The sequence below is a fragment of the Xiphias gladius genome, chromosome 8 (assembly GCF_016859285.1).
Source record: "Xiphias gladius isolate SHS-SW01 ecotype Sanya breed wild chromosome 8, ASM1685928v1, whole genome shotgun sequence".
Taxonomy (NCBI): domain Eukaryota; kingdom Metazoa; phylum Chordata; class Actinopteri; order Istiophoriformes; family Xiphiidae; genus Xiphias; species Xiphias gladius.
The window spans coordinates 27,120,097-27,181,044 of record NC_053407.1 but is presented as its reverse complement, the minus strand read 5'-3'; the positions used below and the strand labels follow the sequence as shown (position 1 = coordinate 27,181,044).

Below are 60,948 nucleotides of genomic sequence, written 5' to 3'. Positions count from 1 at the left end.
CGTATACATGGAAATGTAAACATGAACCAGAAACTGAAGTTTGGACTGCTGCCAATGTATTCAGCTCTTATCTTTATGATTTCTCAACTGTCATGAAAGTCAGATCAATTTCGGCGATTTATCTGAGTGAGAGCAGACAAAGGGAAGTAGATGTTGTGGTTCCACCCAAAGACATCTGGGTTTGTTTATTGGCTCTGGGTTTGTTTATACATATCAGAGAGAAGAAATCTGAACAAATGATATATGAAATGCACAAAAAAACAAAAACAAGAAAAACTTTGTAGTGCTTCTCTCTCAGTAGCAGGTGGATGGATGTCAAAGTTTTCCTTCTGTGAATGTTTTTTCATCAGACTGAAAACCAACCAAAACCAACAAAGAAATGAGTTAGGTCCAGTCAACACTGACAACCACAAGGAAACAAAAACCCTTTTGCTCAACAGTAGAAGTACATGGTGCTCAACAAACGCTATAGTGCATTAACAGTCGACAATTTCCACTTTTAAGGTCATAAATACAATCAATTAGAGAGTGAAGAAATAAAAATGGAACAGAAGAAGAAATGAAAATAAAGAACAACAAACCACAATAACAACAGATGTTGAGACATTGTCATTAAGACCTGTCAACTGGACGGCTCTTACTTATGTAGCTAAAAACTGTAAATTTGTCAGACGGCTTTACGATCTGTTCAACAAACGGTACCCTCTATCCCTCAGTCAGCTTCATACCATCTGCAATGGGGTCCTATACATGAATACATACATTTTTTTAGTTTTTATCTTTGCTTTTCTCACTGGTGTAAACGGGGTGGTGTTGAGTTAAAAAAAAAATGTGTTCCCTCATGTTGGCGGCCACCATACCCCAACGGTCCTGATGAAGCATTTTAGCCACGTTTCGAGTCTTAAACTATAAAAAAAATACTTTAACTTTTATTGATGCTTATTTAGTCAGGAATATTTAAGATTATAAAGAAATGCTTACAATATGAAGCCACACTTTCGGAGGCTTTGAGGCTTCAGTGACTTCAAACAAAATGCCAGTCGGACAGCCAAACAGAGACCCACAGCCTTTCGTGTGTATAGCTGAGTGCAGCATGAATGTCATCAAGGAGAGACTTTCCGAAAGCGAGCGCCGTTGTCTCAATTTGCGCAATTCATCGCATCTCACCTCTCCCTATCACGGCAGGCTTCTCACCCTACATTCAAGTGGTGCCCTTTGGAAGCACTGTATACACTTCTGGCTTTGGGCGTGGACTGAACGACACTTTGCACGAGCTAGTTTGTGTTGGGCATAGTGAGACCTTTAGACTTTTGATTCTGAGGGAATTTTGGAAAAATGTGCTCACGCCCTGATTTACACTGGAAATGTGTTGCACCGCCTTACATCTCCCATGCACTTTGCCTCACTACTTCGATTAATTAGAGCTGGCTGGTTTCTCCCCCACCAAAATAAAAGGACAGTCAAGGGTATTTTCATGTATGGACTATACAAAATACCATTCTACATTTGTGTTAGATTTAAACATACTAACTAGTATTTCAAATACTTTTTTATCCACACACCAAAACCGTCAGTGCAGCACCATGGACAGGGCCTCATTGGGCTTTGAATAAATCAGGAGCATTCTCCATGTTATATTTATTCTACATGTACGTACATTTTCAAGTAACTATACTTTCACTTACTGTATATACTTGTTTATATTAAAAAGAGGAATAAGAAATGTGTCTAAACCAGGTATCTCTAGGATATGTTTGTGGTTTTGCTTACTTTTTGAACAGGAATCAAAATTTCAGCCCTGCTGTTGAAGAAAAGGTATCAATATACTGTTAACAGTATTTTATCGTTCTACAGCACAGTGTAACAAACCCTGATTTCTACAAATTAGATCCAGATGGAATGTTCAGGGAGAAAATGTAATGCAGCTTGGTTTGTGCTCCCTGGCAACAATTTGCAATTGCAGGAAAGCAGTGATTTTCTTATAACTCAGTACATAGGGAGAGGTCAGCGTCGACATCTTACACTTAATACAAGAATGAATTAAAAACCATTCCAGATATCCATGATGCAATTTTAAATATCCAAACTACATGGTGACTAGTAAAAATGTCATTACGTATACACACAATTGTCATTATAACTGGTAAAAATGAGATCCTGGCCTCTCTCCACAATCTAGACTGTGGGTGTTGAAAAGTGAGCAATGAGGAGCGGAGACGTCAGCCAGTGTCCCTGCCTCCAAAGTCTCAAGAGGCAACTTGACGAGCGAGAGAGTGTTGAGCAGTTGCGAGCCTATGTGGAGGCTCGAGCCTCTGCTCATCACAGCCCTGCGCTCATGGGACCGCATTTGTGCTTGCAGAGCAGAAATGCTCCCTCGTGAGAATGGTTTTCTGCTCACGGATACTGTTCTGTGGGCGTGTATCACATGCATGCGCCTGTTTTTTATGTTCACGGGCTTTGACACTACTTAAACACCATAACTCTGCTTTTAATAAAACAATAGCAGGGATAAGGCTCACACTGTTCCTTTTTTGTGTTGTCCTTTTTTTGTTTTCGTTGTGATCAATCATCAAACAGTCGCTCACAATCTGCTCTTGTTCCCTTCAGCCCTTTCTCCAGCCTCTGTGTCTCCTCTTATTTCCTCAGACCAGCCTTCCTCTAGTCACCCAAGAGAAGTCCTCAGACTTTCCTGTGTATGTTCCTGAGTGTATTCCTGGTGTATCTGCTGCCCGTTCCCTGTGTTTCCTTGTGAACCAGCTACCTGCTTCTTGTATCCCGTTCTCTGTTCTTGCCAAGTTGCCTGTCTACCCGTCTGCCTGGTTGTCCGTCTGTTCCTGCCTGTTTATCTTCAATCAACGTATCTCCGCTGCATCAGCCTGCCATTGTGTGTCCGTGTCTGGGTCCGTTGCCTCTGCTACTGGTTAGCAATTGAGGCACAACCTGTCATCATTGGTTTCATTAGCATTATAAAATAGACAGATGGAGCTGTACGCTGTGGTAAAAGAGACTCCTGGGAGATAAGCCATTTGGGGACCCAACACACTGAACTGATGCCAATGTGTAGGGACTATGGGAAAGAAGAAGAAAGGCTTATCTATTCTCAACAGCAGTCTCTCCTTGGTAGTAAATTACAAAATATTTAGCAAGTTGTTGTGGCATGTCTAATTTGTGAAGGGTGATACTGGGCTTAACTGCACCCTTGAGTACATGAAAACATAAATATGCCTCTTTCCTTGGCTCTGTTTTAAATTAAATTCGGTGCAATCTGACAAGCTGACTAACAAAAAATTTCACAACAGTAGTTCCATTCATAGGTGTGCCGGGGTGTGCATTTTGTTACTTCACGATAACAGATTCCAGCTTTGATGTAAATGATCAACCGTTTATCGTAAATTGTCAAATTTTATTCTTGTTTTTTTATATTATTTTACTTAATGTGGAGCATTTGGCATAGTGAACGGTCTGCAGAAATAAATTACACAACAACATGTATAAATGTCTAATTACACAATATATACATGCATGAATGACTAAATGAGCAAAAATGATATTTAGAAAAAGTAAATATATTGTAAAGAAATTTGTTCTCACACTTTATACGTAGAACCATCCTGCATTCACTGATAATCTTTCACTGCACAGTGGCAGCAAACGGTAATCCAACGATGTGTAGCCCGATACTCAAAGGCATTAGGGAGTATCTTTTTTAAATTGTTGATAATGGCTGACACACATCTTCAGCATCAGGGCAGGTCAGGTCAGTGCTTGTGGGCAGAAGAAAAAGAAGAAGATAACGATGAAGCTAGAAGAAAAGCAAAACTCTATCAGAGAGATCTCAAAGGTAGTTTGTTTGCCAGTTGTGCCATTCGGAAGAACTATGAACACGTTGGATGACCGCAGATGGGGGGGGGGGCATCAAAAAAAAAAAAAAGAATCTTGCATCACATCAAGTGAACATCCTATAACAGACAGCTCAAACGTATTTATCAACTACAAGTACATTTGATTTGCAATTGTGCTGTACCAGTCAAAAATCCGGACATGCTTGATGATGAGTTTTTGATTTATAAATTCTTCATCAAAATGAGTATAATGTATATAAATAAGATCATTTGAGCTGTTTTGTCTGTTCTCTTCTCGTTAGCGCAATGCCATGTATTTTACCTACCAGTCGGAATTTAACAGATCTGCAGAAGTGCAAACAAGTCTGAAGACAGTTGTCGGTTTGGCAGGCAGAGTCAAGCAATTAAACTGAGTAGATCGCGTGGCAAGCAGGGCACGTGCAACAATTCGTGAAATCAGGGAACCTTAAAGGCAGGTAACAGAGAGCAGGCAGAAATGACCGGGGAACTACGAAACAGCTTGCCGCCATCCACAAGTATCACAAACGACTATGGTCATTTACATCTAAGTGCAAACACAGCATGAGAATAATTTTATAAAAAACTAAGAATACGTCTAACTTGACGGAGCATTTTATCCAAGAATGCTGTAGTCATAAAACCTCAAAATCAGGTAATGGCTAAAGATGAAGTACAAAAAAATGTAAAACTGAACATTCAAATAGTGTATGGCGAGCTTATGTCATTTATCTCAAAATACCTCTAAATTTTTGACAAATAGCTGTCTACACCTGCCGAAAAAAAGGCGTTTCTTGCTTTCAAAATACCCGTGCTGCTTCTCTTACTCAAATGATATGAAATACTCGGAACCAGGACCCACGAGCAACAAAATGCGTGCAGTGTCATTCAAATATGAATCGATGGAATTGATATTACTCAACCCTATTCAACACCTCTCTGGCACAGAACTGGTTATATTTGTTGCAAGAGCTATTATTAATATAATTACGCACAAATTAGAAGTTAATTGCATTTTGTTGCGCTGAGGTTGCTGTAATTGTTTCCACCCCCTGTAGTCCAGTCGGTCTTGTTTCACAGCTGCTTAAATACACTGACAGGCAGCTGCTGTAGCACTGGACGGGATTATTCATTCACCTGTCCAAGCCATCTTATTCCAATACCATTTCAGGTATTCAAGCATCCAACCTTTCAGCCTCTCTAACCCCCTTCGAGGTAGGGAGGGCAAACGAGCTTTGATTGCAACCCTGAGCCAGCAGTATTTCACAGCCCCTGTGGCTTCTCAATACATAGACAATTCCCAAACAAACTTTTGAGTATTAATGACTATTTTAGTTTAAGTCGCTGTATTTCAAGATAATCCAGTCGCACCAACAAAAGTAGAGTATTGATTCTAGCACATTAGCACCAAACTGTTTCATCTGACCACATATTAATCCATTCTCAGAGCGGGGGAGTCGGTCATTCATCTAAATGCTCAACCCAACCCTCTGGGGAGCAATTATAGGTTTGGACACTGATGCTGAGCTGGAATTTAAGGACCTGCTGCTACCATGAGAGTAGTGTGGTTTATTTTTGTGAAGCTAATCCTGATGCTTGTCTTGTATTGGCCACACTGACGGTTTCAGGTCCTGTTGAAAAGAGAGAAAAGTAGGTTATAACCCGGCTTATTATACACGTTTAATTGCATGGCTTCAATCCATCTTTTCTTTATCTAACTTTATTTTCACAGGCACAATGTCAGAATGTAAGTAATGCACGAATTAATGTCTCATTTGGAGAAAAAATAATGAATCAGCTGTAGGGTGATATTTTAGCTTGATGGGAGGCACAGGACCTGCAAGACTTGAACTACTGTTGGTGGCTGCTTCTTCAGTAAGAGCCTTAATTTGCTTATGCCTACAACCGGTCACGATGCTTTAAGAGCTAAGTATTTGTGTAATCGGTTAAAATTAGACATTCAGTGTATGCAAACAAGGTACACAGTAAATACTCACAATACTGAATCTATTTGGCTATGTAAACATGTAGGTATAGTCCCCCAGCGATCATTAAATGATGACTGAAGATCAGAAAAATAATTTGGGTTATCGTCGTCCACCTGAGTCGGTGGCTGCTTATGGTATAGCCCACGTCTGGCCTGTGCATCTCTTCTTGGCATTCATCCTAAGTCTGAGAAAAAACAGCACGGCTTTGAGTGAACTTAAAACAGGAACCCATGAGGACAAATATTGCTAAATACCAACGTGTTTTTAGTCCGTTAGGTTTACACACCGCCTCCCAAACCTAGGCGGTCATGAAAGATTACATTCCTGTGTCAATTTTCTGGATTGTTCTGATCCGCTACAAGGCTCAAAAGAAGTAAACTCTGCATGTAGAGCTGTGAGGGCACTTAAAGACTTTGTTACCCTGAGGCCGCGTACAGTGTAACTGTCTATCATATTGCCAGTTGCTGTCGAGGATTACCTGGATAGCTGGGTTGATTCAGTTTGACATGAGTCTGTGGCTGTAGTACGAAACACGTCATGCAACACAGCTTGAGAGCTGCACCTCATTTATTAGTGCAGGTTTTCGTTGGCGATTAAAAAAATCTTGTATCTGCAAAACATTTCAGATGAAAGATTATATAAAACACATAGGAAAAAATTTTGGACCTGGTGTGCCTACTCCTTAAGTCAGAAATCAACTCTGCTGAGTATTAGGTTTGGCTCTGACGCTGGGTATAGAACCTAACACCAAGATGGATCATCTGTTTCACTGGACAAACAGTGTCGGCAGATATCATCCCTGCCAAACTGACCCTGAAGAAGACAGGACCGACAGTGGCTGTTCTGTAGCTGAGGTGATCAGTATTTATATGGGCATCACCCGGTGGTGTGGCACATCAAAACAGGATTCACTTTAGCATCATTATGTTCCAAAAACTTGTGGTAAATAAGGGCAAATGAATACGGCAGGTAATATATTAGTTCACCACCGTTGCTGTCATGGCAACATGCCACTATCGCGGCCAACTCTTTTGCAACCTTCTGGCCCTGTTGTTGGCCAGTCTCATATCTTCTGTCATTTCGGAGTCAGCCTCCCTCCCTGTCCTGTATTAGTCTGCAGTGTGTTCTGCCATTTACCGTCACCTGATCTCCTTATCGAACACAATACACCAGGAAAAGAGACAGAGAGGCAAACTCGTCGACTGGCAACGGGAAAGGAGTCAATCGCCTTTTTTTAGTGGGTTTACCTGTTTTTAAAAAAAACCTGCATACATGTGCTAATTTTGGTGTAAAAAGTATATCAGTGTGTAACTGACTATAACAAGTTCTGTGAGGAGAGTGTTGTCACCACCATGAAAGTCCACTGCTTACCCAACAATAAACCTTGGTTTAACAGGGACATCAATGCCCCCTTGAACAGGAAGAAGAGGGTTTTCGTGGCAGGGGACACTGAAGATGCCAAGAAAGAAATCCAGAAGGAGCTGAGGAGGGAGCTTAGGAGGATGAAAGACTTTTACAAGAACAGGATTGAGAGGAAGCTGTGGCAGAACAATCTATGAGAGTTTGGGGGCATTTCTTTGCATGAAAAAGTAAGAAGGAGCAATGGAGGGGGCAAAGGGACGTGCTAATGATTTAAACCGGGTTTTCAACCGGTTTGATTCAACAACGCAGGCCAAACTTCACTCACCTCTTCTGATGGCCCCATTCACACCTCGACTACCCCCTCCTCCTCACGCCTCCCTCTGCGGCACCACAAGACTGGGGCATCGCAGCCACTGCCCGTCACAATACCACAACCTCCTGCAACCCTTCCTACCCTTCACACCCTTGCCTCTCGTCCCCATTCCCTCCATCTCCTCCTTCCTTCTTCTCTGTAAGACATCCTGCATAGCCCCCCATGCCCAAGAGGGAACGTGCCAGCACTCTCAAAGACTTCAGGCCTGTAGCTTCAATATCACATGTCATGAAGACCCTTGAGAGGCTGGTTCTACATCACCTCAGGACCCTGGTACCCACTTGTCTGGACTGCATTTTGCGTAGCAGGCTGAAATCGGTGTGCCATCGTCTACCTGCCTCACCGAGCTTACACACACTTGGCGAAGCGACAAAACACTGTGAGGATCATGTTCTTTGACTTTTCCGGTGCTTTCACCACCGTCCAGCCAGTCCGGCTGGCTGAGAAGCTCTCTGTAATGCAGGTGGACCAGGACCTTGTGGCCTGGATTGCAGACTACCTCACCGACAGGCCACAGTACAGGCTGCAAGGCTACTTGTCAGATGAGGTGAGGAGCAACACTGACGCACCCCAAGGAACTGTACTGTCACTGTTGTTTTTATTCATCCTCTACACCTCTGACTTCCGCTTCGACATTTTCAGCTATATCACAGATGACAAGGAAGAGGAGTACAGAGACCTAGTCGAAAAACTTCACAGGATGGTGCGACAACAACCACCTTCAAATCAACACTGGGAAAAACCAAGGACATTGCGGTGGACTTCTGGCGCAGCAAGAGGCCCCACACGTAGCGCTATGATGGGGGAGGGAGTGGAGATGGTGGACACCTAAAAGTTTCTAGGGGTGCAATGCAACAACAAACTCGACTGGTCAGTCAACACCGAGGCACTAGGACTTGTGGTGCCAACAAACTGGGCAAAGTGGTGAGAAAAGGCCAGCGCTGTAGTGGGGATGGAACTAGCCAGTGTGGAGGCAGTGACAGAGAGGAGGGTGAGAGGGAAGCTGAATTCTATCATGGACAACCCCTCTCGTCCTCTCTGTGCTGAGCTGAGGCGACTCAGAAGCACACTGAACGACAGACTCATCCAGCCATGTGCCTCACAGCACGTAGGGGGCTCTTTTGTGCCATCAGCCATCAGACTCCACGATGCAACATTACCCAGTACCTCTGAGACTCACAACCACACACCACCCTCGGTTAAACTGTCACCACCACATTTATTTCACAACACAGGGACATTGTGCTTGACCCGGATGACTGAGAATCTTGTGGCAGAGTTGTACTGGATTGAAATATACTAAATAATTATACATTGTGTATTTTGCCTGTATGGAGCAGCAGAAATATGTTTACAATATACAGCATTGTACTACAATAATAGTTCAATCAAAACTGCTCTTAACACACCGACAACTGGTATGTGAGGTTTCCATTATGCACTGGTTTGAGTTACTGTGATAGACAGTCACAAAGATGGTACCGTGAAGACAGAGCACCCTGGAGACAGTCACTGTAATGTGCTTTTAGCCCCAAGAAGCTGCACCAGGTCTTGTGCAGACACAGGCACCGCCACAGTAACTTTGTCTAAATTCTACACATATGACTGAGCTGCTAGAGCTCAAAGATCAAAGGCTGTTTGTGCTTCTGCAACCCCCGCAAATCACTCTGTTGAAGGGATGGGCAAATCTTATTTCCAATGAATCTTATTTCCAATAATTACATTTGCTCTGTTGCCTGACAACTGCTGTGCCAAGAAACGTAGGCTCTTTACTGGGCCCGTTACTTCATGTTCGGACAAAATGTGAGTAAAAGTGTGCATGTAAGTCCACTTTGTGACCCCTTGACACCAATGTTTGAAGAAAATCTAATCTCAAAGGGTCCACTGATTAATGATGTGTAGCTGTCAACCACCTCTCACTGTGTTGATTCAGCGAAAGGAGCAGGTCGAGGTGTCCTGACGAGGCCTAAAGTGATTCAGTATGTTTCAGTATGTTAGTTGTCTAAGTGTGAATGACTGCACATGAAGGTTGGGCCAAAGGTCTGTTCCTCCTGGCTGCATCACACTGCTTCCCCAAATTCTCTCCAAGAACTATATGTCTTATGCATGTCTTTACAGTTATGAAAAATTATGACTTGAACAAATGGGGATAATGGTGCACATTCTTTTTTTTTTTTTGTACCTCAAAGGCATTCGTGATGTTGCAATTGGTTCTACACAGAAAAAGTAAAGGAAATAGCAGTATGAAAAAAGAGCTTGAGAGATATGTTAAAACTGTCAGTCACTGTGTAAAACAACTGTTTGTTGTCAAAGGAAGGTTGTAAAACTTGTCAAATTCAGATCCTGCCTCTCTGACATTTAATGTCAGGATGGCTTCCAGCCCCAAACAACAAGCCTAAACAGGACTTGCTTAGAAAACATATGGACAGATGTTTTGCAAGATTACAGACTGTGTCTTCATGTCTTCACGGTTTATTTTTTCGACTTCAGAAGAACATAATAGATCAGCCTCACCCTCTTTGGTAAAGGGGTTTTATGGTTACACCTGTAATGCGAGACATTTTCATTATTATATTTGGACATTTCTCATTTATCTTACCAGATCTAATATAAAGGGTAGTTTTCCCACCACCGGCACAAAATATGATGCTAGTCATCTAAGACAGTATAAACACTAACAACTGCTAAAACTCAAGTTATGAATTTGATATAATTTCTGCCTGTTCAAACTCTTAGCAGTACATAAATGCTAAACATATTCCCACACGTAAAATTATGCAATTCATCACTGACTATAAGGACACTTTGGTGGTAAATGTCATGTAGTGAACATTTACATTCGCAAGCCAGTAAGCTGACAGGCCGGGGAGACAGGAACGCATTCAATGGAACCCTCTGATGAATGGGGATGCGGACTTCCAACGGCTCCTACTTAATCCGGCGGATGTGTCTTATTAGGGACTTTTCATGGCTGTGACCATGCACATTTACATGGTGTGCCCGGTTCTCTCAATGCACTGATGCAGAAGTGGGTGAGGTGGGAAGGCTGGGTGCAGGAGCCAGAAGCTGGGAAAGACTTAGAAAGATTTTTATGGAAAAAGACAGCATTTGGTTTGTAACAGAGACGAGCCGGCAGTGATTAGTCTCTCATCTGCCTAATAAAGTAATAAATTGAAGTTGGAAAGTCAAAAACGCCACAGTCTTCTGAACAGTTCTGAACAGAAATCTCAAGCATTATTTCAATGCGTTGGTGTCATCCAATGTGCTGAGACATTCAAGGGTGACAGTTGAAAGTTATTTAGCGCAGGCACAGAAGGCAACTGTATTTGGGGCCACTAAAAATAACACTGACATCTGAAATGTTGTGTTTTAAAGCATTTAATCTGAAGGAATGTGCACACCTTGGGATCCATATATTAGCCAAAACTCTAGACACTGACGTTGCCTAAATTGTGTATCGATTGCGGTCACCCAGATTGATGGAGGTAATGGTGATGAAAGTGGGCGAGGTGTGTAGTAGTGGAAGTAGTACTCAACATCTTTACTCAAGTAAAAGTAATTAACACTATCTAACAACATGGGAAAAATGGATCTTTACAAATAAGTTTGGCAGTCAAAATCCAAAGACACTTGAACTTTAAATATCAAAGGTAAAAGTATTCTGCAGAATGGCCCCTTTCAGAATGGATATTAATGGATGTTGAATGGTACCATCTAGCTGGTGAAGAAAGTGGAACAGCTAGCAGCTAAAAAAACCCCATGTTTTTCTCAGAAGTCGATGGAACGAATATTAATTAGTTGTGCAAGTAAACCACTCGCAGCGGATAATATGTAAGGGCTGTGTGTGTAGCTGCTTGGGTTGCAGGTTTTTTTTTTTCTTCTGGCCCCTTTTTGGCCAAAAATCAATTAATGAAGGTGTACTGTGGATATAGTCATCAGATTCTCCAGACATTCCACATGGGACTCGTATTGTAAGTACAGGAAATCCGGTGTCTTGCAAGTCTGGATTACATTCATTGATAAATATCTGAACAGGCGTAGCAGTATTTTACAGACAGATTTGCAAAATAAGCGCATTATATAATTATGCCTCTCAGACAGCTCCTCTATGCGAGAGGTGGACGGGCTTTGTTTCTCAATTAAGGGGGTGGTCATTCAGTAAACATTAACATCTCTGATTGTTAATCCTATTATTTCCCTGTAAAGAGTCCAAGATGTTATGCAAAGTCTGCACCCACACCACATAAGCTTTCGGAAAAGTTGAACGTTTAAGACGTGCACAAAATCTGCCCTCGAACAATCACAACACACACACACACACACCTCATTCTTCCCTGGTGAGTGCCTGACAAGCAGGTGATGAAAGAAATATGCTTAAGCTCTGACTTGTTAGATTCACAAGAATTACTGACCAGAAAACCAGTTTGTTTCTCCTTCAAGGCACTGGGTGCTCGTCTGCCAAATGCCTGTGTCAGAAATCCCATCGCTGCAGTTTTCTTTCTCAGAAACACTGAATAGAATCTGCCTCTATTAATCATCAACAGGGGAACATCAGAGGACGTGTTCATTTTGGCTAATAACTAAACTGACCCCCGGTTTATTACATCCGCCAAGCGGGTTATGTTTTCACCCATATCTGCTTGTTGGTTTATTTTTCAGCAGGATTACGCAAAAAGTACGGAGCCGATTTGCACCAAGCTTGGTGGAGGGATGGGGCACGGCCCCGGGACGAACCCGTCACATTTTGCGGCAGATCCGGATCATTTGCTATGAACTTGAATTTTTCTTTCTCTGAAGTCTGCTCTGCGTTGTTTGACACTGGCCTTGGCAGAGGTATGATCTCTACTGAGTGCCATTCTAGTTTGACTCTCTGATTTATCGTCTGTTAAGGCAGTGTGATACGTAGCAACAAATCCGATCTGAGTAAATCATGTGTCTGCGTCTGGAATGCACTGTGAAACAAAGTAGGCTCGTGTAATCATATCTATATATGATAAAATAGTAGTGCTAGGGCCTGTGTTAAAGTGTAGCCGAGAAACAGCTGAAGGATGAGGCAATGCTACAGCACTGCACTTGAATAGAAACATGATATGCATCAGTCCAGCCTTTGGTCATCACTGTCAGAGAAAGGTTGGACCGGGGCCATCAGGGTGGACAGGTCAACCTGTCCTCCAGGTCAGGGTTTAAGGTGCATAACATGCACAACGCAATGTCCTCGATTTGATTGTGGCCGGGGACCTTCGTTTGTAACCCACACGCTTTTGTGACCCAACCATCCACCTACCTCTTCATTGCATTTTCGGAGACAACAGTCACATGAGGTCGCTTGTCGGAAGAAAATTTAATTTGGGGATGGTTTAGGTAACAAACAAACCGGTGCTTCAGTTTTTCAGTTGAGGACGGTCTCAGTCTGGATGGTGTGTACCAGAGAAAGCACCCAACGTAGACAACTAATGGATGAAAAGTCGATTTTGTGGTGTATAGGCAACCAAAACACTTGTTTATGTTTGAGTAACATCAGGCACATTTTCACCTATCTGTTGAATGAAAAAAACCAATGGAATTAACAAAAGGCAAAACATTGCAAAAACTGAAAAGGTTTTTTACGCTTGGCTGAGGTGGAAAAGTTGTCAGATCGAAAAAGCATGATAAAATGAAGGCTTACTGGAGCGCATTATTCTTTCATCCGCTCTGACATCCTCACTAAAAGTTGCCACAGATCACAAATTGTTCGTAAAATAAATAAATAAAAAAGAGACAGCATAGATAAAGCAAACATCGGCGTAATGGGGAGAGTTCGAGAAGCGAAGACTGAGGTCAATTATTTATACCTGGCATACAAGGGACCTTTGACATCTCCTACATTCATTTCCTTCCCAGACTTTTTCCAGACTGCACTGGTGTGGGCCTGTCTGCAAACCTTTTAAGTCAGCCTGCGCACGTTATGTTGGCAGGACAAACCCATTAGCACATGTTTACTTAAAATTCTCTTCATCTGCTTCCAACTCGTCCCACAGCACTGGACTGGTAATGTTTTTAACGCGCGCTTCTCCGTCAACGCGCAGGGATGCTGACAGTGTTGTGGCTCCGTCGCCCCGGCTCTCGGCCCGTCGCCTCCGGCGTGACGCTGAGCGAGCCACCCGCACCGAGGGCCCGCAGACAAGCCCGAGTTTCATTTCCCCCTTTGCGTCCGGAAATACCTGTTGTGCCTCGGAAGTACACGAGGCGAACGTCCCATGCAACACGGGGACTCTGTCTCCAAGCAGGACAGCAAATCATTTAGAATCACGCACTGTTTGCACTTTTTTTTTTTTTTTTTTTCTGACTCTGAAGTTAACCTTCTTTGTTGAGATGCCTTCACGTGTCATCCCGTATTCGCAAAGTCGCGTTCGTGTGAACAATAAACTGTCAAGTGACCCCACTGCGGAGGTTTGACGGCTTCCATGTTTCCCCCCCCCTGTTGTGGCTGTCGGTCCCGGTGGACTGGTCCTCATCAGTCCGAAATACCCGCGGATCGGCAACGCGGTGACACGCTGCGCTCTCGAAAGAGAGACGAGGGCGCTGCAGTCACCGGGGTCAGTTGTGCATCTGTGTTGTGTGTGTGTGTGTGTGCGTGTGTGTGTGTGTGTGTGTGTGTGTGTGTTAGTGTGTGTGTGTCTGTGTGCGTGCGTGTGTGTGTGCGTGTGCGTGTTGGTGTGGATGTGGGTGCCTGTGTGTATGCGAGAGACTGAGAGAGCCATTTTCCCTTTAAAAAAAAACACATTATATCTGCCTCTACATTTGTTCCCCATAACACTACGAAATGATAGTTATATTTAATTTATTCTGATTAATACTATCAGTGTTCCATCATTGCATTATTATGATAAGAGAACCATAACCTCAAACTTTAAGTATGGCCATTAATGGCTTAATGCCTCGTAAAACAAGCACTTAGTAGGCAATAAAGTCGATATTGAGAGACCAGCTCCGCGAAGATCTGGACCCGTTGTCGCGCCGGATCTTTTCACATCGGCGGCGGTGGTTTCGGAGCGAAGCCCCCTCACGCCGCGCCTCGTCAGAGGGCGGCTCTTGGGCCGCTTTTTACGCATCATTATAAAGGCTTAACTCCCTCCCTCCGCACGCTGTGCCTCTCCGCGGCTGCGAGCCCTCAGTGTCTGGATCTATGGTGCAGATAGATGGGCCGCGTGCCACACGTCGTCAGCCCACAGGCCGCAGAGGTTGAAAGTTTGACTCCCAGTATTCTGCCGTTTCTCCCCTTTTCGGCGGCTTTTTTCTCCGCTGCTTGGATTCTACTGACCTAGGCATTGGATATGTGCACACAGGATGATGACAACCCCTTTCCTCCCCGTAGAAGTAAAATAAAATAGGCTTTCGCGCACACTGGATTTTCTCCTGACGTTCCATATGAAGAAGTCAAAAGTAAGTGGTTGGTTGTTGTTTTTTCTTTTTCTGTTTTTTAAAGTTGGGGAAATAAACGGTCGGCGTTCCGGCGAGACGCAGCGGGACACGGTCCTGCTGCTCCCGAGGAGTTCGACCTCACCAGAAACCCCTTGTGGCTGTGGCTCGTTTTGATTGGGTTGTTTTTTTTTGTTTCTTTGTTTGTTTGTTTTGTTTCAAATCTCGTGTTTCGACTGCACTTTTAGAGCGAGACGCAAACCGACCTTCGGTGTAAGCGCCAGCCGGATGGGAGCTGCTCGCCAGCAGCTTCCCCTCGCTGCGGTGTAAACCGAGTTGCTTCCTGCGGGGGCGGTTTTCCCAAAACGCCCCAAAACGCTCCACCTGGCCAGAGTTTACGCGGCTTGTCCACGTTTTCCCTATGTCGCCGGGAAGAGCAGCCTGCCGGCGCCTCCCCCGATCTATCGGTTTGCGCGAACGGCGTCAGCCGGCCGCTTCAGACCACGCACCTCTGAGAACGCTCTGCGCCTTGCGTAACGGTAACTCGCTTAATATCCATTCCTCTAATTGTCGCATTTGTCATCAGGGAGGCAGTGAAGGAACTCACTCTACCGCGGAGTGCAATTTATTCCACCACGCAGAGGCGGTAAACTGACGCCAAAGGCAAAAAGTAGCCGCTTTCCTGAGTCTGCAACCGATGTGTTACCCCGTCTGATTTATGCGCCATAATTTATCCACCTGTCCAGGCTGAGGGGGGAATTCAGCTGGTGTTAGTCAGGTACGGTGCGAGGTCAGGCTGCCACGGTCATTCATCCGCAGAATTCAACCACCCTTTCGCCCACCGCCAGCCCTCCGGCCCCAGGGAGCCCCTCGGGTTATCCGGCCGCCTGTGCTTCATTTGAGAGCCCCGAGGGGTGAGCTTGGGGGCCTCCGCGTTTGCAAACCCCGACACCCTAGTCTGTGGCCTGTGACACTGCTGACCGAAAAATACTCAAAGCGACGGCGGGAGGGTTCTTTCGAGGCCCCATCCAGTATTTTAGCAGGTGAAGTCAAAGAAACGACGCACGGTTCTGCATCCCAACAGCAGCAGTCACATTTATCACTGTGGTGTACATGAAGGTTTGGAGGCAACCAGAGCACCGTTTACTGAAAACATTCCCCTTTCCTTGTTTAAAAACTCCATTTGAGGAAGTCTGAAATGTGAAAACTGCTTTACATAGTTTTAGTGCGTGCGTGTGTGTGTTGTGTCTGTGTGTGTGTGTGTGTGTTGTGCACATAAGAAGGTGTGCAAACTAAATTTAGGCAGGTTTAACCTGCATTACATCCCCAGGCTGCCCTGCGCATATCGGGGTTTTGACTAATCTCTGTCTCACTCTGCTTGGGAATTTAAGCTCCTTTTAATCACTGTATCAGATTAAAAAAAAATAAAGGCACATGAAATACATTCATATTGATACAGCAGGGTACGGATGTGTGCTTGTGCGTCCATCTGGGAACGAGTCTTTGAAGTTTCCTGGAAGAAGGGTGGGCGTTTCTGCATCCCCGCCGTTGCTAATCGTATTCCCAGCAGAGTTCCCTTGTGCTTTTTTTTTTTAATGGCTTTGTAGAGTAAGTCGGGCTTGGTGCCTTTTTGCATTAACAGACACCAACTTTCATCTCCCGTTTACTTTCCCTGCCACAGCTCCCAGTGCGTCCCAGTGCCACGTGATTGCGTGTAGAAAATATGTAAAGGATTTTCTCCCAGTTCTTATGGCAGTTGTCTGGAACTTGATGTAAAAATGAGGGAAAAGAAATCTAGTTCTGATGCACTGCGCCTTATGTGGTCCTCTCGTATTTCCACCGAGGCTTCCAATAGTGCATTCGTAGGGAAATCTTCGGCGTTTGTACACAGTTAAAACCAGGAATTAAACGTCCGCTCTGACGAAAGCGAGCGTTCACCAGAGTGTGGGAACGGGGCTCGGGACTTTCTGGACGAGCGGTGGCACACAGCGTGTCTGTGTGACACCGTGTGTGAGAGAGTGAAAGCAGGAGAGCGTGTCTAGGCCTTCACACCTGGCCTCTCGGCCCCAGTAGGGACCAGCAGTTTTCTGGTGCCTGCACAGTGTTGGAGAAACCAGTTGCCTGGGTCCCGGGGTAGGTTTGGAGAGACATCGCACCCAGTTGCCCCCCCCCCCACGTGTCCCCTCCTTAACAGAAACACAGCTACGTGAAAGTAAACCAGCATCGGTGACTCTTATAGACTCCAATAAGCCGTATAACACTCGACACATCTGCTCAATTGCTTGCTTCCCAGGATCAGATCTCTGCGATGATATACTGCTCTGGCACCTGACCCGCTCAGGACCTTTGACCTCAGAATCCCACCGAGTGTGCTAGATCATTAGATCCCATAGAAGTTCATTTCAAAACCCCGGACAAATACGCATCGTCTGCCGTCCGGAAATGTGCGGCTAGGTGCGTGCTGGAATGCAAAGCGTTCGCTTCCGCATCACCGGGATTTATGGTGTCACGTGGTCGGGGAAACATAAAGTAGGTAGGCATCGTGTCGATGTGCCAGAATTACACTGATCTCGCCACAGCGGAATGAATTGGCCGAGGCGGGAGGAATAGAGACTGAAATCTAAGCTAAACGGGTCTCGGGTTTTCATGATTTGTTTTAATAGTTGAATATTCAGACGAGGCCTAAGAGGAGGAAAGGAAACACAAAACGCTCAGTTAGAGCTGCTGTGCTGTGTTGTGTCCGCTCACCCGGTGCGTGGCGAGGATGGTGTCTCTGCTTTGAACCAAAAAAAACCGAGTTCACTTAAAGTGGGTGTTCCTACCTAACAACCACCTTACAACCTTGTCCAATTCACGCTGCACCCCCGTGGTTAATACTTTCCGTGGAACCTGGGAACGGCAGCCCTCAGAGGGCATTTTACCGCACGATACCTCACAGGAGCCCCGTGGCACTGACGGCATCCAACGGTCTCTTACACTCGCATCCGTAATGAATGCTCACTTATAAGTGTTGCGTATCAAAGAGGCGCTATGACTCATGTTTTGATCGCAGCTAATGCCTGACTGCACATCTTTCAACTAGTTATTCACTTTGTGTCCAATGACATCCATCACTGCCACATTATTGGGCGCCAGCTCACATGCTTGAATCTAAATGTGTCCTTAATGTTTCAAATATTCCTCTCCAATTTGATTTTGCATCTAGGATGTTTCTTGTTTTTTTTTTTTAATGGCTTGCAACATTATTTATATGACATGTAGAGACGTTTCTCTGTAATTGAGCTTGACGTGTAAAACCTTTGGAGATCCTGTAATTTAGACTTTCAGCTCAGGCTCTGGGGGTTTGAACAATGCTCGTTCGCTGGTAGGATTAACAGTGTGATGACTGCGCCATGATCGGCTCACCAAAGGTTGTGTGGGCCGAAGAGTTGCAGTCACATTGATCTCCAGTGTCACATGTTATTGATAAAACTAAAACCTAATTTGGTTTAGTTATGTGAGTTGTTTTCATGCATTCTGGAGATTCAGAGCTTGAATGCTTCAAAGTCTTTGGGTATAAATTAAAAGGTTTCGTGATGGTTTTGTAATGTAATGGAGAATGGTAGAGGTTGAAGTTCAGAATCCCATAAGTCTTAGATCTCGACCAAATACTAAAATCAGACTTAATAACAAGACACATGACAGCAGAAAAGCGAATTCAGAGCCTCCTCGTCCTTTGCACACAAAGCTGAGGTTCCATCTTAGATACAGAAATCGCCATCCTACCTTAGGAGGAAACAGGAGGTATTTTAGGTTTTGTAAATAGGCACTGTAAAAATGAATTTCTCAACCTCTGTTAAACATTAAAGAAAGGTCAGTAGTCAGGGATGTTCACGGTGTCGCAGTTTGGTCAGGCAGATGCAAAAGCCACCTCGGCAGGTGGTCTTCTGGTGATGCGGCACTGTTTCCTCTAATTATTTTTGGCTGGATTTCATTAAAAAATACAACAAATCATCGTGGATGCAGTCTGCAAACTCATGTTTACCTATAGTGTCTTGCAGAAAGTACCATCATTTGTTATAAAGCCTTTGTGCAGTCGCGGTCTTAAATATTGCCTTTGCTCTCGTCGGGAAAAAAAATAATAATAACTTTTTCAAACGTAAAGCACTCACTCAGATTTCATAAAAGCAAAAAAGCCAACATGAAGCAGTCCGAGTTATAGTGGAATTGTCCTCAGGGCCCAGGCCTCATGTCGGAGCATCTGATGACTTATTATTTAAGCAACAGGATATTTTATGTGCGGTCTCAGGTCCAGAGAAGAGCCCGTCTGCAGTCATTGGCCTACACGCCCATAGTCACAGCCTTAAAGGGGGTGTGCCTTTGAGAGAACGTATTTAGCAGGAAATCTGCAGGCTGCAGATATGCCTACTTGGAAGTCCTGGTGTTTAGCTGCGGTTTCAGAATACACCCATAAAACCAACACACTTGAGGAACTCTGAGAGCTTAAAAATAATGTTTATGGATCTGTCAGAGGTCCTTCAGCGGAGTCCTGTAGTGCTTTTCCAACCTGACGGGAGCTTGAAATGACCTGTTGGATGGGTTCAAAGATTTATTATACCGGTGTTAGGGCTTTTCTCTGAAAGAAAGACCCAGTGTGTGGCTGTCATGTGAACGAGAGCATTAGTGGGGAAATCACTGTCACATGGATACGGTACACGACCAGAGCCAGGCTAATGGGTCTGTTCTGTGGGTTGGCACAGAATTGTGAACCAGGAGCCGCAGTTACCAGCACTTAACATGGCAACTTGTCATTCACTCTCCTCTGAAGTCCGAGACTTCGTCCCGAATCTTTCCCAATTTGCTTCATAATACGCCGTATTACATTTTGTAAAACCACCAACGAGTCTCTTAGATTTAGGCTTTACCATTTGGCCTTCCACCTTTGCTGGTTCCAGCTGCTCAAATGGGATTTTCTGGAATTTCCCGCTTTCATGTCAATGCAAATGAAATATCTTTTGGTTTTGGGACTGCATTTCTGACGCTCGCTTCGGGATCTGGGATATTGTTATGGCTATTTTCAACCACTTTTGTAGATTAAACCATAAATCGATTCTTTACAGCAAATGATAAAGAGATTATGAAATAATCAAAATTATTGTTTGTTGCTGCCATAGGCAACACAGACTCTGCCTAATTCTGACTTGATATTTTGATTCCTTTCCTCTTCGCTGCAGTTTGTTGGCATACAGAAAACATCAGTTTACTGCAGGCAATCTGATCGACTCACTGAGAGTGCAGAGGCTGCAGCCGCTACTGCTGGAAACCTGGCAACCACTTCAGCAGGTGCATCGAGGGCTCATTTAGATATTCTCCCATGCGGGTTTCTCGAGTGGCACGAAACGGGATTTGAAAATGTATCTTTGCGGTTTCTGCTTTGGCCACGATACACGAGTGCGCAGTGTGAACCAGCTCTGGACCCACAGGGCGCCGATATAATGACCCTCTTTCCTCTTTCACCTCTCGGTCTCTGTCTTGAGATAATTTGGAAACATCAAACCACATTTCCTTCAATTGTGCTGTGTGTGTGCACTCAGGCTCTTTTAAACGCCTCAGGTCTGTGGGATTTGCACGTTGCCATAAACTCACATAATTATCAGAAGCTCCAGGTCCCTTATGCGTGCGGGACCTCCGGGTATTTTTAAAAGCGCAAAGTCATTCGATGTGAACGCTCTCCCCCCGGCCGAGCGACTCTAGTGTAAATCTGACCTGAGCGGACACTGCTACAGGGCCTTCAGATGAGTCGGATTTGAATCATGTTCGCAGAAATCTTCATGCCAATTAGTGCATCTGCTTGCGAGGAAATTGCAGTTTCCACATGATCTGCTCGCCCTCGTGCCAGGATGAGACGCCACGGACGACACTCGATACGAATTTAAGTAATCTCTGCTGTTCAAGAAAACATCACAGCGATGTGCATTCGTTTTGTCATAACCACACTGCTTGAAGCGATATGTCAGCTCTGGTGTGACTTGTCTTGTGAATTTAACACGTTTCCTTAACACTAGCAACAAGAAATGTTCTGCCCCTGCGCTGTTTTTTATGTGACTGGATTTTTACCCAAGGGGGACTTACAGCGCACGATGCTCTCGCAATCGTTTTTTCACCATGTTATATTTAGGAATGTGTTTTTCTAGAAACCCTTTTTTTTTTTTTTTTTTTAAATAAATTTAACAGATAAAGGGCCAGAGTTCTCAAATATTAGATTGCAGCCAATAACAGGCAGCCCAAATTGGAAATGTGATTAAAACAGAAATTGGCCGGTGATTGAGTAAAGAAGAGTGCAGATTTGAGCAAGCTTTCAGTGCCAGCTTCCAGTACGTGACCGTTTTCAATGTACCAAGCAGATATTGCTGTTCGATACCAGCAGAACGGCAGGGCTGCAGAACATATCCTGGGATGAATCACAGGTCAAAACTTCAAAGGTTTTTATCTTTTTTTTTTTACTACAGTTCAGTACCTTTTTTTGCAAGAGCAGTTTTATGACTCAGGAGTAAGACACGGTCCTGGAAATGTAGCTGAGGTGCGGGAGGGAAAACATCTGAGGGTGAAAACTTGGCAGGGCATTTGTAAGTTAATATGGTAAAAAGCAGTTGTACAACTCAACTTTGTCTCCTTCCGTGTCCAAGCCACATTCCCCTCCTGCGGTTAGTGTATATTAACCAGATCAGTCTTTGCAGCTATTTGTTGACATAGTAGGTCATGTAGCTACAGTGGGGGTCCAATATTCTGAGACCGCTTCCTATTCATTAGGAAGGAAAGTGGTCTCAGACCTTTGGACCCCGCTGTATATAAAGGGACTTTAAAGGGTTCGAAAATTAGTGCTTTTCCTTTCCAAGTGAAAGAACAGAGAGCACGCAGTCATCAAAGGATTTTTATCTTCACCCCCCCCCCTTCAAATCTGTTCTCAGTAGCAAGATTATATTATCTCCTGGACACCAGTGGGATGACTTTATTGCAATCAAAGCATCGGTAGTTCAAGTCAGCACATCCAATAAAGAAGGCGCAATTTATTGGGGTAAATTATGGCCGGGTTCACTCCTGAGTTTGACACCGCAAAAGCAACTGCCCATCCAGTGGGTTGACGCGACGACATGGCGGTAATTCTTCATGATCACACGAGCACACGTTGGGACTCTCAGGACGGGTCTCACAGACGGTCATCGGACGAAACCGCTGCCCCATCTCGGACGACACGTGTCTGGGGAGATCCCGCTAAACGACACTTGCTCGCTCCAAGTTGGACGAATGAAATCTTGTGCGTGTCCCCGAAAATAGCACCTCTGGATTGTTTTTCCTCTCCGTTCCCATTGTTTCCTTAGCTACATTTTAACTGTGTTTTCACCATTTAGACCTATAATCCTCTCCTTTGATAATATTCGGTTAAAATCCCAGAACATTTGGTACAGTCTAGTCTAGTCTTCCAAACCCTTAATTTAACACAGTGGGTGGTGAGGTCTGAGCTCATTATACATTTGTAAAGGTTTGTTTGTTTCCTGTTTTTCTCTGCAACATATGTTTAGTCACAAACACAACTGACCAAAGTCTTGTTTGTTTTTATGTTGTATTAAATGAGCCTTTTCTCTGTTTTTCACAGTGCCAGGCTTTACATTTATCGGGTGGGAGCTTGTTGTTCTAACCACCGATGCCATTAAGTGTTTTAATTGAGCCCGCAGGGTCTCGGCCCCTCTCTGTTCAGCTGTTGGTAATTTCTTCAGACCTGCATAGCTTTACTCAGCGGACGGAGACGCCAGCGGAACATTCATAGCTTAATTTGTCATCCCGTAAGGCACTGATTAATGTCTCACACTGTTTCATTCTGTTTGTTCACGTTTTGCTCATCTGCTCTGTGAGCCCGTCAGCGCCTTTCAAGTAGGGATGCACCAATCCAATTTGCTGGATCAGGTTTGGCAAGACGCTGACCTTATTAAGTGGATCCGGTATCAGACGGATCCGCGTTAAAAACGGTTCTTTTAATCAGCGTCAGGCCACTGACTTCGTTTTTTGCACGGCGCATAATATTATCCTATTTACCTCAGGGAGATTCATGCTCTTATGTAGCTTTTTCACTAGGGATGGGAATTGATGACATTTTATTGATACAAATGGTGTTATCGATTCGGATCATCGGTCAGATTCGATTGCCTCACCGATTCCCGATCAGTTTTCACTGTGGGAAAAGAGGGAGGCCTACACAGGTTTTCAGCGTCAACGCAACTGTTTTTCCTTATCTCTGCGTGTGAACACAGGTTGACATGTGACTCAGGTGTGAAAAAGCTGCACTGCATTCACGGAATTTAAGCCCACGTTGTGTAGAAAGATGTGTCAGCATACTGCTGGCGTCTCCACGCTAACGTGAAACTGCGATTTTACAGACTTTACATCTCTCTTTGTGAAATGAAGCCACGCTTTGGACTCTTCCTCTCCGCCCATGACTCCTTTTTATTGCAACTTTCCGACAGTGTAGATGCATGACCCTTCTGTCTACTGTTTCGCAAAGCGCAAATGTCAAAAAACTCCGCCGGCATGGATAAAAGAAACTGATAAGCTCAGAGGCATACAGTGCTGATGGCTCAGACCATTTGGAACCGCTTCTCAATTCCCATCCCTGTTTTTCACATCAGACATTTTGGCTCGTCATAGCAGGGAAAGCACCGGTGTAACTGATAACGTTAAAAATGATGTCTTACTACAGCGACGCTTAACGGAACTAAGCCATCATTAACTAAATTTGTTTCACATGTGCTTTTCCTGCTGTAACAAGTAAAAATGTCTGCTGCGAAAAACTCCCATTCAGGGTCATTCATTTGAAAGTGAAAAAGGGAGCAATGGCATCGAATCAGTAGTCAGCACACACAGTTTAGGTATCTGGAGAGGAAAAGACCTCTTCAGTACATCCTTATTTGCCAGTGGCTGTCGAAATGAACTGTAGGAAGTTTTCCCCGAAACCCTTAGAAGCAGCTATAGTGGTGGTGGTCCCACCATGCATTGCTGTTAACGCCGAGACACTTCTCTTGACTGTTTGAGAAGCTTTCACTGCTCCGTTTGGAAATCTAGACGGCCTGAAAGCTTCTGAAAGGTCACTTACTGTATACGGCGTTGTGCTTTTCTAACACACGCTAATCACCGGCCGTTTACGGCGTCCTGGCGCCTTCGATTAACGAGTAAATAAATCCGACTGGCGGTTTCATACACAATCATGTCAAGCGAGTTCATTCTTCGAGCGCTGCAGCTTGGCGTTCCTTCCAGCTGACGCCCTCGAGACACTCACTCACCAAATGAGGAAGCGACTTGCCCCACGGCCCCGTCGCACCGAATCCCGCGTTGACATCTGCTAATCTCCACGTTCATCTCGAGATAACGCTAAAGAGTGCAGCCGCTACTACTGCCAAGAACCACCCCAGGTTTGACAGACAAGTGCCTCTTAAGCTTTTGCACAAACCAATTTGATTCGATACATATCACCTTAATTGTTTGGCTTCTTTCTAGTACCTTGAGGTCTGTTTTGCCAGCGCCAGCTGCCATAAGTGCACCTCAGCAGACAGAAGCAGCAGCAGACTGCATGTTAGATACTAATTTGATTTACGCCTGAAATAAGTGAGCTCCAGTCGCTGTGTCAAGGCTTTGTTTTTTTAGCCTGTTTGTCAATATTCCATAGGTGTATTAAGTTTCAAGGTAATGGCTGTGGTGCTAACTGCAGTCTTGCTCTCGGTAGCGTTTGACTCATTGCAGTCGCGACAAAAAAAGTCTAAAAAGACATTTGGATAAGAAATGCTCAAGGGGGGAAGTTGACTTTATAGTCTTAGCTTTATGGGTTTTTATGAGGCACAAACTGCTCTCTGAATATTGAGGGCTCTTGTATTTACAGCTTATTCATTGAGATGTTAAATATTGACACGTGAATGTGATTAAGGTCCATCCTGGTGACTTGTGACCTGGGGATTCTCTACGCTGCTGTGTGGGGCGAAAAAAAAAAAAAAAAACCTCTTTCTTTTCTAGTCAGTGAACAGCATGAAACAGTAGAAAACGTTGGCACAGTGTAAAAAGTTATACAAACAATGTCATAAACAACAGATATTTTTAAAAGTTTCACTCATCAAGGGGAACAAATTGTGGCCCGGAACAGAATGGGAATACATAATGCAAAGTCTTTTTTTTTATTCAGAAACAACAAAAAATCCGACCAAGAAAACTCATCAAATGGGAAAAAAACAAACTTCTGAATGAAACATTAATTTGAAACCCTTGGTTAACCTTAGCCGTGGTCGTCTCCAGAGACAACAACAGCAGCCTGTTATTTTCTTTGTATGGCTTTTATCATCTGCCATGTTTTAATCCTCATTATGAAACATGGGAACTTACATCACATGGCGAAATTCGAAACAATGATCGAGGCAAAAGGATGAAACATCCATCTGTCTGACGAAACAGGCTGCATGTTGCTATGGCGGGCTAATGTCATGCAAGGTCCTGTGTTCTGCTTTTATGAGATTATGTGGTTAAGAGAGCCACAGGGCCGGCAGTCTGGAGAGCCTGTTCACCTAATGATGCCTGGGGTTCAAAGTGGTGGTGAAAAACGAGACGGGGGTAATCACCCTCAGCATCAATACGTTGAGGGAGAGCAGGCTTGCAGGCCTCGAGCGCCGTAATGCACCTGACGACGGCGGACGAGAGTGGTTTAGCTCAGAGGGCCTTTTCAGCATGGGAAATTATTTCGTTCCCCATCCGTGCTGCTGTGACTGAAATCTCACAAGGTCGCTCAGAGAGTGTCAGGGAAACTTTGAAATTAGTCTGCTGCAGTGCCTTGTCTCCCTAAAGCCTGATGTTTATAGATATGTTTGGCCCGAACTCTGTGTCCGTGAGCATTTTTTGGGAACAAGATCTGTTTGTTTTTGCATGGGTGTTATTTAACCAAGATGTTTCCCCATCTATTTCCTCGTTTAAATAGGCCAGCTCACGATATGATCGGAATTTCAGTTTCGTTTTCCATCTTGGTTTTTATCAAAGTATGTTGTATATGCTTATGTGGACTGAAGCAGAGAATATTTTAACAATGTTGTCAGTATTATGTTAAGATTGATTAACATCAAAATAATACATTTTTTTCAATAATATAACACTAATTCCGTTGTGAACTACATTTTCAATGGGCGACAACTTTCATTTACTGGAACAACTAAAACACACAAGATGAATCAAAGTACGTTGCTTCCAAAAACTCATTTCAGCCTAGGATGATTTCTCTAAACACTGTAACTGTACCTTATTCTAGCAAAACCCAAACTGAAATTGCTACACTTTGAATTCATTATCTTGATCTAGTATGATCTAAGTAATCTGCAGCCCGTAAGCTCTGCATTTTCTTCAATGTCAAGATTGAGCAATGGTGCACTGCACAGAGCCAGTAACTCTGGCATGTCCTGATTTAAACTTGGCAAAAACGATAGAAAATACAACGAATATTGTTGTGTGAATTGTATAGAACAATGTGCTACGCCAACGTCTCCTTAATGTTGGTGTAGCGCTGCGAAAACACGGGGAACCACACAGGCAGTGTTTGGAATGTTTCCCTCTATTCTCCAATCCCGGGCACGAAACAGCCCTGAAAAATGTCCAGAAATGGATTTAGGCCACTTTTCTGTCAAACAAAGAGTTAGCGCAGGTGTTAAACCTCCGCGACGACATCGGCACTCAGCCTGTAGCCACAGCCAAGAACTGGCCTGGGTAGTGTAAAGGTGTGTTCAGACCGAAGTTGGGGTCATTTTTTTCCCTCGTTGTTAACACAAAGTTGTCTGTTTTTCTAGCCCCCTCTTCATTTGCTGTTTATCTGCAATTAACACCCAGTTAGCCGTTGATGTTAGCCGTAACTAGCTAACCCGCTGGCACCTGTGTGTGTGTGTGTGTGTGTGAGAGGAGGGTGTGTTACGTGTGTGACAGCTCCGACTGGCACAGATTTCGGAACTTACCAGCGAGTCGACTTGTGTCAGCCTTTTTTCTCCAGGCTTCTCCCATCGTCCCTCCTTCCCCGTCAGCTCACACCGCTGCGGGATGAATGCTTATTTTTCGCTCAAGTTGTGACAGCTTCACGGGCCGTCAACAGCTTTTGCCTCAGTTCTCGCCGCCCCGAGCGAACCTCAGGCTCGCTCGCGTCTCTCTGTGGATTTCGTACGCCGCCACGCTGCCTCTAGCATTTCCTTCACTTTCAGTCTGATCACGCCTTAAATGGGAATCAGCAGTAACGTCAGGAGTAACCTAACGGCGGCAGACTTCAGTTAAAGAACCGAGCATTAGTGCTGCAGATGACAGCAGCATGACAACGTGGTATTTTACTTGGTAGGAGAAAACAACAACAGCAGTGGTCTAGACAAATCAATACTGTGATAGGTAAAGGTTTGCAAGTATGTGCAGAGTCAGCGGACATTTTTGTTTCTTTCGTGTGAAATCCTCGTTGAACATTTTTCTTCAAACTGAAGTTGACTGACAGGGAAGACTGACGATCTGGAGCAAAATGTGAAACGCTTTAAGTGAATCTAGTTCGGGAGTGGCCGTGCTCACAGCGTCAACCAGGCTTCCCGAGCGACCCCTTTTCCCAGTTGCTCTCAGCTTTGTTTCAGGATGACAGGACCTTCTCTGCATGGGATTCTGTCCAAACCAAATTAGCGTTGTTTTTTTTTCACTTCTTTTTTCACTGCTTTAATTATGATATGGTTACACAGCCCATCTATCATTTCATTTACAGTCTGATGTTTGTTTGACATGGAGCATTAGTGGCCACCGCCTACTTTAGTCCATTAAGTCCTCCCTTAAACAAACTTTGCAGGGGTAAAACAGGGTAGTGTCTTTGAAAAGGTTGAGTGAATTTCCCAGTCATTGAAACCAGATACGGTGAAAGAGTAAGTAAGGCTATGAATTAACATTCAGCACTGGTCTGTTGTTGCAACTTGAAGCTGTCATGGTTCTCACATCCCATCTGGTGTCTCTGCCAGTTCTGTGTTTTCACTGACATGTCATTTAAGGTTTCCCGCCTCCCCGTCGCTCCACCCATCTGTATATATGCACTTCTCTGTTTATGCTCACCAGCTATCACATTTTCTTTGTGCGCGTTCCCAAGCTCTTCAGACCTTTGTTTTCATATATGCCTGTTTGCATGACTGCGATTCTGCCTGACACCCCTTTGTACAGTTTGCCTGCCTGGGTTGTTTGAACAATCCAATAAAGAGTCTGCCGTCATTGACTCCGTCGTGCTTTTGGGTCCTGAGTTTCTCGGCATGTGATAGAAGCAGTGGTTAAAAAGCTGGACAATCTGGTGGCCTAAAGACTGACACAAAAAAAAATTTTGAAATGCTGAGCCACAAAATTCAGAGCTAGCAGCAGATACGTGTTTAAGCGTTTCAGGTCACATGGATTCATTTTGTCCTCAAGACTTCCGTGACTCGTGTAACAAGCTTTCCTGTGCATTGGTTTTGATATAGCACAGTTAGCTCCTGCTGAAGCAGTGGAGAGGCGGGTGGGCCACTACCTGTCAGCTCAGACTACGCAAAAACGGGTCATTACACTTCAATCTCATTCAGTCAGTACAGGAGTGGAACACTGATGTGCGTTTGGGGTAGAGATTATACCAAAACTGTTTACTGGAGATTAATATTAACCCACATGTTTTGGAGAAGACAAAGAGCCTATTGTTGATTTTCTCTGATATTTGCATTTTGTGTATCATTTCCTTTAATTCTTAAATAAATGTATTTATTATTCAGGGCAAACTCGTAAGACGGCAACTTGCAAAATCTCTGACCCTCATATAGTTGTATCTGGAGGGTCTCTGAGTTCATTCATTTATTATTATTATTATGTACATTGTGGTTCATGAAATGCAGAGGCCGAGGCATAACTGATGGATTACAAGATGTTCGACAAATTTGCCTTTTGCTTATCTCTCCCTGTCTGCCATTTAGAGACAATCATTTTTGGTTAGCAGTAGGGGCGAGGCGGAATGTAATTGCATCCCATCTGCCCTTTACTTAGTGCCTTTCCTGCAGTTGATGGATCATTTTCTTCCTGTTGTGGCTCTGTTTGATAAATATATAGTACCAGGAGGAATGTGGGTGGCAGAGTCTGCCTTCAAGATTTGAAATGACTGATCTGAATCGCCCAACTGGCAGGGAAGATGTGGATGGCAGAAGCACGAATGTGTGAAACTGTGAATGAGAACAACGAGTTGCCGCAAAACAGCAAGCATGGTCATCAAACCCATGCTTAAATAATCTATAGATCAAATTCCTGCTGTACTGGTTGAAATGCCTGAAGATTAGACATGGATCAGCTCACTATCATCTCTTTATCCCTCCAACTGAGTCACATTTGTGAGACGCTCTAAGGCTTTATTCACCAAAGAGGAGGTTCACTTTCAAGGCTGCCGAATTGTTTTGCGTCGGCCCTTGTCTCTCAAAATGGGCACTGCAGGTCCCTTGCATACTATAGCCACACTGGCACAGAGAGGAGATGTGAGGTCAGCCAAATGAATGGGAACTGTTAATGTGCAGTAACACAATACTATGCCATTAGGCAGTTAAAACCCTAAAGGGCGAGACAGATCACAGGCCTGCGATGCAACCATGGGAAAGATCTTTCTACACCGAGGGCACCACGTCCATCTTGAGGATGCCCTGTGGATGCCTGAGCGAAAGTTACATTTACATCCAGTGTTCCTTACTATAAGGCGTCGTGTGTGTCTGTATTAGTGGAATAACATGAAACTGATGGCAGGAAGCAAACTGCCTGCATGCTTCTGCACCCTTTGTCCTCATGCACGGGCGTGGTAAAAAAGAAACAAGGACCCACTCGTAAAACCATGTCCTACCTGTGCTCAAACGTTCCAGAGGTTACCTTTTTTTGAAGGCTTCGATTTTAACCACAAAACCCATCTTTTTACGTTTCAAAAAAGCATTGTTACCATAAATACTCATTAATTATCACAGATGATAGGATCCCACCTACCCGGCCACTATTCTGTAGTTTAAAGTTTGATAGTCACTTTTGATTGCTTAGACTTATATATAAGGATAAATATTCCAACAGAACCTCCCTGTTCCTGTCAAGACTCATGTTTTGTTTGACAGCTTTAAGGACTTAGCAACTAGCAGCAGGACAAAAAAAAGGTGTTGAACTTATGCCACTCATATAAAAGTGTTAATGTGATGAGTTGGAGACAGATCACTACATCTTCTGTTATTGAGCAATGCTGTGGACAGGCTCCAGGTTCTTTTTTGTTTGTTTTTTTTACACTGTACCAAGTTGGTGAAAGAAAAGAATGTATCAGAATAAACAGGCAGATCTTGGCATCCAGAACAGGATAATATGTTTTGAAATTAAATCCAACTGACAGAAACCAATAGCGGACAGGTGTGAATCTCTTTCCTGCATGTCACAATAGCATTAACTCTTCCAACGTGACAATCGAGCATTACCTTCCTCCCAGCACTAAGAGACAGCGGCTAGCCAGCTTCATGACAGCAACTGAAGGCAGCTCACTAGTGATGGGACCAACTAAAACAGAACTGAGAGGTGATGGTAAGCATCTGTCATCTGTGTGACAGGAACCTCTGTTTGCTCTACATCAGTTCAGAGGCGATTGCCACATGTGTTTGGAAAAGGGAACACAGTGAATTCATTCATTCTCTCACTCTTTTGTTCATCAATTTCAAATATACAATTGCCTGTGGCTCAGAAGAATTTCAGAGGCCAGCGTGGTTGCCAACATGTAATTTGTTGCATTTCGTTTGAATGACTACATATTCTTCATCTGGTGTTTGTACTATCAGACTCTTTCTAGTGACATTCGATTGGTTGCAACAGGTCCATGTCTGACCAAACGCATGACAACACTGATAAATCCCTTGTCTAGATAAGTGACCCTGTACGCCCTTGTTCGGAAGCAATGAGCCAGTGAACACAGTGCTCTATTCAACATATTTTTATTGCCATCCACACCTCTAAGATGCCGTAAAATCATTGTAAATCACCGCGTCTCCTTCCTCTACTTCTTTAAAGACGTATTCATTATTTGCAACTTGCAAAATCCCTGACCCCACGTAGTTGTATCTGGGGCATTTCTGATTTAATCCATTGTCATTATCCTGTACGGATGTGGTACATGACAAGCAGAGGCTGAGGCACAACTGATGAATTTCAAGATGTCCCACATATTTGCCTTTTGCTAAGCTCTTGACTGATCAACAGATTAGCAAATCCGTTGATCAGTTTATTGCCGCTGTCGTGCATAACACCAAAAGCTGCTTTGTGTATATAGTGTCGGTCTGTAAATGTGGTCCGTGGTTTGGGAAGGCTTATAGCTGTTTGGGGTTTCAACACGGATGACTTCAGGTTTTCTGAGTTCAGCTCTCACCTTCACAGTCTTCAGTTCTTTCTATAATTTACTGTGGTGTTGTTTACCGAGGAATTCTGACTCTTCCTTGTTGTGATGCCGTTTACAATGAGTTTTTGATTGTTTATAGATTTAAATATGCTCTTATTTCATAGGTTGTTTTTTTATCACTATTTATTATATGACGAAGATGTGACTAATTGTCAAAATATCTTTTTTGCTTCTTTTGATCTGCAGATTTGGATACGCGTCTGTGTCCATTTACTGCTGTTCATCATTCTTGGGGTTAATTCAAGTAAATTTGACGTCAACCCAGTGACAGATGACATCTCGAGACTCTCTGTTTTGGTAAGGACAACGCTGTCATTTAATCTTAATTAAAACATTTTAAGCTAACCTTAAAATACAGCACATCTACATTGTATATTTAATGTGCAATAGATACTCTATATCTAATCTGCAAAGTACAACATGGATCTATGTGATCTATGTGAACCAATTCTGGATCTAGCGGGATAGACAATATGATTCATATTCTTTCCAAAAGCCCGGCACCACCTGCTTTATTGCCGTTGTTAATCTGTGCACGGGTCAAAAAAGTGAGGGAGCTCAAAAACACATCTCCTCAGCAAAGAGAGAACATCCACTTAATGGCAGTAAAAAAAAAAAAAGCTGAGCCAAACAGAGATAGGAAAGTGAACCTGGATTATATTTGGATTATGGTGTGTGTGTGTTTTTCTTCATTCCGTCTTCACGTTTATGTATTGCTACTTTTTAGGATTTGAATGTGGTTTGTCTGCAATTCATTTCTTTTGTTCCCCGTTTTTTTCTTTCACAGAGACAAAATATTCCTAAAGATTACAAAATTCCTGTACATTACGTTCCAGAAGCAGAGGTAAGATATCGTGCCCTTTGACCAGCATTTCTGCAAAGCTTAAGACCTGGTTCGTGTATTATTTAGCATACTCAAGCTTGGATTCTCTTAATTTTCAGGAGAAACGTTTTCATTGTTCAAATAAGCACATCTCCCTCCAAGTACTCTAACTGACACAAACTTTAGTCATTCATTCTGCCGGGGAGGATGATTGGGCTTTAGTTGAATGTGCACTTTAGTGAGGCTGCTCTTATTGACGTTTTGGTGCTGTGTAGCTCTGATGAGTGTAGTATATCTTTGATCATCATACACTACATGCTGATGCTCATTTTATGCCATATCTCCGCTCCTTTTCTTCTAGGGTGGGATGTGCTGGGTAAAATTAAATGTCTTCTACTTGGAGGATAGTTTACAAGATTTAGCGCATAAGTTTGGAAACATTTCATCCAACAGAAAAGATATTAGCATATTCATCCAAATGCTCCAAGAACTGAGGCTCAACATGGGGTCAGTGGTAAGTTGATATTGTGTTTGTCCCTAAAGGAATGGCATTGTTTTTTGTCACGGAGTTCAGCTTTGAAGGCAATTTGAAGCTTTTCGAACAGCACCCCTTGAAATTAACTGCCCAAATTCTTGGAAACGTGTTTTTGTCTTTGCAGGAGCCGATCATGTATGACTTTGAGTGCCACTACAGGCGAGAGATGTGGCATACGGCGCGATACTTTGACTTTGTCAAAGACTTCCTCATAGCTGCACAGAATAGAGAGGACTCAGATGACTGTGATCCTCCTCCCTGTCCCACCACACCGTACACAGTAGCAGCAGAAGGATATTTAAAAGGTAAATATTTGTTATGTTTGGCATTTATATATGGCCCTCTTGTTGTGCCTGTTACCGGAGTTGGTATTGTAGCAACTTAGCATGTTGCTGGCACTCAATTGGCAGGAAGAAGAAAGTGTTCTAGTTTTGCAGACACATACCGACAGTTTTGGCGTGTGAGGTGACACCAGTGAACTACAGTAGGTTTGTGTATCTCTTGGCATGCCTCTGGATGTGGAATCAGCGTTCATGAATCACCGTTTTCAGTGTACCATTATCAGAAAATTAAGCTCTTTCTACCATTTGGCCACAAGGTGGAAGAACAAAATGTTTGGGCATAAATCGACCAAGTTCATTTATAAGAGAGAGAGAAGAATATGGAATGATCATCAATTTTAATGTCTATCACGAGATCCTTTTGGGAATCTTCATTGTTGATTGTAAAAAAAAATGAAATAATAATAATTAAATTAAAAAATCAAATGATCTGCTAAAATAAGCCATTTTGTCAATAGAACTGTACATTAGTGCAGAAACATTCACTTGATCAGTGTAGTCGATTTAGTTAATCAATCGATCAATTGATAATCGATCAGTTAAGACATTATAAAGCAAAAACACCAAAGACAAGCTGGTTCCAGCCTCTCAAATGTGAGGATTTGATTTTTTTTTCCTGTTCCAAATCAATGTTAAGTGTGGAGCCAGTGTAAATCGCCAATATACCAAAAATCTAAAGTCTTTTAACCACCCTGTCAGAAAGACCATAAACAATAAGACTTTATTACCTGTAGAAACAAAAAGGGTTGTCTATATGACACGGAGTCCATGTGATTAAAAGATACATATATACATACATATATGTATATATGTATACCTGAGGCGTCCCGTTCCCTTAAAGAGCGCATCATTAAGAGAAATGATATAACTAGTCCCGTTGCCAGAAATTTTAATTTTAAAGCAAAATCACATTTAATTTCAATGTTTATAGAAGCGATTGCCCAGCCAAAGTCAATCAAGGGAGAAGGATTTAGGAATTACTGTTTTAGGAATTACTGTCCTCATTCATGCCCTTTAAAAATGGCATGAATGAGGACAGTAATTCTCAAATAATTCGTTTTTATCGTGGTTCCTGAATATCTTCCAATTCTGTGCCTTTGCAGTGGTTTGGATGTATTTCTGTATTTTTAGGATGTACTTTTTATGCTGTATCTTGTAACTCTTTCGACGCGTAGCACTTTATAAATTTCTTTTCAAATTGAAAGCACATTTTGCGGGCGAGGCCTCTTCTGTACAAACTTAGGTAGCTCCCCTCAGCTGCACTTCTCCAGGGGCACGTTCACCCCCAAACAAAACGTAGCAAACGGCTGAGCGTTGAACACCTTGTTAGGCTCGCGCACTGCCTTTTACACACGGCAGGGTTTATACACACCTCGCTGCTGATTGGGTAACACTTCTGACGCACCCACCACATTAGAGAAAACATACCTCAAAGCCCGGTGCACACCGTTGCGAGGAGACGTGTCATTCGAACCGGAAACCGTGGCGAAACCGCTCAGACCATTTTCAGACTGAACGTGCCCCAGGTTTTTTATGATGGCCAAACTATTTGCATAGCTTGATACCGCCACTGATAAGTCAAAAGAAAATATGTGTTTTTATGATTTGGGTTCACTGACTCTTTAGGCATTTTAAGTGTTTTAGTGTAGAAAACATTAGAAAACACCGCCACCCTCTTTGGACTATTGTGAACAAGCTCTATTTAGGACAGATCTCTTGTGGCCCTTTCGAGAAGCTTTTAATCTAGGAACCATTATTTCTTCACAAGAACTTTGCAAGATAAAAACTCAAAACCGTCTCGGTGGTCAGACGGCCCATGGAGACACGACTGAGTCACTGGACTGGGGGAAGATGTCCCCAGGCAGCGCATGTGAAAAGGAAGAAAAGGGCCGAAACCGGATTGTATACGTGTTGATTACAGAGCAATCTTCCAAGCTTCCCAAGCGCTGGGCTTTTCTTTGCCAGAGTGGTCGTAGCAGCTCTTTTGTGTGTGTGTGTGTGTGGGGGGGGGTAAAAAAGGCAGCGTTGAGGTGACCTGACAATGAAATGTTTTCATCATCAGGCAGTAACACTCCACGCTTTTTCATCCCTGTTCTCATTTTTTGCTTGTTTCCTCTCGTGACCCCAAACTCAACAATCCATCTCTTCTTTTTTTTTTTTTTCTCGTTGCTATTGTTTTGTTTTGTTTTTTTCCTCCAGAGTCACCCACGTCCACCAGTAAAGCCTCAGTGTGTCCAACGGGCTGCAGTCCACGTGAGTTTGCAATTCTCAGTTCTAGTGAGGAAACGAGTGTCAGGGCTTTGATGGGTTTGTAAAACCAGCCCAGCTGGTGTGTCGAAGCGGCGGCTTTTGCTGGCCACACTTCTCTGCCACATTCTAGAGCAAGTCGGCCCATTCCCTGGAGCTGGTGTCACTTGACAAATGCCACTCTTTGGGGCAAATTCCTCGTCACGTCTTACGTCTCATGTCGTATCTTGTCTGCTTCGAAAAAATCTGTTTTTGTTGCTGTGGTCGGGCGTCCCCGTCATGTGGTCTAACTTAGACAATGCTCATATTGTAACAATATATTAGAAACTTACAGTACACAGCGACACTGTGTAGGTTGCGGTAAACTTTCACCATCATGTCAACCGGCTGTACTAACACAGCAGTAACACTGGAGCGAGTATCCTCGTGGCTCACAGAGCGGCTTACAAGAGCACCGGGTTTCATCGAACGGAAAATAACTGATAAAAGATATCTTCGTTTTTTGCGGGTGCCTGGCGGCATGTTCCTGTCAACAACTTTAAAGTCCCCCTCCACTCAGGAATGTGTTTTGGTTATTGTTACTTCTCTTGGGTGTTTGGAGCCTCACTCTGCAGAATGTCCTACGAGCAGAGTTCGACACCGGAAGGCCGATTTCACATTTATCTGCTAAAATGAGAAAGTTTAACTAGGTAAATTGAAGATTTGTAGAAAAACCATGTCAGACACAAGGAAACGTATTAAGATTTAGTGGTTACTCTGATATTTATAATCAACAATCGAGGACGACTTAAGATTTTATTGTTTCTTTGCCACCTGTGAATGATTGACTTGATTGTGCAACATTAAAAGAAGGATTTTAGTAATAATCAAGAAATGCTAAGTGATAAAGTCAAGAACAAGCTGGTATTTGCAGCTCTTTTTTGCAGATGGCCTTTAATGCCCACTATCAGCTAACAAATGTTTGATCAAACTTTGATCATAAAAGTTAATCATTTTCGACATCAAAAGTTAGATGAAGAATAAAATCAGTACTAACAATAACTACTACTACTACTACTAGTGCTACTAGCAATAACATTTTTGGGTCCAATCCATTATCAAACAGGAGTAACAGACAGTATATGTCGGAGTCTCTTACTAAAAATCATAATTTGTTTTCCCAAATCAAGGAGCAAGATTCCTGCCCGAGGTGGTGGAGCGAAGCCTTCTCTCCTTACTGTTCATTCCACTCCTAGCCCTCGTATTCCTGCTCGTGTGGAAGGTTAGTTGACCTTTGACCCATGGCACTTAGCTGCTTTGCTTCCTGAGGTGTGCATGTTTGTTAATGGCCTGTTTTATTGACGGGTGATAGCTCTTTGTTCCATGGAATTTATGGCAGCCGGTGTCAGCCTTTCAAATTTCTGCAGAGGCTGTGCAGACTGTGTTGACCTGAGTTTTGGTGATTTCAGCCGGAACTGAATACTTTGGTATAAAAAAGTGATTGCCTGCCCTGATACAGGTCCGATCACGGAGGAATGAGGAGGATCTTCAGCAGAATCCTGGAGCAGGTGGACTCTTCACAGGAACAGAGTGGCCTGCACCTCCACTAGATGAAATGTCGGAAAAGTAAGCTGTTGTTTTCTCCTTCACATGCATTTACAGTCTTTGGAAAATATCAACAAGGAACTGTTTCTGTAACTCACTGTCTGCTCACACTGAAAATGGATCAGTTTCTCTGTAACAAACGGCTGCAAACGGTGCGAGGGGCTCAGATTTTTTCCAGTTGTCATCAGTCTGCGTTTGAGGCTGGGTTAAATTTTTAACTTTAGTTAGGTTTTTCACAGTGAGCAGCGTCGCAAAAGTGGAGGTGTGGTTTTTGAAAGAAGTGGACATTTAGTAGGCGGAAAGACACTATGCAGTTGCATCATGGGAATAGTAGTATCCTTCATTTTGGAGCTTGACCCAAAGTCAGGATATCTTGGCCTCAGCTGCTTTGAATTTGGCCATTTTCTCTCTACTCTTTCTCTTTAAATACCTGATGGGCAACAAGTTCTCCATCCTAAACCACCATATAGGTCGCTTATCCCTACCCTCGGATACAGCCCATAGGAGAGTACCAGCGGCAGGCGTACCAGACCTTCGTCATCATGGTATTAAAAGTACGAACCGTTGGAGCGTACCAGCGGCAGGCGTACCAGACCTTCGGCGTCTAATAACAATAATAAACGTGCAGTTAAGGTTGTGGAATAGTGACGGTTTGGTTCGGTTAGGTACAAAAATGACTTGGTTAAGCTCAGGAAAAGATCTGGTTTTGGTTAAAAGAAGTACTTCCTTAAGGTTAGAGGTCCTCCCTCACCATAGTTACAATAATAAATAAGCAGTTAAAGTTGTGGAACAGACAATTTCACATGAGAAATAAACAGCAGTCTGGTATGTGAAAGTCCTGTGCTTTGTCCACCCATCCATCCAACCCAAACCTCCTTCAAAAGTGGACTTTGCCACTGTATAAATTATGCCATCGGACAATAAAATGTAACTGTGTGTCGCAATAGGCTGTTTGCAGAGACAACTTACAAAGTTGTTTTTTTTCTCCTGCCAGGACAGAACTGAACTCTTGCATGATTTTGTTCCTGCCTTACCTTTACTTTACAAGTATGAAGCAAATTCACATAAAAAGCAATGAAGCATAGAATTGTGATTTACTCTTGACAGCCTCTGACCCTGAGAGGTTAGAGTGTGATAACAAGCCCATTGACTATCCACAGACCAGCCGGTCTTCACTCGGCTATGTGCGAAGTGAGAAGACCTCTGGTGACTTCTGGGGGTTTTGTGTTCCTGCAGTGTCAAGCTGCTTTCGCAGGACGAGCATCAAAGTGCTCGATGCAGCGTACATCTTTTCTTCTGGAACGACTAATTTTGCAGAGTTACATCCGGAGACTGTTTTCAAAAGTTCAAAGGGTTTGACCTCAGACCCTGCTTGACTTGCTTGTCTCACCAATACTAGAACCTAAAATCTTCCCATGTGCCGCCTCGCATTCGTCGCCCAGTCAGGCGACTGGGCGACGAATGCGGCGCTTGACTCTTGTCATGTGAAAGCCATTTCTGCCTCTCCAGATTATTCGTTGTTGTTGTTGTTGTTGTGTCTAATATGTTTATTTCTGCTCAATTACAGAAACAAGCTGAACATCATTGAAACAGTGTAATGCTTTTATCCTTTGATGTTCTTCAGAATAATTGGTGAGATTTTTATATGTTATATTGGGGCAACAAAAGCAAAATAATATTTTTGCCATGACTATTTTTACAGTTTTGAAAATAAAAAGAAATCTTTTTTGGATCCTTGCCCGTCACTGAGCTCTTCCCTCTCCCCACGCTCTTCTTTCACAGGGCTCTACTCTTTCTTCCTGTTGGTGTCAAAAGGTGATGAAAAACAAACATGAAGCTGAATTTCATGGTGAGATCTCAGCGGTGAAAGGCCTGTTTTTGACTGCCCTCCAGAAGGGCAGATTCACCACTACCATGACCAAGATTTTTCTGGTTAAATCATGCCTGCTACCGTATGGATAAGCCTGCCTTTTATTGTAAGACTGCATTAACCAACCCCATGCTTTTGAAAAAGACAGTGAGATTTTGGCAGAATGAAACCCCCCCGTACCACGCCCCCCACTGGAGTCTCCGGCTCTTGCAAATAATCCATCAGAACCTGCTGCATCGTACACTCTTTGGGGAGAAGGCAACGGATGACTATCGAGATTATTAATGACTTAAGAGGTAGGAGTGTGAATGGGGCACGCTGGCTGTGACCTTTCCCATCAGGCCGCCCTGCTGCGACAAGCTGAGACTGACAGAAGTGGCAGGACACAAACATCTGTTTATGTATGTAGTTTGAGTATTTCTATCATGTTTGTGGTCTTACATTGTACCATGTCCATTCTGGGTTTCGTGCCTTGTTTGATTAGTTTAGCCGACTCCGTGTGTAAATGTCAAAAGCCTGTCTATGTTTCTGTTTGGTAGAAGAAAGTGGAGAGGTCATTACAGGGCGGATTGGAATAATCTCACCAGAGTAACCCAACGCATATGATCCCCAATCTCTCTTTTTTTTTTCTAATGAAGTCAAAACCACGACAGTTTAGTTGGCTTGACCTGTGCCCAGTGGTGATTTGGAAGACAGTTCAGCAGTGAAAGCTCTATCAGCAGAACAACCTGTTCAGTGGTTGTGACATTTCTGTCCACACATAACATTTTTAGCCTTTGTAACCTTTAGGAAACAGTTCAGCTGGTAACACTGCTTGTTTCATGTGTATTGGGGACTATATGTTGGGAATTTTTGTTATAGGAGACGAGAATATATTGTGCTAAATTGAATCTGTGTTTGAAAAAAAAAAAAAAGTATACCACATTGGTGTTCATATAGTTCAGAGCAACAGTACCTTTCAGCATCAATAGCTGGAATTCTTTGGTGTGGTAAAGTATTGTTTGTTGTGTTGAACTGCAAGACAATTTTATTCATTCCAAAATACATCTTTGAAGAACACTCAATTAATGGCGACATATTACTGGTACCATATTCTCTATGGCGATTTAGAGCTGAGTCTTTGTTAGAAAAAGTATACCACATTGGTGTTCCTATAGTCCACAGCAACAGTACTTTTAGCAGGAATATCTGAAATGAATGGTGTGGTAAGGCACTGTTACTTTTTAAAGCTTTTAGCCAATTATGTCCATTCAAAAATGCATTTTTGAACAATATCGGAACATACTATCTATGGCAGTTTAGACCTGAGACTTTCTCTTCAGTCATCTTTAGGTTACATGAAGACTATTGCGTGCGTTGCCCAGTATTCTGACAGAGACCCAGGCTAGTCTAGCCACAAACAAACTAACAAACAAGGTATACAATGTCAAAAGTTGCTTTTTATACATAGTCTATGAATATCATGAGCTGCAACAGGTCTAAGCTGTGAACAAAAAAAAAAAAAACATGGTCTCCCGTTTTCCTGTCTATGCATGAGCCACAAACGGTCTGTATGTCTGATGCATGGAAGCCAGAAACCAAGCAATTCCATGCATTAGTCAAGAGGATGACTGCCCTTGATTACTGTTCCTACGTGGGTTGTTGAGGGTCTGAGAGTGAGCGGAGCTGCATCCTGAACAGTGCTTTCGGGCTCGAGTGATCCAATCCATCCCACTTCAGTGGGTGAATCAAATGGCTCAAGGCAGGAAATAAGTCTGGGTGCCAAAAAGCAAATGTAATTATTGCCCAGTTGGTATTCTGGGTGAAAACTCTACTGTATTCTGTATTTTTGTATAAATGTAAACAAACATATATGAGATATGAATAAAGTACACGTATCCAACTGTTATTTATTGGTTTGTTTGTTGTTGTTCAGGAATTTTAATAGAGCTTCTGTGCATCTTTTTTCAATCTGGGCCTATCAGCAGGGAATCCAACTAGGGGCACACTCATTTTCTCAAACATTTGCTCCAGGCAAAATACTTTAGCTGCAGACATTAATGGTGACTTGATCACACACATCTGGGAGAGTACTGTACAAGTTTAAAACTGCATTTTAATTAATGGCAAACCTGGTTCAACCAGTGGTGGGCTGATATGAGAAGTAAAGACACTCAATTAACTGTCATGTTTAGTGTGTTAGCCCGTTGAATGTTTCTCACTTTCTAAATCACGTTATTAAAGAGATTTAAGGCTTTTGAAAAACCATCTTTTACTAAAATCACTTAATGAGAGTTTAAAGCTTTGGCCTGATTCCAAAAATAAATGTGTCCCAGAAAAGCCTGTGTTTTTCTAAAAGCTGGTAAATCCCATCCCTCGCCTTGAAGGTTTGAGCGCCCCCAGAAGAGTATAACTATAAAATCCCAATCTTTTTAGCTCTTTCCTGACCATATTTTCTTAGAGCAATAACACCAGAAGTAACGGGCCTAGGGTCAGCTGAGAAAAAAAAAAAAGAGCCATGTGTAAATCTGTAACTCTCAGTTTCACTAAACCGTGCTCTCAGATTCATTATCCTTGCCAACGGTTTTGCAGATGTTTAAAACATGCGCACGGATTTGATGCTCAATTCCTAAAGAGAACAAGGATTGGAGCATTTTGACGGACTCCAAGTCCCATTTATCTAGATTTAATACTATATTCTGTTTTACATATATACAGATATTTCACAGCTTTTATTGTGTAACATTCTATTTATTGTACATTTCCATTCCTTGTTCTCTGAAGAAAGAAATGCAGTCTTTGATAATCCATGTGTACAGTTTGCAAATGTTTGGCCACACTGCAAAAGGAATCCTAGATCACGGTTTATAAACTGTGCACATGGATTTGTAAACCGAGAGTACAGATTTATACATGGCTCTTCTTTTTCTCGAGTGACCCTGGGGGGGGGGGCTCCATTAGAGCGATTACTTGGCCTCAGGCTACGGCCACTTCACAATGGTGCCAATACCTCACGCTTTAGTACGACCTCAGTACGTTAATGCTTTTATGCAAGATTTAGCAAATTTGGCTGAAACAAACACAGAAGCTTTACTTAGTTTTGATAAACTAATTTTCATTCTACATTAAGAAAGAATGAATTACACATCCCTAAGGGTACACGTGCTGGAAAATGTTGCTTTCTGTAGCAATATATATTATCCACGGAATCTTCATGGATCGAGAATCTTTTGCCTTGAAAGGGATCGTAGTGCTGCACTTAAGTGTACAAATGTTTTGGTTTATGTTTGACATACAATGAGAGAATTATTACATATCCAGAATTATAAAGATGCATATTTCTCTGAACAAATTTCAAAAGGAACAGAAACAGCCGTTGTATTTCCTGTGTACTATTGATTGCTTTACGAATCCCTCTACCGTTAACCTCACAAAGCCAGCACACAATTTTTGTTTTAATTGTTGTGGTCTGGCGACTATATCAACATGCGAACCTCCGCTACACCTGACTGGACAAACACCCCACTGGCTGAGCTGTAATTGGCCTTGGAATCCAATTTTTCAAACCGGGAAAACATAGTTGCTGCTGAAAACAAAACATCCTAAATCGCTCTTAACTACCCGTTCTTTGAAAAGCTCAAGGACATAAACAGTCCTGATCTGTGTTATTGTTTGAGTCAGTATACACAGAAATTTTGCAACAACCACATGGGTGTGATGATAAACTGTAAATCATCATATCTGAACAATGCACCAACTAAACTTCTCTCAGAAGTATTCCAAACTAATCGGTCTAATTTTCCCCTTTCTCTGTCTAATACCGTCTCTCTTATCTTTTACCCCCCCCAACATGCACCCCATTTTGGAACCCTTAATAGTGTTGGAATATAATAAAAAAAATTTAAATCTTGTTTTTCCAGCACAGCATTGAAGCTGCCCATGTAGAGCTCGTGAACTTGAAGAATGCTAATGTTCACAAGCGCTTAAGTGCATCGTTGTGGAAACTATTTAATAGGTTGGCGCTTCAAGGACTGTTCTAGACTCGTTCTTTGGTTATTTGACTGACAGAAAAGTAACTGTGTCCATTTCTCTTCTAGATAATTGATCAACTGTGATGTGCCGCAAGACTCAATTCTTGAGCCTGTGTGTTTTAGGGAACTAGGCTTTGATTTTGAATGACACAAATCTTGTTCATTTGTTCTTTTTTCTATCCTGAATTTCAAAGATACAAAGAAGATTATATATGCTGTCCCCTTGACCAATGCATTCCTCTACATACCTGCGAGTACCTGAAGAACTATGGTGCAATCAATGCATTTTCAACAGAGGATGGAATCACTACTTAAAAAGTCATTGGTATATAGGAATAAAATCTAATGAAAAACTGGTCTGGTCATAGATGTTCGCCAAGTACTGCTTCACTTAATGCTACTGTGTACAGACTGGACGTGCCAATAAAGAACAATTTTTTTATACTGGACGTTTTTCTTTAGAGGAAATGTCTGTCAGGGTGTGTAAGATAAAAATGTTTTAAATTAAACACCTGGTGGCTTCAATATATTTTGTACTGGAATTGTGCAGAAGAGCATCACTTTTCATCTGTTAAATATCTACACATGAGTATTCACATATCTGTTTTGCTTCGACCGAGGTCAGGAATTTCCATAATATGAGTTTATCAGCTTTTGTGGACGCCAAGGACATACATCACAGAGACCATGCTACGATTTCGTTAACTCTGTCAGGAAACAGGAAGGCCATGAAAAGTCCATTGTTTGTAGACACGTTACTGCGCGATCAATGTGCAATTGTGTAACTATGAATAGGCATACTACAGCATGACTTTAAGTGCTGTGTGAGACGTGACACAAACAAGTCAACTGACCTCAGCCATTAGCATGTATGTGGAGGACATGTGGCTCAGCTGTTTCCCAGAGTCGCACGAGTCTCTTCCACCGTGCTGTGCCAGAATCTCACAGAAAAAAAATGATTGGATCAAAGGGCACTCCCGTGACTACGAGTGATTCAGCTGCCCTTTAAACAATTACGTCCTGGCAGCGATCACAGCTCTGTGACTTCAAGCCCCTGAACGTGGGCTTTAGGTTTTCCCCCTGATGCTTTAAGAGGAGGCTGATTATAGACTCTAATTGAAGTTAACAAGTACAGTATAATACAGTAGTTATCACCAGAATATGTGACGGGAGAAACGTTTGGAAGAAAAAAAGACAAGTCATGAGTCAGTACCCTTAGCAGAAGGTTTGTCAGAGCAGCTGTATGAACACAAACCTTGGCGGCATTGTGTAGGGCATATGCGATGCCCTACATGGACTCATCCACACCCACCCCTGCACCGCCACCACCCACCCACCCTTAGCTTAAGTACCAACACGGTCAATTTAAAATAAGCTCTTGGCCAATGGCCTTGCAGTGACACAGACTGAGTCTCTAACAACCATCTCAAAATCCAGTGTTATAGACCCATCCAGGCCATGCTCTGTTTTTGCAAACATATACTCAATATGAATATTAAGCACAAAAGGTCAAGTCAGTTATTTCCAAAAAAAAATCTTTCAAATTAGGCTGTGACAGTGACATGCTTCCTTTTCCCTTAAAACTAAACAGGAGAGAAAAGAAATGGCAATTTAATCGCTTTGTAAGGGCAGTGCAGCAGCGTTTTTAATCTGCCTTAACAACACTTAAAGCTTAAGCTAGCTAAAGTCTTACTTGCTAGTCTGCCGAGCGGCTCACCTTTGCCGCGTCCAGCTTCGCTTGTCATACCCGGTGCCTCTTCAGAAAATTTGGCCACCGCCTCTCTGCTCCTTTCATTTTCTCGCTCTCTCTTTACGCTGGCTTGCCCCTGATTGTCAGTGACACTGAGTGCAGATGATGGTCTGATGATGATCAGATGGTATGTGTTTTAAACACACATTTTTTACTAAATGCATCTAACTTTATTGCCAGTGACATAAGCCATTACATAAATTGTCGTACCCCATTTATAACCATAGACTTTTGCATGGCCTTTGCATAGCCCCCCCCTAGGCCTTGTGTCGGGGTCATCTGTACCCCTTACCCCCCCCCAACAGTAATGCTGCAGATCATATCCATAGCTCATTGCTGACTGAGGGCATCACTTCTGTGCAGGAAATGACCTAAGTCTCCAGACAGCCTCCTTAGAAGTAGTTCTCCCACGTTCGTAAACATGGCCTCAAGGACTCTCTCCCAACACCAACTTTCATAACCACCCTGGTTCCTACCTCACAGCCAGGAACTTCCGCTTTCCCATCCTTCCCCTCAGATGGCTCCCAGCTGCACAAACCGATGAAGGAAGAGTATTTAGCAACCAGACCTATTTTTGTTTTCGTGACTGTAAGCCAGCTGAACTTGGACCACAGTGTTCTCGCTCTTTGTGCGAGTGCACTTGATGGATCAGTCCCTTATGGACCCATGAAGGCAACTTGGATATGTGTTCAAAAAGGGTTTTGTTTTTTATTTTTGAAAAATTTGTTTTCAGTTGTGCTTTGTCTCTGGCGAAGACAAATGTGCTTCAGTGTTTCTCCACCAATTCTGGTTTAGATAACAGTTAGGAAAAATAATTGAGAGCAAACAACTAATCTGATAAAAAAAAAAGCAGTTCAAGTGGAGTCACTTTAGAATGGGATTTAACTATGGATCTTATCCAGAAATAACAATGCGTGCAACTGTAGAGTGGTAGCAACAGCTTGAAAGCCTTTACTGCCAATATTACGAGGTAATGGATAGTAAACACTATTAGACAGCATTTCACTGCTCAGGCATTGACTCAAATGTTTTTGTGTTCCTGGAATAATCACGTGTAATAAAGAAATGCTTAATCAAAAAAAGGATTTGGGTCAGTATTTTCACTGAAGAACTACATCAAGTTTAAGTGCCCTGAAAACTGAATTTCTCAATCGGCTTGTTACTGTGACCAGACATAGACCGAAAAATGGTCTGCCAGAGTTAGAATAGTTTTGGTTCTTTTACACAGGAGATATCTGTATTTCTTTTTTTTTTTTTCTGCGCTCTTCTCGAGTGCGAAGTGGGTGTGGCTCAGATGGACAAAAGTAATGTGACGTACTTCCATTCACCAATCAGGGCTTAGCAACATCTGAATCAATACCGTATGACAGTTGGTGGGTTGTTTGGTCCCTGCCAGTCAAATCTGATCAAAGTGGTTAATAACCAATAACTAAAGATGTTTTTTTGTTTTTGTTTTTTTTTAAAACTTTGATCATGGCTTATTTGGGCAGGAAAAATTGTCTCAGAAAGCATACTTCAGATTTGAAGCCAGGTTTTTGGTTGGGCTTTGGTCGGTTTGGTTTCGAGTGAGTGTGAGTGTCAAACTTTATTCTGGACCGAGGAAACAGCAGTGTAACAAAAAAACGGTCTTAACTTCAATTTACTAGCCTTTTCTGGCAAATAAAGGCGCCAGAAAAAGTGGCAGGTAAAGTAAACAGGTTCTCCTGCTTTTAACTGGCACACTGGCTTAACTGGTACACCGCACAGCCAGAACTAGAAAACCAGTTAGTTGTTTTTAGGAAGTACAGCATCAAGCTAGGCAAGGAGTGAGCTTGTACAGAGTGGCTCTATCAAGTGGAGGAATTACTTTAGCATGTGGACACCAGTGCAGACTCGAGAGAACTGTGCATGAGATTGCAAAGGAGTTTATTTAGCCGCATTATGATTAATATGCGACTCTTGCTCTCTTGCTCATACTGAGCATATGGAGGGACATATATTTACCCTTTGCCAAATCCACTCAACAGCAGAGAAATTATGGTTAATTATGCAAAAAACAACTTGCGCCAAGTCTCTGCGGTTAAATATCTGCCACTTAAAGTCCATTCTTCTGTGTCAATGTAAGTTCCACCAAGCATTTAAACAAGTCTGGCAGGCTCAGACATGTCACGCAAGTGTCCGACTTTACGGTTTTAACATGCTCACTTTCAGTGAAATGTTTTTTTGATCACTTAATAATAAGCCGTTGATGATAGATGATAGATACAATATAATTCTATTGTTACGTAAGCCGTATCAATAGAATTATCTATAACAGGGTCACTTATCTTAAGCTGATCACAAGATACTTTAAATTGTAAAAATCAAATACTTTAGGGTGAATGTTTTTTTTTTTAATGCCAGAAAGGAGGATGAGTGATCGGTTGGTCGGACTTGTGTAACTGCTGCCATGCAGTGTAATTGTAACACTCTGTAACACGCTGAGCCTCTCAGCAGCATGTGTCAGCATGTGTCATATTTTGAATATTGGACTGCTCTGTTTGTGCACATTTTTCTCACATTTGTGTCCTTATGAACCACAGTAGCAAGAATGGCATGTGGTCGGGAGTGTTTTCGGGTGCGTCCGGGGAGGGCGGGGGGACAATAGAGTCATTACAGTCAAAGACAGTGAAAGGGCGTCAGGAAGGCACTGTTGTGAGTGCTCTGCTCCCTGCCTTCCTGTGCTGGCACATACATTAACAACACACACACACACACACACACACACACACACACACACAGAAAGAAAAACACATTATCTGCCCTCTTGAATGCATGACAAAGCTCTTTATCGTCATAAACTGTCTTTTTTGTGCATGTCCCCTCCCCTGTAAGTGTGTGTGTGTGTGTGTGTGTGTGTGTGTGTGTGTGTGTGTGTGTGTGTGTGTGTGTGTGTGGGAATCAGCACAGGACCCTAGTCACAGGTCAAGGGCTCTAAGATTACTAATAGCCCCACCAATAGACTTGTGATCCACGATCTTGCTCTTTATGGCACTCTTCCCTGCGGCCAGAGGAGAATGCGTTCCCCCCCAGGTGGGGAGCGCAGGCCTGGCCAGCCCCGTCCCGAGAGGACGTAACAGTAGGCTTATCGGAGCGCCGGGCTGTGCTGTAATACTCCTGTGAAAGGTCTTTCAGGCCGCCTCCCAATATTGATTTTTCTGGGAAGGGAGGGAAATCGAGAAGGCCCCCCTCGGAAGTATTGAAGCTGGGGAGGAGGAGCAAGAGACAGGTAAAGATAGGAGGTTAGGAGGGGGAAGAAGGGGGGGGGGGGGTTAGCCAGATCGACAGACAGTTAGAGGCAGCAAAGAGCTGCATTCGCTGGCCGTACAGGGTTAATGTTTTACGTGTCCGTTTGCGTAAACCAGCCACCGCAAAGTAAAAGTCTAATTACATTTATGATTCACAATCCTTGTGCAGACTATGAATAAAAACAAATCAATCTAGTTAGTTCTGGTGGGGTCTGAATTCCGCAGTTTTTTTTTTTTGTTTTTTTTTTTTCTCTGTTTGATTCTTCCTCCTCGCAGGGCAGCAACACCATTGTGCTTTCAACTTTTGGACTGTGTACGCTGGCCCTTCGGTATCCTGAGATTCAATGCCGTTGTTGCCGTAAACAAACCAGACAGTCTATCGCTTCATTTCAGGCATGTGGTCTGTAGGAGAAAAAAAAAAAGAGAAAAGACAAGAAGAAAGAAAGAATGAAAGATTATAAAAAATATGTAAGAAGAGGATTGACACTCGACACAACATACTGTATTTTTTTCAAACAAAGACTTCTTACAAATGAAGTCGAATGGGTCCACAAGCGGGAAACGACATTAACCCAGAGGTGAACTGATAAATAATCCAGTGATTGTCTTATAATAAAGGGCCGGACTGTCCGATGTTGAGTGTTCTTGGGACGTGACTTTACAGTGGGTGGCAATACAGTAGCTTACACTAGATCTAGCACACATAGGTTTAGCATTTGTTTTGCTTTTGTATGAACGGAACCCGGGGATTTGCCATATATTATGAAAATCCACTTGATAAATTTGGGTTGTATGTTTAGTTCATACGTCACTGTGTGTGTGTGTGTGTGTGTGTGTGTGTGTGTTTTAGTTTTGACCTGCCACGGGACTGCAGATGAAATGCACGGTAAACTGGTTATCTTGCAGTTCGTAAATGGCAATATTTATGTGTAACAAAATAACCTGGACTCAAGGTCTTCTTGCTAGCTTTGACTCACTAATGAAAACCATTACAGGCTTGATCGCTTAACTGTCTTTATCAGCAACTCATTACTTTCGTCATGTTAAGCATCATCACTGATTGACAAAGGGCCTTTGTGAATGTGAATAGCCTCCTTGATCTTTCCCTGGTCATCCACTGACCTTTGACTTCCCCAGCCAATGCTGTTTCTGGGTTTGGTCTGGTATTCACAGACAGCTGCTGTTTTCTTTTAGCAGTGTCCATTTAGCCTCTTCCTCAGGGTCATTTCCATTTCACAGATATAGTGTTCATCACAGCTGCAATGTTGTTCATCACTCTGGTATTCCACCCTCCACCTTCCAGCTCCTGTCTTTACATCGTGCGAAGGGAATACACCGCCCCCGAAGCCCATCGACATGTTGACTACATTATTATTTGAGTACTCGGTACTCACGCTCATCTTCAAACTCAGACTTCAAACTAGAAACCTGTAAAGTTTCCTGACCGTATCTTGTACGGTACTGACGCTATTGCAGTGACAAAATCTGTCCACAGACAGACAGACAGACAGACATATAAACACCTGCCAAAGTACTCTGTGGTAGTTCCCACTAGTGTAGGTGTTTACAGGTCCACATCTTGCCATGATGACACACACACACACACACACACACACAAACACACAAATAGATTCACAAGGGGAAAACGATACCAGCCACATGGTGGCGGCTGGGGAAAAAAATTAACTTCTATGCTCAAGTCAAAGACAATTTTTTAATATGATCAACCTCGACTGGAATCTTATTGTGATAATATGATGTTATCATGTTATGTGAAATTTGACTAAATTAGTTTTTCAACTTATGTAGTTTTACAGAAATAAAGAGTTTTGTCTCATTTATTGCAAAACAGTGGAAAACATTTCACAACACTGAACAGCAATTTGATAATTTTAAGTGTGGTTTTGAGTACGTATGTCATCCTGTCATATAGGTCAATATTGGAAAAGCATTCTTATAATGGTATGAATTTGAGCCATATTGCCCAAGTTCGTGGTCCCTTTCCAACAAATCAATTTATACGTAAAAACAAATAAATACTGTACAAGGACCAAATACAAAAATTAACCCAAAAGAGTGGTGTGTGTTAGAATTTTCTGTGCTTGCAAATGCATCAAGAGTGAATGAAACGGGTAGACAGAGAGACTGGGAGACTGAACCGAAAACTGAGAGACACACAGTGATAGAGAGAGACAGCTCACCTGTGTGGGAGGAGGCAACCGAGGGGAGGAGGGGGGAGGTGTGTGGATGAATCAGTCAGACAAGGGGGCCTTGAGAGCTCTTGTTCGGTGTCACCCCGGTGCAGAGTGAGAGTGCGCGACGACTCCGGCCCCCGTCATCTGATCTAAGGTCACCCCTCCGCAGTGTGACTCAGTGGCTCCTGAGTGCTGCTTTCACGCTTGTTCGGCTCTACTTGAGGATGAATCATTTAACTTCAGCCTTTTATTTCTGGAGAGGATCCCATTTCTATGCAGCCGTGTTTCCTCTCCGAAGGGAACATTGGTCAGCGCCTCACCCCCCCACGAGTGCTGCCGTAGGTTTGATCGGACCATCTGGTGAGCTGTTATTTTAATCAGAGCTGGATAAATGAATCACACAGGAGCTTCCATACTGTTGTACAGTATGCTGGCCATATTTTTTTTTTATTGATTTTTTTTATAATGTGCTAAACTCATAGGAGTAATCACGTAGTTCTGTCAGAACCAAATGTCTCTCTAAGGCACTTTATTTGCAAATGCATCAACAAAAGGAGTTGGATGGGTGTTGCCATATTATCTACACTTGAATGACGCGCCGCTTCCCTATTCATTCTCCCTTTTGACCGATTTCAAAGGGGAAACATGATAATACTGAAAGCTAGCTGACAAAAATGCTAACAAAAGCTATCTCCCTCTCTTAGTATTATGACATAAAGACACCTGTTCTTTCTCAGATGTGGCACAAAACAATGTAATGAATACCGTAGATAAGCACATCACCTGGCAGATTGACTTGGATATGCTAATGTCTAGAATGTAATACAGAATGTCCAGGTTCAATAGGACTAGCCTTCTGCTAAGTTACCAATCAAGTCCATTTTTAAAATGATGAAGCAAATAGGTTGTTGACTTAATTTAATTCTAAGATTAAAATATTCTCTAGTTCATACTTGGCCTATCACAGATCTTTACCACACCCGTGTTTACTTTACCTTAATTTCAGTCAGCTTTAGTGAATATTAGTTTAAGAAAAAATAAATCCCTTCCTAGTAGGTAGAACAACAGCCTATCCGCCCAGAAATACTGCAAGTTGCTAGGGCTTTTTGGTTCAGATCAACTGAGGTGACAGGCGTGTTGTCAACAAGTTGTCTCTTCGACTTTTCTTGACTTAGGAGGACATAGCATTGATTAACAACCATCCCCAGGAGACTAACTCTGACCTCTACATACCTTACCCGACCTTAACTATAGATGTCCCACCAGACTACTGATCTAAAGCACATACGTCAGACTCACAACATTTAGATTTCAGCTTGTTTTGGCCAGACAGGAACATTTATATTGGATGATTCTGTTTTTTTAATGTCTAACGCCAATGTTTTTCAAATTCACATCTTTAGTATGGTCAAGGTTGGGAAAATCTTTGTTGTGGCAAATAAATTATGGTTAAGGCATGGTTGTGGTTAGGTACTAAAACACTTTGTTTGATAGAGTTAATGAAAAGGAGAATATTCATTGCAGATCTGTGATGGGAAGCGAACTCTAGTCTCCTGCATGATGTTCAGGCTTGCCACCTCCTTCTGCACAAACTGTGATGTAAATCGTGAAGTGCAAAGTTAATTCCAAGGATACTATGCTGGGGAACCAGCTCTTTGTCGCCACTTGACTGTTACAAATACACCTACACATGCGGTACATGTGACCTAACGCAATATCTACCTTTACCCCAACTTATCTCCTGCAAAACCTATTTGCCCTGTTTCTGTCTCTACACTCACTTAAAGTGGTAGTTATGGTATATGTTTATTTATTTCATTCTTTTTTGGTTTTAAAAAGAGGAAAACAAAAAGCTTTGAGAAAACCGGTATTCATGTCAGAGTAGCAAGACGGGAATCTCTGCGCCCTAACATAAATACATGAATGTTTGTGGGATGTTGGCTAAAAAGCACATGATGATCCTCTGGAGCTCTGGAACAATGCTCTATGGAAAGATTAATCAAAAGCAGCGACCATAGAAAATCCATCAATGCATTCCACAGACTCCTACAAGGGGTCAAATAAGCTGTTGGTATGATCCCGGTGACAACGGTTGAATTGAACAATGCTCTGCTGCATCACAACCTGAAAAGCTTACCAGTATGTGATAAATCCATAATTCTGTCTCTGTATCACTGGGTCAGTGCAGAGCCAATGCAAAAGCCTTTAGGCTATAAGACACAAGCACATGCAAGTCTCCTTCTGTTCTATTATATTCTATCAACCCCAGCCTGTTGGAGAGTCCACCCCAACTCCAAAAATCCATCCTCATGGATAAATGAAACTTTCATAAATATTTTATAGATAAGGTTGTAAATGTTAAGGCAAACATCTCACCTTTGTCCAGTCTACTCACTTGTGGTTCCTCAAATTTATCCATCTTGGACTCCTTTTGTCCTGTGTCCATAGAGGATATTGCAGCCCTGTAAGGATAACTGAAATCCTGCTTGAGGCCGTTAGATGTCTTACTGACCTCTCTGTTTTAAAGGTTTTAAGTTTCATTGGGCCTTGCACTGTCAATATCATAAACTCCTTTCTTTTATCAGTGTGTGTCCCTAATTCTTATAAGCCGGCTATAGTTCAACTTTTGTTGAAGAAAACAAACCTAGAGCCCTCTCTGGCATAGAACTACAGGCTTATTTCTAAACTCCCTTTTTGTTTTTTCCAAAATTTAGGAAAGACTGTCAAAAAGCAGCTTGTTCAAATACTAGAATTGCACATGTTGTTTGGTAAATTTCAATCTGGTTTCCATAAAATATACTCCACTGAAACGGTTCTCCTTAAGGTCTCAGATATTTTAATGGCTGCAGATGCTTTTTGAGTTTTAGTTTTAATGGACCATAGCGCAGCATTCCATACTGTTGACCACCACATTCGATTACACATGCTACATCACCTGGTTGACATTTCTGAGACTGCACTGAAGAGGTTCTCATTCTCTGTCAATCTCAGTAAGTGGACTTGTTTCGTACATTGCAGCTTTGCCATGTGGTGTCCCCCAGGGATCAGTCTTGGGACCCATTTTATTTTACATATACATGCTGCCACTAGGACAGGTTATCAGTAGTATTAGTGACATTTCCTGTCATTTGCATGCTGATGACATCCAGTTGTATTTTCCAATTTAAACCTGATGAGCTTCATAAACTTTCTGTACTGAACAACTGTTTAATTGCAGTGAGGAACTGGATGGCAAACAACTTTATGCACTGGAATGCAGATAAAACCGAAGTCTTGATTATTGCCCCTGATAGCCTTCACTCAGCGATCAAGCAGAACCCTGGTGCCTTATCCTCATCTTCTCGGACTAGTCTGAGTAATCTTGGTGTGATTTTTGACCAATCCATGAGTTTTGATGCTTACATTGGGACGCTGACTTGATCATGTGCCTAGCCAAACTTAGGTCTGTTGTGTCAAGAAATGAAAGATGCTAATAAATTGCTTTTATCTCATCACGATAGGACTACTGTAATTCTCTTTTTACCTTCCTTAATAAATCCTCCTGACATTGTGTACCAACTGTTGAGAATGCTGCTGCTAGGTTCTTAACACGATCCACCAGATGGTCACATATTACACCTATTTTGCACTGGCTTCCTGTTAATTTTAGAATTCATTTTAAAATTTTGGTACTCACTTATAGAGCCCTACATACCCAGGCTCCACAGTGTATCATGGACCTTCTGCACCCGACACCACGAGACGAGCTCTTTGATCCCTTTACCCAGGGCCTTCTAAGTGTACCTTGGACACGTTTTAAGACGCGGGGAGATTATGCTTTCCAGGTGGCAGCCCCTAAGCTTTGGAATAGTCTCCCAATAAGCTTGAGGTATTTGGACTCTGTAGACTCTTTAAAAAGAAGCTAAAAACTCATCTGTTCATACAGACATTTAGGTAACATGTAGTGTTTTATGTTTTAACTTGTGTCTTATATCTGCTGACTTTGTATATTTTGTCAGGTGTTTGTATCCTTGGTTTATTTATTTGATTCTATCTGATTTTATTTTATTTAATCTCCTTGATTGTGAAGCACTTCGTGACTTGTCTGTGAAAGGTGCCATATAAATAAACTTTACTTTGCTTGATTACTATTCTGTTCTCATCTCTTCTATTCTGTATTTTCATTGTATGTTATGACATTGGCAGTTGCAGCATGTTAATGATGTTTTTGCAGCATGACGATTTTCTGTTGCGTTTTTTCTGGCTTTGGTTTTAACAACCAGTCAGACTTCAGTGGTTGTTAAGGATGGATTTATTCTTAGGTATGCATTACGTCAAAAGATCAGCTGCTGGCAGGATGCCTGTAATGACTGATCTACTGGCTGGTAATTGAAACGTGGGACCAGCTTTAAGTGTGACCCAACTCTCAACCATTTATTTATAAGAGCCAACAAAGATAAACTGACCTGAAAAGTTGATTATAATTGCTCACTGCCTCATAAACATGCCAACAAGTCCTCAAAATTAAACAGCAAAATACAATGTTTATCCATGCATTCTGGAAGGACACGGAAGCGTTTTCTGATTTGACGCCCGTATCACCACAAAGAAATAATTTGTCAGAGCCAGAGCCTTCCAAAATCCTTACAAATCACTGTTGAAAAATAAATCAATTTTAATATCTGAAAGCACTATGGTTGAGTTTGGTTAGTTTTAGGGGCAAAATTACTTGGTTAGGCTTAGGGAAACATTTTGTTTTGGATTTAAATGACTACTTCGTTAAGGCTCGGGGACATATGCAGTCTACCCTTTTATAACAGCAATACCACTGATGTCCTAAAGACTGCAAACAACTTTAAATGCGAAAATGATGAAATGTGGCTACATTCAATGTCCAAAGTTCAAGTTGTTGATACTGGAATGATAGGACTGATTGAGAGAAGTGATTGAATCAAAGCTTTCAACAGACTCGCCCTCCTAATGTGTTCCCTCCCAACAAATTCCTCAAATTTATTTATAAATTTTATTTATTTTTAAATATTCAGGTCCAGTCTCTCTGGGTTACCATGGGAAACTAATTTGCATCTTTTCATGCTTGACAGACAAAGCAGATAGACCATTGCAAACAAGGATTTTTCCCAAAACACAAAGTAGAAACACGCTAATCAGGGCAGATAAGAAGTTTTCAAAACAATCAAAAACATTCCGATGGACCATTTTTCTGCCTAAAGGCAAACTGTAGCAGAATACACCACGCCCTTATGAAACCCCCTTAGAAATCAGGGGGATGACACACAGAGTATGCAGATGAGGAACAAAGCGATGAGGGAAGAGAGATGGGTCCAGACAACAGAGACTGATGGGACTATCTCCCCTCTATCATCAATATGTAACGTGAGATCACTGGACTATAAGATGGAGGAGCTAATGGCCCCAGTGAGGAATCGGAGGGACTTCCATGAGTGTAATGTTATGTGTTTCACAGAGACAAGGCTACAGGAGGACACTCCGGATCCCATCGCTACCATCGGCGGCTTTCCGACGGTGCAGCCCAGACATTGAACTGTTAGCCGTGGGGCTATGTCCATACTACATATCCAGGAGTTCTCACACGTCACCGTGACATAATCCATCATCCGCGTGACATCATCCACTCTGTTACCACAAGAATCCAGACCCGGCAACCAAATGCTTTCTTTGTGATCTCCAGGGACTTAAGCTGGATAAGACTCTCCCCACTCTCACTCGGTTTGTGTATTGCACCACCAGAGGAGACAGGACCCTGAACCTGCTGGCTTCTAATATTAGAGAGGCCTTGCGATTCTACCTCACACCTTACTTTCTGTACATTTGCATTTGTACATTTTTTCCCATTCACTTACTGTGTATTTATGATTATTACTATTTTACGGTAGTTGTACTTTCCTTACAGCGTGTTGTGCAATTGCAACAAAGCAATTTCCCCTCAGAGGATCATTTAGGTTTTCCGGATTTTTCGGATTCTGAAAATAAGGGAATTTATGAGGAAACGAGCAGAGAGAGAGGTGAAAGGAGTAGACTTGAGAAAGGAGCATCTCCGCAGCCTTTTAAAGGGCACGAGACACAGACTGGTTATACAGTCTCACTAAAAGGAAGTGTGGTGATTTCTTTTGCGTGTGCTTCTCAGCATTTTGCCCCATTCAGGTCAATTAAGGAATCTTATTCTATAATACTGTCATTCAGTATTATAGATCCTACAGTGATCCTACAGTAAAAGAATTCTGCACTAAACTCTACTAACTCTCTTTTAAGGAATACAGCTCCATCTATGAAAGACTTAACACCTAACACCCCTTTCATACAGGGGACCAGTTTGTGTTTGACTAACGTTTGAAGGGACTGCTGACACGGGTCTCCAAATGTATACGTTTATGGACCAGAACATACACATCCTGTGCTAAACTGAACTACGGCAGAGCGCGTCATTCTGTTTGGCCTGGTCGTCACGAGTTACCCCTCTCACACTGCACGGTCAATTTATGAAACAGTTCAGTGTTAGTGCAATACTGAAAGTATTGACTATTCGAGCATTCGTGGATCTGGTGGGCACTTTCTTTTTCTGTCTGTTTTGTTTTGTTTATCTTAATCCTTGCACAAGCAAAAAATACAACATTATGTGACGCATCAAGCTGTTACACCACACATTTTGTGTCATGTTACTCTATGTGGATCACACTGATAACAGTTGAATTCAGCAGAAAATGCACATGACATGGGTTTAAACCTGTGCATGACCCATTCATTTGACAAAATTGTCAGAGTCTGAAGCGTAGTCCCATATACTTCACCGCTAAACCATAGCGTTAACAGAATTATATTGACTAATGATCAAAAAACTCGTTAAGTTTCAGTTTCACATTAAACCACACGAGTGCACTTTCTCTCACCTTTCCAGGAGTTGGTTCAAATGCTTAAACATCAGTATCATTATATTTGTTTCCAAACCTAACAAAAATGCCTGGTGACCAAAGCCCGTAGTTCCGCTCTGGCCAGGATATGGGTCCCGAAGGAGGCTGACGTGGTTTAAAAGCGTCACTGTGTTGGACTGAATGGAGCATAAATGTTCTTATTTATAAATGATAATATATTACAGCTGACCCCAAAAATGCAGCCCCAGACTCCATTTTAAAATGTTCTATGAACTCTGTGGGGAACGTTTGGAGAGTTAGAGTTAAACACATCTTGGAGAGATGAGAGATTAGATATTGAAACTGGCCGACTGGACTGGACTGAACAAGGACAAAATTTGCACATGGCAGGTCCTAACTACACATGGAAATGTGTAAAACTTTGCTGTTAAAACGACAGATTTAGGTAACCTAGATAACTACAGAGATGTCATTTTTTAAACCCAATTAGACATTTAGGCTTTAACATAGACATCAAATGACCAACGCTATACTGGGTTTAGTCAGTTACTTTCGATCCTTTGCATTATTTTTTTTTGGTTTTGTTTATTTGTTTTGGTTTTATCACTACGTCATCATACTCCAAGCTAAATTGGAATATTTCCTTGAATCACCTATCAAATCCTTTTGCTATTCCTTTCACATAAAAGATTACTATCGTTAAATTGCCTTTAGAGGTTTGTTGTTTGTTGTTACTTCTCACCTGACAACTTTCACGCTGCTGCCGTTAAAACCAAACTCATTCTCTTATTGTATGCCACTGAGCAGCGGTTGAATGAGGGAGGAACGCTCACTAATTCACTTTCTACCCTCTGAGGTTACCAACATCTCTTTTCTTTTTTATTTTCTTTTTAATTCAGGTGTTCGTGTGAGTCAGAGGGTGAGTCAGAACGATCATGCGATTATAAGTCTGACACACACAAATGCCCACACACAATAGGCAGGGACCAAGGAGTAACACGAAGATTATAACACCAAATCCATCACTGAAAGATCACAGCACTTCAATCTACAGAGGATTACATGAGATTAAATAAGCAACATCTTGGCAAGAACTCCTTGAAAAACCTGTCATGATGTTGTAATGAGTTCATGTAGCAGAAATACAAGTCACTCATAGTTATATGCACTGTTGGGCAACCTTCGAACATCAATCAACTTGACAAACATTATGGCAGTTACTGTACTTTTCCAACAAATGCAGGGATCCTCTGTTTGATAATCGTATGATTCACCCTGAGTGCGCACGATTTGCTTCTCTTTCAGATTTCACCATGCAGAACGATGCAGGGGACAGCCATCAATCTTTGAGTTGCTTGCTCAAGGTCAATTGTGTGGGAATTTTGTCTTCCCTGCGTAGTCTGTCCCAAGTAAGTAAGCAGGTCTCCCACTTCACGCTGAATCGTGCGTACCTGCCCAAAGACGTTGTGTTCCTAATGACTGTGAGTTCTGCACCTGCAGCACTATAATCCTCAATAGTGTAGTTTGAGCACGTGTGTGTGTTTGTGGAGGTGAGTGCCGTTCACCAATTCCTTACCTTCAATGTCAGAAGGACAATGCCTGACTCATTGTGTCACGTGGGTCAAACATACATGCAGAGCCGCTTCAGTGGACAGTTATCACGACACCTCGGACCAGGGTGCATGCTATAACGCTTTTGTTTATCAGATGTTCACAGGAGTGGAGCGTACATTCGTGACCCCTTGCATATTTCTCAGAAACATACATCAGGTTGCTGTGCATAACCACAAGTGAGGAGCACATGAGCCAAAAGCAACAGCACTAAATGTGGTTAGGGACAACTCCCTGGGAACAGTGCTGGGATTTGAAGCAGGTTTGGCAGTACGTGCACATAGCTGTGGCCTGAAGCGTACTTTTACACTCAAAGTCTGTTTTCTTCCAACGTATGCAGGTTACTGCAGTGTAAGTGTATTGGTATTGTATTACAACAATGGACGGATTAAGAGAGCTGGATACGGCAACAGCAGTGGAGAGCGCTATCGGAATTTTAAAAATCACTTGTGACCCAAAAGGCATTTTCCACATACACCTCCATTATAAAAGAGACGCCTGTAGAACTGTTGAAAAGACAACTCCAGCCACAAAACGTGGTCGGTTATTACTGTTTTGCATTATTAATTTTTAATCCATGGAGGTTTCAGCCCACGAAAGATCCTGGGAAAAGCCTTTATGCAGGGTCAGCTGGGTAAAGTACATCAAAAATCAGAGGCTAGAAAACATTTTTGGCTTGTGCACCAGGCGAGCAATTTTCATTGGAGTATCCAGTTCTACAAAACATCCATGATTAAAACACAGCCGACCGCAGAGCAATACTGTGAATATATCCAGGTTAACAACACTGACTGTGAGCAATTTTTCTTTGGACTGAATGGGGTGCCATCTTGAAACACAGTATCCATTTGTCTTAATAAATGAGTGCTTTAAGATCTAAGGAGACAGGCCTCCTTTTTGTCAAGAGACCCATGCCAGACTCTCTGGGAAACAGTCTTTTCCTAACATGCCCCCTTTCTTTTTATTAACCCCCCCCATCCCTGTGCTGGTCTGTTGCTGCCTGCAGTGCGCCTTGCAGGCTTCTCTCCTGCTGGTCAGCTGCAAAGCTGGACCCCATCCATCCTTGAAATTACCCTGCTCCTAATCCAACCTGTCTGCCCTGACTTGAACCGTCAAACAAATAAAAACCCCAAGCTGCCCCATCCCCAGTAAGCACAATGAAAGAGCGTGACGAACTTGCCACAGGCCTTAGTCAATTACTTATTTCACTGTAAATATTTCATTGCTTTCATGAAAGCAAGAGCATAAAGCCTTTTCTTGTCCTCTTCTGTGGGTTTTACAAAGGTTGTACAGAACTCGAAAGATTGAAATAGATTTCAGCGGCTTCTTGACCTTTCTGCTCATTTGGTGAAACTATAATTGAAGAAACGAATAAGTACTCCGAAGACGTACACAAATTGGAACGGTTGTTAAATTTGGCATCATCTGATTTTTTCCTTTTCTGACCAGCTCTCTAGGGAAATAGTGTTTTCCCAGTTGCTTGTCATGTTTTGCAGGCAGTCTGCTCCCAAAGTTAAAGATACCCTATCAGCTGAGCTGTTCAGTCTCTCTCGCTGTTTTTCGTTGTGATGAGTTGCGTTGCCAGACATATTCATGAGAGGAAAGTTAGTGCAAGTTTTAAAATAAACAACTGAAATGCTGAGGAATTCTAAAGAAAACAGCTGATACAGAATAAATGCGTGTTATCTAGTGTTATCTCCCTCAACAGGGATCACTTAACAATACAAAGGACTTTCCTGCAGACTGAGTACATCTTTTGGACACCAAATTGAATTTGACAGTTGTGACGACTTGCCTGCGTCTTCAGGGCATCAGGGAGAAAGAACTGAGGTGCCTCTTTCAAACTCCCACAATGCCTCATAGCTGTAGTTGTCACCTGAGAGGGAACAGTTACGGTGTGCGTTTGCCTTGGGAATTCATGAATCAAAGCTTTACAAGCTCCTTTTGTCTACAGTAAAAACACCACTTTTTTTCACCCCCACATATAGTTTTTCAGCTCTTATAGATTTAGGGGGGCTAAGCAGGTAAGTATGTTAGATAGTTTTACATCTTAAACAAAAGTATGCTTGAAGTGCTGCACACTATAAAAACTTTCCTTTGTAACCTTTTTTTTTTTATGATTTAAGGAATAAATGTTAGTTCACTGTGCAGTAGTAAACCACAAGTCCCAATGAAAAGCGGGAATCGTAAAGCAAAACATGAGACCCCGGCATGGTTAAAGTTACAGTGGTGGTTACCAGCAAGAATTTCTGAGTGCAAAGCATTTGCACTGCTTTGCAACTGGTATAAAATTATCATGAGCATTATGCCACCATGTTGGCCTGTACATAGTATAAAAGGTTTCTAATGCGGGTTTATGTGTCACATGGAGGGCCTCAGA

The 60,948-nt window shown here is 42.6% G+C and overlaps 1 protein-coding gene across 2 annotated transcripts; it reads left to right on the top strand.

Moving 5' to 3' along the window:
- The first annotated feature begins 14,721 nt into the window (after nucleotides 1-14,721).
- Nucleotides 14,722-40,718, top strand: kitlga (kit ligand a). 2 transcript variants are annotated; one of them, XM_040133844.1, is made up of 10 exons: nucleotides 14,722-15,005; nucleotides 31,636-31,746; nucleotides 32,237-32,293; nucleotides 32,634-32,786; nucleotides 32,932-33,112; nucleotides 35,348-35,401; nucleotides 36,565-36,656; nucleotides 36,894-37,000; nucleotides 38,547-38,611; nucleotides 38,762-40,718. In XM_040133844.1, the coding sequence occupies exons 1-9, from the start codon at nucleotides 14,991-14,993 to the stop codon at nucleotides 38,575-38,577; spliced, it is 801 nt and encodes a 266-aa protein (XP_039989778.1). In that variant the 5' UTR covers nucleotides 14,722-14,990; the 3' UTR covers nucleotides 38,578-38,611; nucleotides 38,762-40,718. The 2 variants fall into 2 exon arrangements, with proteins under 2 accessions (XP_039989778.1, XP_039989779.1); XM_040133845.1 differs by lacking the exon at nucleotides 35,348-35,401.
- Nucleotides 40,719-60,948: the final 20,230 nt, after the last annotated feature.

What these genes read in the sequence shown, in the direction of transcription:
- kitlga (XM_040133844.1), top strand. An exon ending in ATTACGTTCCAGAAGCAGAG is followed by an intron (nt 32,294 to 32,633) that starts GTAAGATATCGT and finishes CTTTTCTTCTAG; the next exon opens with GGTGGGATGTGCTGGGTAAA. An exon ending in TATTCCTGCTCGTGTGGAAG is followed by an intron (nt 36,657 to 36,893) that starts GTTAGTTGACCT and finishes GCCCTGATACAG; the next exon opens with GTCCGATCACGGAGGAATGA.